Source organism: Elaeis guineensis, chromosome 10 (assembly GCF_000442705.2).
Source record: "Elaeis guineensis isolate ETL-2024a chromosome 10, EG11, whole genome shotgun sequence".
Classification (NCBI taxonomy): domain Eukaryota; kingdom Viridiplantae; phylum Streptophyta; class Magnoliopsida; order Arecales; family Arecaceae; genus Elaeis; species Elaeis guineensis.
Window position 1 is genome coordinate 31,057,747 of NC_026002.2, and position 72,089 is coordinate 31,129,835.

Sequence of the window (72,089 nt, forward strand, 5' to 3'; positions counted from 1 at the left end):
GGTTATGCCAACCGCTACCATAGATTCCTATGGCAGCGATTGTCAAACTGCTGTCATAGCCTTTGATTAGTCAAAATGATCGACTGTTCTCGGATGGTGGTCGGCTGGTGAAAAATGGATAGGTTGCATGTATGTATTATTTCAAAATGATTTTGAAAACACAGCGGAAATGGATCTAGGTTAAACCCTTTAACCATGCATGCAAAAGATCAGATCTATATCTATCTGTGCCCAGATCTATGACATACATATAATCTGAAAATAAAAATAAATATTGAGATCAGATCTCAATATTGTGTACTTGTTGTAATACAACGCAGCCGATGATCATGGATCTGAATGGTTCCTTTAGCACGTATACGTGCCCGACTTCCACAGGTATCCACATAAGGACTCGTTCCGATCAGAGGTGAGATGATCTCTCCGAAGCGCTAGCTCCCTTGCAGAGATCTCTTCTTTGATGGCTTAAGTGACTTCTTCTTCAAATCTCATAGACACTCTATGGGATTAAGAAGAACTGAAGGAGGAAGAAGAGGAAAGAGGAGGCTCGACTTCAAGAAAATAAATTTTTCATAATTTTTCTCCTAATTCAGGCGTCCAATTATTGGACTCCTTTTATAAGGAGTGTAGGGGATTAGGGTTAGGAGGAGGCACCACAAAATATTGCATGCCACACATATTGGGCATCCAAATTTCCAATGCCTAAAAAAGGTGCGCGTGAGAAAGAAATTAGAATGATTCTTTCTCATGCAAACCTCTTTCTTAGCATGCACAGAAAATTAGTTGGCGCCACAATGCTTTTTTTTTATCCCTTGATTAGTTTCCATCTTATCCTTATCTCTAGATTTGAATCAAATTAAAAAGGAGATAAGATGATGACTCATCACATAAGATCGCCCACCCTCTTTCTGCATCCTCCTCTCTTTCACACAAATATTCCTCACACCAAAACCTTTTTTTGCATGAGATATTTAGTGAGGTATCTTAGAGCATGCGCAAGGAGAGAGAGTCCTAGTGAGTTGGGACTCTAGGGTTTCCTATTTGGTCTCAATTCAAATCTGATTTGGTTGAACCCAAAGAGAGAAATGAGCCTAATACAATTAGAAACCTAATTTCCTCAATAAATTTTTAATTTAATTAGAAATTAACTGAACCCAAGTCTTGATCAATTTAGAAATTAGTTTTCCTTGCATTCAGACTTGATCCAATCAAATCCAATTCAAGTCAAATTGAATCCAATTCAATTGATTTGATCCAAACTTTATTGCTCAATTAAATTGAGCTAATTAACAATCTAATTACTAATTAATCCTCCTATAATTCAATAACACTTAGTGAATTACATAATTATAACTTCTGCTTAAGGTTAATTATTAATCATATTGATGATTATACCCTTTAACGATTCAATATAGTGGCAACCCAGTACTTAGTGAATTACATAATAGCAAATTCAATGTAGTGGCAAACATAATTATAATTTTTGCTTAAGGTTAATCATCAATTATATTATATCCTTCAATGATTCAATGTAGTGGCAACCCAACACTTAGGGAATTACATAATTGCAAATTCAATGTAGTGGGAACCCAGCAAAATGAAAGTATGGTCCAGCAGTTGGCCGGTCAAGGGCCCAAGTTCGGTGCTTCACTTTACCAATGAGCTACCCCTGTCTTTGTGCTTTAATTTTTTTTTTAATTTATACTCTTCCCACTTTTCTTCTAAAGACTATAACTTTTGATCCTGAGGTCGGATTTAAGTGATTTTTTTTTTGATTTCATATAACTTTGTGAGATCTACATGGCTGCGATAATAATTTTATGAAAAAATATTATTTTATTTTTTAAATTAAAATTTAAAAAAAATTAAATCGATACTTATAAATAATTTTAGATGATTACGTAAATCTGTAAAAGTGAAATTGAATTTCAAATATATTTTTATTGTGTAAATAATTATCATTAGAGTATCATCACAAAAGACCGCTTCGATATGATAATCCTAACTATATCGATCATTAAAATATAATAATATTTATATAATACTATAATAATAATATAATATATTTATATATAATAATATATATTATTATAATATATTATATTATTATAATATATAATATAATATAATATGATATATTATAATAATATATCATATTATATTATATTATATTATTATATATAATAATATATATATAATAAAGAATATTATAAAAAATATCTAGCAATGTAAAAGAATATAGATAATAGATTTTTAAAATATTTTTAACATAAAAAATATAAAAATATATTTTTTTATTAAAAAAAATACAGATTTCCGGTGAAGGGGAGTCCAAACTCTCTTAGCGTGCCATGGCTTTCTTCTAAAGCAGCGGCACCGGTTTTTTTTTTTACCCTCCTCCTTCGAACCCTTCGCGAGCCCTAGTGGACGCCCACCTCCTCCCCGTTCTCCTGGCCGCCACCTCGCGCCCGTCTCCGCCGTCGCGTTCCTCCCCATCATCACCGGCGTCGGCCTTGCCCCTCCAATCTCCCTCAGGTGCTTTCCTTCCCACAGATCTCCGAAAAAGAGACGCCGACCTCCTCCCTGCTGTCCCTGCCGCCACCTCCCACCGGTCTCCGCCGTCTCCTTTTTCCCCATCGTTACCGGCGTTGGCCTTCCGCTCCGATTTCGCTCAGGTGCTTCGCTTCCCACAGATCTCCGAAAAAAAAAGAAAAAAATGAAAAGAAAAAGAAGGGAAAAGGAAAAAATTTGATCAATTTATGCGGGAAGAGGCCGGCACAAATCCGAGACGGACCTGTCAAGAAGGAACAAACCACTTCCCTCTTCAGGGTCCCGTCTGCTAGATTACCGCAGAGAGGATTATCCTAGTAAAAAGGCCATCTTTTTCTGTAGAAGGATGAAGCGAGGGTACGAAGAGACCGCCTCCAGCTCCTTCGGCCCGCCTCAATCCAAGTTGAGATCGAACTCATACGGTAATTTGGTCAAGAGTTACTTGCAATTCCCTAAAATTTTAGGTTTTCCAATTTTATCATCGCGAGCTTTAGGTTTTTTGCGAATTTTTGAGGGAAAATTGGGATTTTGATTTGTGGGTTTTAGGTGAATCGCGTAGTATTGAAGATGAGAGCACTAAGAATGCATGGAGAGTGGCGGAGCATTACAGCGCGAGGTCGAATCAGACTCTGGAGGAGCGTGAGGCGAGTCCCATCATCCATTTGAAGAAGCTTAATAATTGGGTAGGGCTATGATTTACTTTTCATTAGATGATGATCATTTTGGACTTCATACTTCTCTTATTTGTTTGCTTAGCTTCCAGACGAGGAGTGAAACAATGATAATTTTTTTTCTCAAGATCTAATCTTTTGATACTTAAGGATATGACCTCCTGGACTAGTCATGTTGGAGCATAGGCTACCAAGAGATTGGTTGCCATTATTTGTTTAATAAGTTCTGCTGTGAGTAAATTGGGTACCATAAAGCTGGGCAATGGAGTTAGCATCTTGTGTTGCATAAGTTTTAGGCTAGGATAAAATGCTTTTTTTTTTTTTCGGTGATAACTGTCATATATTATTTGCAACAATCTATCTATTAGGGATCAATTCACTTTGCTACTGATGTGAAGAGTGTTGGATAATGATCTAAGTTCTGTTTCTTCAAGAATTAATGTTGTTCACTGGATGAGTCATGTGTAAGTATACTATGAGTTTTTGTTGCTAACTTAATGATACCTGTCATGATTACAATTTACAAAATTAATGTGGATTCTCAAGTCATTGTTTCATATCATGTGTTTCCATATATTTTGCTAGGGCGAGTTCGCATGCGAGAGAGAGAGCGCCTTATCTCTGTCTTTCAAACTATGGGAATTATGCTTTTTTATGCACATTCCTATTGATGGCCTCTTGTCTTTTTAGTAGCTTATTTCCATTGTAACCATTTTGGTTTTTAAATTTTGTGTTATTAGCTTTAGACTCATTATGTGATAGATTTCATAATTATCTGTATTTTTTTTGTTTGATAGGTTAAAAGTGTCCTCATTCAGCTGTATGCTCGTCGGGGAGATTCTGTTCTTGATCTTGCTTGTGGAAAGGTTAGTAGCAGCAGCATTCGGATACTTACTGCATTTGTAATGTGCCATACTTTTGAGGCATACACACTGATGCGCTTGCTTTATCAAAATTTGTGTAATTTTGACAAGAAATATTCGGCTTGATTGTATTGCCCATATTTGACTAAGATTGGTTGCTTAAGGACTAAGTTAGGTGTTTAACCTTATTCCCATCTACTGAAGTCAAGTTTAGGTAAAGTTATTTGTAGTTAGAAATATCAATATCCATGATATTTTAAGACACTTAAGGAAGTCCGAGCTAATGAGATAGTTATTTGTTTCAGTACTTAGAAATTTCTCTTTTACTTTGTTTTGGTTTTAATTTAATTTCTGTATCTTCAACATTGATTTATGAAGGTTACTTATGTTTTGTGATAGATTAATGTACTTCTTATACTGTAACCAAGTAATATCCTATTAATATGCAGATAAAGATGAATGTAATTTGCTTAACAAGTAGCTTTGTGGTCTAAGATTTGGGTGTGCATCCACATATTTTTCTAGGACAATTCGTTGAGAAAATTCTATTAGACCCAAAGCCCATGTGCGATTTGTCTTTGTTTCATTGATGTATCTGTTATATGTTTCTCTGTAGGGTGGTGACCTGATCAAATGGGACAAGGCAAAAATTGGATATTATGTCGGTGTTGATATAGCGGAAGGCTCAGTAAGTACCCTTCTATTTTGCTATGTCTTCCTGAAAATAAAATAGTAGATTCATTGATATGCTGAGTTGATGGCATCATACCATTTATCTTGGATAGGATACTGCTTAACTGTTTTGAAGAAATATTCTATCTTTACAATATTTGCAATTTATATTGGCCCTTCCACAAGAATACAGTTATTTGTTGGTTTCTTGAATCTTACTGTCATGTCCAAACATTATAATCTTGTTGCATACTCATCCATGATTTTGTTTTTCTCACCAGTTTACTTTTACTTCCAAGAAGATAACTTCCTTGCACTCTCTATGAGGAAGCGTTCTTGGTAAATAAATATAATTTTTCCAACATCTTGGTTTGCTTGCGGTCTTATAGTGTGTTGTCCCCTGTGTACACCACATAACTCTTGATCAGCTGACCTGGTCATGAAACCTTGATCAATAAAGATCTACCATATTTTCATGTTAATAAGTTTTGATGAAGTCATATAGCATGTGGAAATTGCAGGGAAGCACCACAAACATTTGAAATAATCTTGACCTATAAACTCAAATCCTCAACATGGGTGTGCTTGAACTATAGATTAAAATCCTTGTTTTGGTAGGCATCCATTTTATTCTAGAAAGGGAATATTACCATCTCGTATGATCACTGTATAAATGGCAAATTGTTCATATCGTGCTTCTAACATTGGCCTTTTTGCATGTTCTTATTATCTGCCGAACATATTTGCTTTCTTATGTGCTTATGTCTCTTTGAGTGTCTGTGTTTTTTTGGCTTTCAGACATAAGTTATGATCATGATTTTTGCTCCTTTTTCATGCTTTTTTTTTTTTTGGGAGGGGAAAACAGGTGACCTTTATTGAAATGCCTTTGGGTGTATGATATTGTCAGATTTTTAAAAGATTATAAATTTTGATGTTTCTTTGTTTATCTATAGAAGGGGGAAACATATCCGTGAACCCTTATTCCAAATATTTTTGTTGCATGGTTGACCCTTCTTCATCAAATGTTCCTACTAAAGCAACATCTGCTGTCAATGCAAGTTTCTTAAACATTTCTCAAAAACTCCAGTCATGTTGTTTTGATCTTTTCATCCTCCTTCCTCTTCAGTACAAACCTGAGCCTTTTCAAACCAACAAATTTTCAAATTTCACATTAGATGTGCAAACATTTTTTCTTTATAATTCTTGATTGCTTTGTCCTTGATTGTGCTACTCTTACTCTTGTTCTGTCACACATGGTCTTTACTCATTTTCCTTATATCCACTCCAAGATTCACAACGTTGTACAATCATTTATAGCTTCAAGCATTCATAATGCTGACATTTTGAATCATATGAGATGGGGAATGTTATTGATATCTTAGAAAATTTTCCGTTTAGTCTCATAAGCTATGCTTTGATTTCATAAGCCCCTCGTGCACCTCTCAAGAACCTGTCCATTTAGCTTGGTTTTTCATTTTTTCATTCTTCAATATATAATATGTTAGTTAACACCGTGCTATTTAGTGGCCATCAAATTCAATATTTGTTGCTACTCCATAGAAATTGCTCTGACCATTGTTGTTATTTTTTGGTTTCAGTTTTTATACCCTTGTTTCTTGAAGCTTCCCTTTATAGTTTCAATTTAGTATTTAACCTTCTTGCATCAGTCAGCACTCAGCACTGTATAATCTCCACATGGTATGTTTTATAGGACGTTTGTAATAAGAGTAGTAAGTTTATCTGCAATACTTTAGAAAATGTTGGCTTAGGACCACTCCTTGATGTTACCTAGTTTGATTGGAAGTTCACTTGCTTCATCATGGTTCCTTCCATGCATCATCACTGCTGCATATGGTCATTGGTGATTTTAATGTACCTTGTAAGTGCATCCATCTTCCTCAACCAAAGTTACCCAACTACCTTTGGTACTCAGTTGTATGCTTTTGCTAACTTGATGAAGACCATTTCTAGGTTTTCGCTTCTTGCTAAATCCTTCTACTAGCTGCCTAAGCAAGAATAATATCCTTTTTGGCCAAGTGTAAATTATGATGCAAAATAATTTTTCTTCAAGTATGTTAAGGTGTTTTCTTTTTTTCTAAATATGGCCACAACCAAAGGAGTTTACAGCATATTGTATATTGTTCTGCTCTTGCAGGGGTTCAATCACACTGAATCATAACCTGTGATATTTCTCTCTGAAATGTGTTTAGATAAAAGATTGTAGAACTCGCTACAACAGCGATGCAGACCAACAACAGCGTAGGAAGAAGTTCAGTTTTCCTGCTCGCCTTATCTGTGCTGATTGTTATGAGGTAATGATGAACCTCTTTCATACTAGTGACCCTCGTGGGACTCAAGCTCTTCATTCTTTGCTAGCACTAGTGCACTGCCCGAATTGTACTGCTAATTTTGTTGTTCAAATTTTTTCCTGAAAATTCAAGAAAGATGTGCGTTTGATACAAAAGGAATGTGTTATCTTGTTGACCAGGTTTTCTTTACAGTTCATGAGTTAATATATTACTGTCGTGTTTTTTTTTTTCCTACAGATCACAGTTGCTAAATGAAGGAAATGTTGCAAGAATACATAGTTTAGGGTTTACTTTATATTATTACTAGAATCTGACATGGTTGATGCATGTGAGAGGCCACACATTTAGGGGTGGTGTATTCACACACTTGAGCTCATTAAGAAAGGGAGGCAACATTTGTTCTCTGCAAGAAAGAGAAAGAGAGTAGGGGCATTTTGGAAAGGACAAAAAAAAGCAGAGTTGAACTCATGGGGTAGAGTAGCACCCCTGGAGTTTTTGACAGAGATAATAAAATTGTACCAACCATTTGAACTTTGTTTTGACAACTAATATTTTGGTTTATTATTCAGTCTGTAAAGATTTACATATGTTTAATTTAATAATGCCACTCTGATTTACATAATAGAAACTAAGGCCAATGCATTGTTATTTTCTTAGTGCAATGAATTGAATTTTACCCTTAGGAAAAGAAAACTCCATGCTGATTTGTAGTCCATGCTGGATTTCAGGCTCGCTTGGACAAGTATTTGCGTGATGATGCACCATATGATATATGCAGCTGTCAGGTGATCAATTTGTAATTTCTGGAAAAATATGCATCATATTTATTTTTAAAACTACTGGTGGGTGCATTTTTTTGTCAAACTCCAGATATGTTATCTCTGCATATTGTTTATGATATCATTTGAAATGAATTTTGCCATTGGCCTTGTGCTATTGCTGATTAACTAATAAAAGATTGTACTAACTGTTTAATAGTGTAGTTTTTTTATGATTAATTGCTATAGTATATTTGAAGGATTATGTTAGTACTCTCTTTTTGGTTCCACTGACTTCATAAATTTTGCAGTTTGCCTTACATTACTCATGGTCAACTGAAGCACGTGCAAGGCGAGCCTTGGCACATGTCTCTGCCCTGCTTCGGCCTGGAGGCACCTTTATAGGGACAATGCCTGATGCAAATGTCATTATCAAAAGGCTTAGGGAAGGTATTCACCTTCTAATGGTTTTTGTTGGTATATATGGTTAAAGTTTTGCAACCTTTCTGGATCTTTAATGATAACTCTGATGGAATTATGGAAAAGCTATGTTAGTTGGCACAACCTAGTTGATCAATCCATGTTCATTTTAGTATGATTCTTGTAGAAATGTTTATTTATTAGCTCATCTCTTTCTTTGGTTATTTATTTATTTATTATTTATTTTTTTGTTCCAAACGTTATTACTAGTTAAAGTAGCATTTGTCATCAGAAAATCAATTCAATGATGTCATCTTTTTCGGATAGAAATCCTGTTACACCTATCCCTCTTGAGCTGAAGGTCCTACCAGGAAATCCTAAAAGATAGTCATGAATGGCGTTTTCTTGAGCAAATCTAAATGCTTTTATTGACCTTAGGTAACAGGATATTCTGTTCAATTTCTTCAATTTTGGATTTGTTGAGACATCGGAAAACAAAGTTGATTGATTTGGTTTATTTTTCTTCTGACTAAACCTGAGGTTAAGATATATGCTAAATAATGGTTGAGAAGCATTGATCCCCTATACAAAATATCTGTCAAAATCGAAACTTGCTTCAGGGTGATGAGACATAGGAGGCACATTGTAGGATTGTAAAAACATTGCCATGCTGGAAACTAGCACTGTAAATAGGTGCAATTTTGTGCCAAGTATTATATTGTAAAGAGTATTATACACTTACACAAATAAATTTTGGAACATAAGAAAATGAGAACTTGGACCTGATCTGACGATTCCACAAAGTCAGAATGTGTCAATGATTTAGGGTGTTGGAATCTCAAGCTGTACATCTTTGTAATATATTATATCAATAAACCTGTAAAAAGGTACAAAGTGAATTTCTAAACATATTTAAAAAGGATTTGAAAAAAAGTATGATCGTAATCATTATGTAACCCTTCACCAGATTAATTGGGTTCAGTTTTTGAATAATATATTTTGTGAATTGTTCCTGCAAAGGGCCTAAGGGCAACATTTGATTCTATTGCAACCTTTGATTCCTAGAACCTTGATTTCTTTCTCCTGTCAAGAAACATTAAGACATCCAATCTCTCATGTATATCTATGCCATAGTAACAGTGCACTGACCAACCTGGTTTGCAGCCATAACAAAGTTGAAGATATGAAAGAATGCAGAGGAGAATTTTTACAGCTAATTTATGCGGGAAAATCACCTAACTGGATTTTTTTTTAAGGAAAAAAAGGGAGATTTAAGTAACTTTCATGCATGAAAGTTTCAACAGAAGAAAAATTAGTGTGCAATGAAGGAAAAACCATTGGAAATGCATATTAGACAAATGAAGCACGTGCATGATGAAACAGTGGCAAATCTATAGAATGCATACACAGATCTTTAAGCTTTTAGATTTGGTAGGCCTCCATCAGTATTTGCCTATTCCTTACCCACTTTAAAAGTATTTTGTTTTGTTTTTTGTAGAGGAATCAGATACTTACATCCAGAATTAAACCTGTAGGGTACATTGTTCTTGGATACTTCTGTCTATGGTTTTTTCTTTCTTTTTTTTTTTTTGAGGGAATGGAGTTGGTTGGGGTGGGGGGTGCTGGATTTTCTTTGATTGAAATCTTGGATGCTTACTGCAGTATTAAACCCACAAAGCTGCATATAAGATATATGTTTACTAGAAGGGGTTTCTAAAATGCAATTCTGCAAGAAGCCTTGCTGAAATTTAAGTCCTTTGTCAAAAGTGTGAGTGCATAGATACTCCAATATGATTATTGTTCAGTAGGAGGCCTATGCATGCATCTATTAGGGATAATTGATGAGATGCTGTTTCGGATAAAGTTAGGAGAGAGTGTGCCTATCTCAAAAAACTGAACTATTGTGAGGGTTTTGGAGGAAAAGATCTAAATACCTGTGTACACTGAATTAAGGATAGATGCTGTCACAAATGACGTGATCTTAGTAGGCTATGAAGGGGATTCTTCAGGGGTGGGGGGAGGCATCTTGATTATTGGAAATTCTCAAGGTGCTAGCTTTCCGAAGGTTTTAATTAGCTTCACTTCACATTCCTGCATGTTAAGTTGTTTCCTTATTATAAAAAAACTGCGAGTGGATTTTGTTCACTGCCTTGTGGATGGATTTTATGATCTGCTCTTCATTGTGAGAACATAAAACATCTTCATATAGAGTTGGTTATCCAGAAATTTACTGTCATAGTCATAGAACATTAATGTCATAGTCATGAATATTTTTGGCCCTGATGAGTTTCTAATTTCATTTGAAACTATATTTTGACTGTAGATTTGTTCTTGTTTGTCTTTACAACAGTGATACCCTTTGGCATGAGTTGATGACTCTGCTTGCATTTCTTGTCAAAGAAACTATTGTTTCATTTATTCTATGTGCAAGTACTTTATATGACTTGACATATGACCAAGCATGTGTAGAACTGACACAACATCACAACCTCTCTGAAGAAGACCTACTGGTCTGGCTTTCATTTTCTTTCTTGCTTTAGTGGTTCTTTTATAAAATGCTTTCTGTTATCTGTCAGTATGCTATTATTTATGGCTGCCACCAAAAAAGAAATCTATTATTTATGTTCTCTTGCTGGTGCTGTTGCAGCTGAAGGACTGGAATTTGGGAATAGTGTTTACTGGATTTGTTTCGATGAAGAATATGCTCAGAAGGTGAACTTTTTTTTTTTTTTAAAAAAAGTTTGCTGCTGATGGTTTTGTTAATACTACTCTGGTCTTTAATCTTATATTCATGGAGTTCTGATTTAGAATATTTTCCTTTCTTTGTTTTGGTATGGTTCAGAAATTTAAATCATCTAACCCTTTTGGCATCAAGTACAAGTTCCACTTAGAGGTAAAACAACCGGGCTCTCTCTCTCTCTCTCTCTCGCTTTCTCGCTCGCTTGCTCCCCCTGCTCTTCTCCTTCATATGCATGCATGCATGCATGTATGCATGTTTCCATTCATCACTTGATCAATCTTTTCATGGCTTATCAATCTCTCTGAGTTTCTGTTCTGTTGCATAATGTTTTCTATTATCAATGTTCTATGCCATACAAATATGCTTTTTTTGCATATACTTTCAACTTGTAGATATACAAATTAGAGTAGATAAGCAGCTACTTTATTAGGACAGGAACTGATTTAAAAGGTTTAATAATTGGGCAAATTTTATTTTTCAAATTAGCTCTGTTGAGATCTTAATATTGACTAGTTTTTAAATCCCTGGTGTACATGTGTAACCTTGTTGACATCTTAACTATGGGTACCACTGCTTGACATGACCGCTTCATTTTCCATTTATTTCATAATATTCCATGTTGCCCTGTGATACAGTGAGGGCCATAATGTTCAGAGAAAGGAACATAATGTTGAGAGCAAGGAAGCTCATTATTTATATATTCTGTTATTTGAATTATTTTGGCAGAATTAGTAAAACATTCAATCTCCCACTCAACTTCCAGATGTTGGAAAAAAGAACCTATATCATTTGTTGCTTGAAGCACATGCTTTACAGTTTTATTGAAGCATTCAAATTCTGCAAGACTTCTAAAAGTTTGAATTGAATAGGGGAGAAAGCAAGGTTTGATGTTGGGAATTTGCTTTAGTCTTTGATATAGGTATGCTGATGGGCTGGCCTGCTGGCAAATTTTGTATTTTTCAGTTGGGTGGTCAGCAAATCCCATCAAAAATTTTGGACCTCAACCTAGATATCCCTCTTTGGCATCTTTATTTTTATATAGTGTATGTTTATGTTCTTAATTTATAAATTTCCTAAGCAAATGCAGTGGCCTCAACGATAACTTTCTCAGACATTTGTCATTTTCTTTTAACATCAGTATAACACACGGCATTATAATGTGACTCATTTGTTTTATTTTACTTGGTAGTTGTGATTTGTTACCTTTTAATAAATTGGTATTGCAGTGCCATTTCAATTATCTATATATTTTTTTTCTTTCTTTTTTTCATGGGGTGAGGGTAGGGGTGCAATCGAGTTAAGCCGAGTTGAGTAGTTGAAGGCTTGAACTCGACTTAACTCAAAATCTTGGGCTCGAGATCGATCGAACCTTAATATCTCTAGCTCAAGTCCGGCTCGATGAAAAATAGGCAAAACTCGAGATCAACTCGAATATCAACTGAGCTATACTCGAGCTCAAGTTCGAGCTCGAATTCAAGCCTTAGCCTACTAATAATATATATATTAATATATATTATAAATAAAAATAATATTATTGAAAATATATATAAATTCGAATAGGTTTGTGAGCTTTCGAGTCGAGTATTCTGCTATTTGAGCTCGACTCAAAAAACTGTTTGAGATACTTGAGCTTGATCATAATCGAGTTAAGTCGAGTCTGGATTCTAAGTCCAGCTCGAGTATTTGCCGAACAGCTCGACTCATTTACACCCCTATGTGGGGGGCATGTAGTTAAGTAACTTGATTAGACCAACAGCCAACACAAACTAAACTTTTAGAGAAATATTACATGCAACAAAGAAATATTGATATATATAACTATTTTTCCTAGTTAAAAACTGAACTTCAGTAATTAGGTAGAAAGATCTGCAGTTAGTGGTTTCATGCAGATGAATGAAGTTTGTTCCCATATTTTGCCAACACCCACCCACACCTCCCCCACCCCAAAAAAAAAAGGAAAAAAAAAACTTTTCTCTGCTATTCATTTTGCACTATGCTAGAGCTTTTACAATTTCATGTTCTAAAGCTAGAGCATCAGATTTTTATTAAAAAGTTTGTCAACCTACTTGGTTGTGTCCAAGTCTTTAGATTTGGTGGGTGTTTTCAGATCTCTCCTTTCCAGATACTTTGAGACTGTCTCCTATGTGATTAGGGATTGTGTGAGTGTGATGATATCCAGTTTCCTGGATTTTTCCTATCTATACATTGCTGGCTTTGCCTTCCCTACCATATCATACATATTGCCTGCCCTGGCAGTTTTATATTCTTAGCTTGGGCATTGAAGTTTCCTAGTAAGACTTTTATTGAACTGCTTTAATCTTTTAATCTGAAGTTTCCAATTTCCTATTTCTTTAGTGCAATCTCAGATTGTACTTAAATTTTACGCATTTCCGTTTTTTAGATTTGTAAGTCACATTTTTCCCTTTTCCAGTTTAACTGCATGGTACCATGATATGTCTAACCAGCTTTTTATGCAGGATGCTGTTGATTGTCCTGAGTGGATCGTCCCATTCAATCTTTTTAAATCATTGGCAGAGGAGGTACACATCATCCATATTTCACGGTTATGATCTGTTGCTCTGTTGTTTATGTGGTGGTTGATAATTTATTCTTCACTGATTACTCTAGTTGATATTCCAATTTATTGGGCATATGCTATCATTTATTGTGCTTTATTGGTGCAGATTTTAATTCCTTATTTGAAGTGTCTCATGCAATTTATAGTCTCTATATTATACAGAAATGGTCAATAACACAATCTACCGTACTCTCACATCAGTGAATCAATTTTCTTGCATGTTGGCTGAAATAGCTTGCAAATTTTTTCCAGAAAGCATGTTACCATTCACCTCCCATTACCAGCTCATAAGTATCTTATGATTCCCGAGGCTTAAGTCCTGTTTGGGATTGCTCTTAGCAGTAGAGCTTTTAAGCTTTTGAAAAGTAGAATTTTTGGAAGTAGAGCTTCTATAAAAAGTTATTTGCTGTTTCGTAACCATATTGATAAAGTGTTTTGGGAAAAGCAAAACAACTTCCCGACATTAGTCAGAAAGTATTTTTGGAAAAAGTTTCAAAATACAGCTTTCTCCAAGTAGACTTTTTCAGCTCTCCAGCAAAGCCAAAACAGCTTCCTGACATTTTTATCAAACACCATATCACTTCAAAGTGCTTTTTAAGAGTCAGAAAGTACTTTCTGGCATTCTAAAAGCTTAGCCAAATGGGACCTTAGGCTGATCATATTTGTATACCCTAGCCATAGTTATTATTATTATTTTTTTTTGTTTTTCATTTTTTGCTTTTTTGGCGTATGGGGGTGGCAAAGCAGAGAGGGAGAGAGAGAGCAGCTAGGATCAAATGAAACTATGATCATAACGGTTAGCCAAAACTATTGAAAACTGGTGCAGAAAAATGTTGAGGAAGATTTCCCTCAGAATAAAATCATGATTTTCCATGGACCTTGAGTTCAACTAGCTGGCTAGCTGGATTCCTTTGCAAAAAAATGTGTTGGTTTAACAGTATCGAGGAAATTCTGGATCTTCCGGATGTCTTGTAGGAAAGGATTGTTTGATGGACTACTCAAACTTGGGCCTCTGATTGGAGTCTGCCTTCCAACCATATCTTGCTAGCATGATACATGAAGTAAACAGTTTGATGTACCTCCCATTCCATCTGCATTTCAGCTGAAGGGATAGAAGAACAATCCAACAGATGAGAACCAGTAGACGTTAGCTGCCCAGATTCTTCTCTTGGAATAAATCCAGTGTCACCTTTTGCACAGTAGTTTCTATTGTTGATTGGTTTTGCATTTTTTTTTTCGTTTGGAACTGCCAACTGCCTTCTCTGATTTGCCATTTGTTTATAGTTTTAATACTTGGAAACGCATCATATAGATGACATTTTGTCCCCATGTTTTGTCCATTCTTTGATCAAAGTGCAGTGGGTCAACATAGAGAACGTGTAGTAATGTGGTGTGTATGGCATGTAGATAATTGTTCTGTGAAATTATGTTTATATGTAGCACTTCAAATATTTGTTCTTAGCATCCATATGCACAGAATCATGGATGCATATTGCTATGTTCATGGCATATAACATGGTATCAAGTATCAACATATTTTATCATCTGTAGATCAGATTGCACATTTATTATCTTCAGCTATTTTCATTACCCACTTGTGTTGCAAACATGTATTCCTACACAATCTGTTGAGCGAGTGATGTGGGTTCACCATGATAGATCAAGCAAGGTCACTCAATTTTCTATTTCTATGCTTTGCAGTATGATTTGGAGCTTGTTTTTGTGAAGAACTTCCATGAATTTGTAAACGAATACTTGAAAAAGCCTGAGTTTGCTGAGCTCATGCGTAGGCTTGGTGCATTGGGTGATGGAAACCAGGATCAAAGTGAGTTTTTTTTCTGCACTTGACTGCAACATCCACTCAAATTCCTTTGGTTAGCTTGAACTAAGCATTGAAACGTGCAGGCACTCTATCACAAGATGAGTGGGATGTAGCGTACCTGTATTTGGCATTCGTGTTGAGGAAGGTAACTCAAAAAGTTATGTCCGTTATGTCACATTTACTAATTCAATCCCTGGAACATGACAATGATTTTTTAATGGCTTTTTTAACTCAGCGAGGCCAACCGCCTACTAATCGGAGGAACAGCAGCATAAATAAAGGAAAGATGCACATATCAGACACTGACATTGAATTCATCAGAAGTGCTTCCTGAACCTGTTTTCCCTTGCTTTCCAATCTGCTGGGGTCGCATGCAGCATAATGGTTGCTGTAGTCCTCATCACATACCACACAGAGTTGGAGCCCAACATAGTACTTAAAAGGAGCTTCCTGACAGCTAATAATGCAAGCTAGCCAAAAACCTTCACTGAACCTAACCTGGTTTGACATCATCATATGTTGTAATTCAACTCCTGGGATAAATTGATGGCAAAGTTTCTCTAATGTATGACTCATAATTAAATTTTATGTATCGCAAAGAAAAATCAGAAACATTATGAAGCTATGAACTGGTAGTGTTGGCCAGTTCCTTTATATATATATATATATATATTTCATATTTGCTTTCCTCAGCTGTGTTTAGAAAGTGTAGGTGAAATTTGATACTTGATTCTATTTGAAATATTTATAGGCAATATGGGCTCTTTGAAATCAAGGACATGGGAATGCAGATGATGTTACACGCAAATCCTAAACTGTTGTACCATATCATTTTTCTCAGTAGTTTTTGTTTTGTTTTTTTCCTCTTTGTTTTGGCCAACAATTATTCTCCTAAATACTAAAGTCTGTCTTGATTAAAACTTGTTCTAAATCAAGATTATCCGTAATTTAAGGCCTGAACTAGATTTTTTGTTTTCCAGAAGGGATGGATGTAAGTCTGGCTCTGTTTAGTCCAATATTAAACCAAGGCTCCTGCTTGGTCATTTCACATCACACTGCTACATACTCCCATGGACAAACCTCTGAGGGGTGGAAAAGAAAAGCAAACCTCTAGCTAGGGAAAATGTTATTATCATTGTTCAAAAAAGAGTGGTACAATTAAATTGGAGAATCGTATTCCATGATACTTTTGACATGCACTTGTCATATGTGCTGCGTACGTTAGACTTAATATAACTTTTAAAAAGTAGTTATTTTTTCTGCCTAGCCAAGGAAAGATAGATTGTAGAGTTAATTTTGTAGTAATGATTTATGTGATGCTTTTCTCTAGCTAATTGTCTGCTCTTTCTAAATGTGATTTTTATTATGTACGATTGTGCTTAAGAATATATTGATTGAAGTAGATTTTTTTTTTTTTAAGAATCAGTAAAAGCTCTTAGTGTGAGGATATGCAAAAGTAGCCATTCCTTTAAAGTATATATGAATTATAAAATATCAGCCTGTACTCTTAAATTGCTGACAATGGCTGATGGCTCCGAATAATATCGCCGAAGATGTGACAGAGAATGGGAATGGCTGATGCATCCAAATAGTATAGCCGAAGGTATGGCAGAGAATGGGAGGATCCAAAGAAAGAATAATAATGGTCACGTGATCTTGCATAAGTTTTTCTTTCTATTGAATGTGATGGATGAGACTAAAAGTCCTGGAGATTCTTGGAGTGATAGCTATATAGCTCCATAAAATTTCTAGCATTCAGGCATCTCTTGTCCTAATGTCTCAACCTCGAAGACAGTAAGTTCATCTAGGTCAATGTTTTTCTTGCTTTTTTTTTTTTTTTTAAGGTGCATGTAGTTCGATGTTGACATGCCTTTTTTAAAGAGTATCGATAAAGACATCACTAGTAGTCGATGATTAAGGACTCAAGGAATAAAAAATAAATATTCATTTGGTTTTGTTCTGCATTGCCCAATAAAACAATCCCATTCTATTGCCTGTAGGGGGCACCATGATGCCTTCACGCAAAAGTGATGCTCAACAATCAGTGGTGTATATCAGATTGATAGAATGTGTTTGCAGACAAGAGAAATGGACATCTGTTTGGAAGAAAACTTTGTATAAAGCAATTGCCTCAAAAGAAGGTCCCTTGTCTTAGGGAATGGCTTGATTGATATTTTATAAACCAACATGTCAAATTTTCACGAGCATGAGATCCTTGGGCCATGCCAGGAGGGACGGTTTACTTTTGGCTAGATTTTTTAAAAGAAGATGGGCAAAGTTCACCAAATTCATTGAAATCAAGAATTGCGAATAAGACGAGAAAGTGATGGAACATTTCCATGTAACTGGCTTGATGCAACCCATTTGATTAGCATGGACCCCAATTAACAAGGGAATTTCATCCTCCAGGAATCACAACCTACGTTAGCACTTATTTTTGATGCATTTCTTAAAGTATAAAAGCTTTCTAATTATCGTTTTCTTGATTCTAGAACACATATTTAGAGAATCAAGGTTGAAATAGGGTAAAATGAACATCTGCCATTAAGATTAGCAATATGATTCTACTACTTCAAATGCCCAAGCAGGATACAATGGGCATCATTCACAAAGAGAAGCAATATATTGCTTCCACAATAGACGGATCTTGACCTTACCCAAGCAGTATAAAATGGATGTTGTTTTTAAGAATAGCAAAACAGAACTCAGATCCTCTGATTCAAGGTTGCACCAAAGCGTTCTAATTCATGAATCGTATTCGTTCATGCATGCAACAATCACAATTACATGACTATGAAACTTGGAATCACAATCATCACATAATACCCATTCATGCAACAATCTAAATAACTCTGAAACATATAGAATTAAAATCATCATACAAAACATGATCACCCGTGATTGAGAAATTTGAGAGGATCCCAACTTAATGGTATGGTGCTGCTTTTTCTTGAAGTAATGCAAAGGATTCAATGAATCTTTCGAGGGACAAACTACGAGACAAAACGTGCCAATCACCTACGCTAACCTGGTAGCTCCGCAACAAAAAACTCACAATGCTGCTACTTTAGATGCATTGGAAATGGTTAGAAACCATTTTATGGCTGATATAAAACCTTTGTGCGGACTCTTTACACGTTGCCCACGGTCCATCCCATCCACCACCAGCGACAAAAACCATCCGAGTAGGAATCCGCCTCACGTGCACTCCAAGGCGTCACGTGTCCCAAGCGCCCCCACGCCCATTATTTTATCGTCCTGTCGTCGCTTCCCCCGAGCGCCCGCACCCTGTGAGAGAGGGCGGACGCCAGGCTGGAAATCTATTCGGCTCAGAGATTGGTCTCAAGTCCGCCCATTGATTGAGAGAGGTGGAACCCACGAGGCAAGTGGGTTATTACTAAAAAGCTAAAAGAAATTTAGAGAGAGAGAGAGAGTAAATGTAGCACGTTTTCCCATTCGCTTTCTTGCCCTGCCAATCTGCAATCGAGTAGGACGAGCCCCCCGGAAAGCAATGTCCGCACGCTCCGCCCGTACGACTCATCCACACCACCCCACTCTAATCATTCCTGACAAGTTTGTCTGGCGGACGGAAGCCCCTCCCCTTCTTTTACTTTTGTGAGTTTGTCTTTTTCCCTTGGATTAACCCCTCCTAGCCGTTGCAGGCAGTGCACGGCAGTGGCCTGGTTTAAAACTAAACGTCCGTTGTCACATCAAGGACAAGAAGGCCATTGTCACGCTTCTATATTTCCAATTGTGTCCTCTGACAGTTCATGTTTAGTCACACAAAAAATAAAAAAATGCCAGCTCACCAAACCAGTAGAATCTTTTTTTTTTTTTTTTGACGGGGTTGTGGGGGGTAAAGGAAACTAGTAGAATCTTTAGTGAGTGAAATTAATTCCATTTTCACCGGAGTTCGCAATGTTAGAAATATTTGAAGAAGGGCTCTCCTATATTGTGCAGCACACTTATCTACAATTCTCCTTCATCAAAATAATATATATACATATAAAGAACGAGATTTTAATTTAATTATTTCATGACAGCAACTATATATTGTAATATAGTATATTTTTAACAAATGATTACATGATAAAATAACATCTGCACTTTTTGTTGTTAACCACTATTATTTGTGAGAATACATAGTTAATAATTAAAGATTATTATAATGATTGAAGAATTTATTTTAAAATTAATCAGATTAAGGATAAAACTAGAAGAATAATGAATTTTTGAGAGAAGCAAAAGTGATGATCATTATTCTTTATTGTTATTAAAAATAATAATTTTGAAGGATTTCTATTATCACAAGATGTCAAGATAACCTTATTGGATGAAAATCAGATGCATTACTATCTGTATTTACCACTCTCTTGACCTGATGGTCGGATGAGTAGGGATAGCAATACAAATACTCACATATGTTAGTTCTTATCTAGTGCTGCCTTGTTCAATTTGTTAAGATAGCCACATAAATCAATAGCATGGATCCAATAGATGGTGGGACATTTCCTAATATATCCGATTCATATTTTATTTCTTTAAATTATTAAATGCTAATTATGGATGTTGATTTTAGTAGAAATTGCGTGATTGAACTGTACAAAATTGGATAAAAATCAATCCATAAAGTTCCAACGAGTTTATTAAATGTATTAACTAGATCATTAATTTTGGTAGGATAATTCATGCTAAGTTTATCTTGCACAATTGATTGTCCATTGGAAGATCCTTATAATTATATTTTCTCTGCACTAAAATGCAGGAATAGTAGCCATTTTGGCTAGTCTTCCATGTGATAAGAAAATAATTGTTATATTATAAATTTTATTACATACAATATTTGTATTGGCTCTGTCTTGTCATGCATTATGATTTTTCTGTGCAATTATAATAACCCATGGCCCCCTGGATTATGGTCATTGCAGAAAAAGATGACACATTCTGCTTATTTTGTAGAAATTTTAGAATATAGTTTAGCACTACAAATATGAAAAATGGATAATACAAACCACCTATGTATTTCCTTTGAAATAATTAGTTTGGACTATGCCCGTAGTATTAAATGCATTCATGTGTTAATATAGTAGTTAGCATATAGAAAGTTTGTATCCATCCCAGCAAATCGATTTAGTTACATTTTTTCTTTTTATTCTAATATTATACAAATAGAAATTCATATATTATTTTCAAAAAAATTATTGGACTAGCATGAAAATAGATAAAGAAACATTAAAAATTTGAAAGACTTTCTAATAATGTTGGTATGTTATTGTTTTCAAATTGCATAAATTTCACTTACTCATATCATAATACTAGCTTAGTTTTACTTTCATAGGAATACTAGGAAAATCAGTTCATCAATATACAATATCTCGTATTATGTATAAAGTAAACTTTGCCGATTGTTCATCCACCAATCTTTTGACTTCACATAAATACACATGACAAGCAGAACCAGTAGGCGTCATGACCTGCCCCAGCAAAAATTGAGAAGAGAGAAGTAAAAGAGAAAAATAAATAATAAATCTATAATAATATGTTAAAGGAGATAGGGAAAGTAATACACTATTATTCTAAAAAGAAACAAACTCTTAATCTACCAGTAATAAATCCATCATTTATCTAAACTATCTCTCTTTTAAAATACTTTCAATATTAATAATAATAAATTTTTTATGAAATAGATAGATTGCAGACCACATCCATCCATACTTTTCATAGTTTCAGTATAGCTTGAATAGATTATATATGTTTGAGGTAAGATTTTGCAGATTATCTCCTTTCAAAAATCTTCTAAACTTAAATCAAAATAGGCTTCTTCCTTGATGTCCTAAAAAAATTAAAATTTTAAAATAAAAAAAATATGAAATAAATGGTATACATAGCTCCTTATGCATCCTCTAGCATGCAAGGCACATTCCAAGATATGAGTAGTATGATAATATAAAAATGAGCATAGCATTATTGATAATTACTTGTAGTTTAAAATATTTTCATTTATATTTCTTCAGCTCATAGAGCACTGGACAAATGCATCAAGTTTAATCCAATATCACTACAGTAATATTTTTTTGGTAAAAATATCATTACAGTAATATTACTGTGGCTGCTGCGGCAACGCAACTGCCCTGCCAGCGTGGTGACCGAGGGACGAAGGGCGAAAAAAATATCTCGCCCAGATTCTCCCACCAACCCAGTCGGTCCGTATCCAGGTTATTTTGGGAACCAAATGAGCGCCAAGTAATCACCGACATGGACGATTGACATCCATCAACCTTCCCATCCAACGGCCGCTAATGCACGTCTTCTCCATTTAGCTTCCTGGATAAATTTCCCGACACTCCTGGGATAAAAACAAAATGACTCCATGAACGACCCCAACCGGAAACCCATCAATAGTTCCGGTGGTCCCCACATGCCTAAAACCAGAACCGGGTCCCCATAACGGGTGCCAATTTTGAGCAGGGAGGTATAATGAGGGGCTTTTAAGCCAGCTGTCGCGTGACGTCATCCACTCCCGATTTTACTCGAGTACTGCCGCTCGCCAGCTCTCTGCGTCAGAGACTACAGCTGGACTGGACGCGCGTCCTAGTACTATTGGCTGGACCCTCCCGACTCGTGCTTTATAACGGACGGCGACCTGCACGGCCGTACGGTGGTGCCGTCCGGTTCCGGTCCGGTCCAGCTAAGCCGCGGCGGGGAGCAACGGCTACTCCGTACCACGTGGCAGGTGATGCGGCAAGGAGCAGGGATTGTTTGTCCGACGGGGCGGGTGACGTGGGTCAGAAGCCAACGAGGGCGGGCTATAAAAGGGGGGCCCTGGGGGCTTCGGAGACCAGAAGCTGAGCTCAAACGGAATCTCTGAAGGGCTCTCTCACGCTCTCGCTTGTTTTCTCCTCTCTTTCTCCTTGCCCTCGAATGGCGGATGTTACTGGAGTTTTCCTTCTTGGTGTTGTGTTGTTCGTCGCCTGCACGGTGACGGCCGTGAGGGGGACGAAGTTTGATGGCGTGATCCAGGCGAGCTGGGCCTTGGACCATGTCGTCTATGATGGCGAGCTTCTCAAGCTTAAGCTTGATAACTTCTCTGGTAACCAGAGTTCCACTGACATAGAGCTTCCTGTTGTTTTTTCTGGTTCTGTATCTCCCTCTTTTGCATTACATGGCCCTATCTTCTGGTATCGGTGATGCTATGTCTTGTCATTGGAGTCGTCCATCATATTCTTATCATGCGAGATTTCTTTTGATGTGATGGTTTTTTTTCCCGTGCATTTTCTCTTTTTCAAGTTTGGCTGCATTGTTTCTTCCCATTTTGAGCAGATTATCTTTTTGAAATTTCTTACCATGAGTTTTAACATCAGTTATTGGTTAACTTTTGTCCGTTTTCTTCTGCAGTGTTTCACTTCTTGCTTTATTTCAAAGATCTACTCATTGATCCATTTACTTTTCCTATAAGCTCTGTTTCGTCTGTTGTCGCTTCGCTTTCGGTTTTAGATTAGAGTTCTCTGCTGTCGTTTTTGATCACTCTTCTTTTCACCTCATTCAATGATATAGCTGTTGTTAATGGTTTCAGGCTGTGGATTCGCTTCTAAAAACAAGTATTTATACGGAAAGGTCACTGCTGAAATCAAGCTGGTCGAAGGGGACTCCGCCGGAACGGTCACTGCCTTCTATGTAAGATTCCCAGGCCACGAGCTCTTGAATGGAGACACACTATCTCCTTTTCTTTCTCGAAAAAATAACTTAATATTTATGATTCACTTCGCTTTCAAAAATACTGAGATCCTCAATCCCCGTGATAACATCTGATACTCATCTCGGTTCAAAAAAAATTGTTGTCACAAACCAGTTTTCTTTCCTTTCGTGGATCGAAGAACCGTGCCAAATATTACTTTTAGTTCTAAAAATTCAAGTCTGTTGCAACTCTGAACCTATGGTGCCATTGTTTTGAAATGAAATATATATATATATATATATATATATATATATATATATATATATATATATACATACATATATATATGTCTCTCTCCAGAACTAGCCTGTCAATAATTCCCTCTTGTCAAAGCTTACAAAATAAATTCTGTAGGGATATAATAATTGCTTGGGATCTCAATTTTTTGTGAGATAGAAAAGTCTATAATTTGCGTTTGTGCAAAGAGCCCCTCCAATTTCTTTTTATAGTAACTAGCCTGTCGAGTGTGGCTATAGTGGGAAAATAAAGCTGTATACATCACATGAGTAGCTAGGCTATTGCTTTCCTTTTAACTGACACGGTCCAAAGCTGCCAGTCTGGGGAGCAATAGAACAGCCACCATCATCACCCATCATCATTTTTAAAGCATTTATATTTAATAGTGGAAAATTATAAACCAATTGATGATGATCATATTTATGTCCTGTCGTCCAGATGTCATCGGACGGTGTGAACCACAACGAGTTCGACTTCGAGTTTCTGGGGAACACCACGGGCGAGCCCTATCTGGTCCAGACGAATATATACGTGAACGGGACCGGCAACAGGGAGCAGCGGATGGATTTATGGTTCGACCCCACGACCGATTTCCACGCCTACTCCATCCTTTGGAACCCCCGCCAGGTGGTCTTCCTCGTTGACGACACCCCGATCCGCGTCTATGGGAATCACGAGGAGAGCGGCATTGTGTTCCCGCGGGACCAGCCCATGGGGGTCTACAGCTCCATCTGGAACGCCGACGACTGGGCCACTCAGGGGGGCCGGGTCAAGACGGACTGGTCCCACGCGCCGTTCGTGTCGACTTATCGTGAGGTGCAGATCGATGGATGCGAGTGGGGGGTCGGGATGGAATGGACGGCGGAGGTCAAGCGATGCAGCGAGAGCCAGTGGGGGAAGGAGGGGAGGTACTGGTGGAAGGAGAAGGAGATGGAGGCGCTGAGCGTGCATCAGAGCCATCAGTTGAAGTGGGCCCGGGCCAAGCATCTGGTGTATGATTACTGCTCTGATACGGCACGGTTCCCTGTACCACCAGCTGATTGCAAGGCATGATGGACGATGGATGGGTGGGTGGACTTGTTTGGGTGGTGGTAGTTACACTGTAAAAATGTTAGGGGCAGAACTGCTGGTTCTTTTGGTTATTTTCGATGTTGTTTGCTGGTTAATTGTTTTATTTCTTAGTTTATTAGAAAGGTGGTTGTAGTATATGATGTTTCAAAAATTAGATCGAATTGGCAAGCTGTCGCTGGTTTCTGGGTCGATGGGTCCGATCGGTGTCCATTGTTAGAGCTCACAATGCTCGGGCAAATCACGAATGTTTTTAAAATCGGACTGATTGGTTGAATCAGGATCCGGTCGTAAGAGGTAGATCCCAGCTGGGGGATCTGTAGATGAGGGTCAGTTCCATGGGCTGCTTTTGCTTGGCCCAGGTCGTGTACTAGCAGGAGGCCCACTCGAGGGGCTGACCTTCGTTAGCGCGCAGCCCGCCCACTCATCAACCCATTGATGTCTCGTAGATTAGGTGTTAGATCATCACCGTCCATTCGAACGTATTGGAGGGGGTGATTGATGAGCGATTATGGAGCAACCACGGTGCGCGGATTATGAGAGAGATTCCGAACGGGTGTTGGGCTTGGGTTCGGATCGGTCCGATTGGATTCGGACCGGGCTAGGGCTTGGGCTAGGGCTTGAATTCGGGTTGGATTTGGATCTTCAATTTTAAAATATTTTCGGATGGTCTAACGTTCAAAAAAAAATATTTCAGGAGTTCGGATGGTGATGTGGTCCACCCCGTTTTCAGTCCTAGCTGTTAGCAGCACAGCTGTCTCAACACAAAAAGTTCTAACAGCTGTCTCAGACACAAAGTTACAGAACCGGCACGATGCCTTTCTCTGTTGATTTATATTTCTTGCTCCATTTCCTGTTTGACGTAGCAAGAGGGGATTGGTACAATTCTGCAGCTTTTTTAAATAATAACAGCATTTTTCTGCTTCACGAAGCCCTTATTGATTTCCCAGTATGCTATAACCATGAAACGATGCGCTGCTCTGTGTGTGGGATCCGCGTTGTTTCTTTTGCATGAACAAAGGATTTACCTTCCTACATTTTACGAATCCACCGTTGGATCACACACTGCACAGATCTCAAGGTGCTCCAAGTCTGTTCCGCACAGCTTTTAAAGGGACTAGTGGATGATCCGATGGTGGGAATGAAGGTGAATTTCTCGACTGACCCTGCATCACGTGATGTGGAAAGGAAAGTGGTTTAGTATGTGAATTATGGAAGTTGGCCAACGAGCCATTGGGACTTCGATTGCTTAGCGTGAGCATTGGGATCTTGTTCTGGGTCAGAACTTAAATTGCAGCATTCTCACCATGGTCCGCACGCACGCATCCACGCACACACACATAATTTTATTGATACTTGTTGGGGTAAATTGATCGATCTTCGATTTTGATCACTATGATTTTGAATATGCATCGATCGAATAGATAATATCGATTTTTTATCAACTGGCCGAGCTAATTATGCCAACGCCTATTGTCGGTTATTCAACTAAGATCGATTGACTCGACCTATTGTCGGCTAATCAACTAAGATCGATTGACTGACTAGTATTCGACTACCATCAATCGACAGCGGATGATTTAGACCGTCAGCATGCGACAGCATGACAGAGCTAATAGCCGATGGTCATCCATAGATTCTGCCAACATAAAGTCGGCTATATCGATATATGGTCGGCAACCTGCTCAATATACCATAACTGTCGCAAATGGTTATCGACTGTGTCACAGCTATTAAAGGAAAGTAACGTCCCACTAATTCTATATTTATGGTCCGACAATTTAGTGCTATAAAAAGTGGGACCACATGCTCGACGGTTATACTAGAGTCACCTATAAAAAGGGAAGGTAAGTGAACAATAGGAATAAGCCAATTTTGGGCCAAAGCTGTGTTACTCTCGATATTGAAATCTACTATTCACCAATTCTCTCTTTGACTTGAGCATCGGAGGATTCCCGCCGGACACAACTCCGATCTGTGTGGACGTTGTTTTGCAGATGCTCATCACAGACGACAGGGAGTTGCCTACAACAGATTGGCGCATCAGGAAGGGGAAGAACTTATTGCATCATGATGAAAATCAGAGCTCAACTCTCGAATGCAACTGGATCAGCAAGACACTTCCCGTCGGGAAGAGGTTCCTCCCCCTCCTCCAGTAGCAGAGCTTAGTTCTTCACGTCCCGTGATTACCACGGATGTCTAGATTGCTGCATTCGTACAGCAAATGAATGTTCTTACGGAGGCAGTTAAAAGTCTCCAACAACAGTAGACCCAGTAGCAGCAGCCACCGGTGGAACAACTGGTGACGCATTCGGTGCCGTCCAGGCACAGCCGCCGCCATTTGTGGCGATCACCTTCCTCTTCTCCGGAGCAACCGTCTCGACTTTCCCATTAAGACGAACAACCACATTTTCGGCACTCTAGGCATACCACTCATCGTTCACGACGTTCCTCTTCTCCTTCCCATCTCAACAGTATTAGGAAGGAAAAACGATCGCGAACGCCCTCCGCTTCTCCTTCAAGCTCATCGGGAGGTTCTACCCTTAGAGTTTTCTGGCAACGGTGGTTCGACGATTACGACCGCAAGTTTCAGAAGATCAACTGCCAACTTGCCCAACTTCAAGTGGAAGGTCGGAAGTCCTTCAACGACTACGACTTCCACACCGTCTAGCTCTTTCTCAGCACATGTTGGACCAATAGATCTCATCTCAATTCAAGATGCCACAAGTGAAGCCATACGACGGCTCCACCGACCTGATCGATCATCTTGAGAGCGACAAAGCTCTCATAACAATTCAGGGGGCAACCGACGCCCTCTTGTGTATCGGCTTTCCAGCAACTCTTCGGAAAGTTGCTTAAGCCTGGTACTTCGGGCTTCGGTCGGGAAGCATATACTCCTTTGAGCAGCTAAAATATTCTTTCGTGGCTCACTTCAGCACCAGTCGAAGGCTGCCACGAACCTCCGACAGTCTCTTCTCGATCAAACAAGGAGAGACTGAGACACTTTCGGATTTTGTGGCCCGTTTTAATATGGCCACGCTTGAGGTCAAGGACCTCAATGAAAATATGGCCATATCGGTCATAAAAAGAGATCTGAGGAGATCTCGATTCACGTATTCTTTGGACAAGACTTTTTCTCGGACTTATGCCAAACTTCTGGAGCGTGCATACAAATATATACTTACAGACGAAGAAGCTTCTGACCGACGCCAGATAGAAGGCAAAAGTCAGAAGAAGAAGAAACAGAAGAAGGGAGGAGCTTCGGTCGAATCAAGTCAGTCATCTTCTAATAAGCAAGTTTCGCCCCAACGACGAAGTCTAAAGTTGAGTTATGGCAGGTATGACTCCTATACTCCTCGTACGTAGATCTTTATGAAAATCGAAGGAGCAGAATACCTACGACACTCTCCACTGATGAAAGCATTGCCGAGGAACCACGATCGAAGGAAGTATTGTCGGTTTCATCATGATCATAATCACGATATCGAACAATACATCCAACTCAGGAACGAGATAGAAGCCCTGATTTAATGAGGCTACCTCAAAAAATACTGGAGAGATCCTCCGACGCAATCTCCTGCCGATCGACGACCCCAGCCGCAAACTGAGGAAGCTGTAAATAATCAACCGACTACAGGAGTGATCAACATGATCTCCAGACGATCGAATTGGGGGGCAATTTCTGAAGAAGAGTCAGCGAACGACGATGACTCAATAATGTAATAACTTTCTCGGAAGAAGATGTTCAAAAAATTCAGACTCCCCATGATGCTATTGTTGTCTCGACAACGATAGCAAATTATGATGTAAAAAAAATCTTTATAGATAATGAAAGTTTAACTGATCTTCTGTTTTACTCGACTTTCTTCCGGATGCGACTGCCGACTGCCGACTGATCGACTCAGAAGAGTCTCGACCCCATTAGTCGGCTTCACAAGAGATGCAGTCATAGTGGAAGGAGAAATCTCTCTCCCCTTAACCGCTGGAATCGAACCACAACAGAGCACTGTTCTTATAATGTTTACGATAGTTCAAGTATCTTCGGCTTATAATGCCATACTCGGATGATCTGAGCTTAATACTTTGAGAGCAGTGGTTTCGACATATCATTTGTTAGTTCGATTCCTGATAAGATATGGGGTTGGAGAAATGTGTGGAGATCAACAACTCATCCGACTTTGCTTCCTTGTCTCGATCCAAAATAATAAACCTGAAGACTCTTTGCCTGTTGACAAATTGGATCAAAGATAGAATCAGGAGAGGGGTGAATCAGCTGAACAACTGATTTTCATTCCGTTAAAAAAAGAAGAATCCGAGAAAATGGTCCAAATTGGATCGCAGCTATCCGACTCAGAGTGGCAGTAATTAATAAAATTGCTTAGAGCCAACGCCGACATTTTTGCTTGGTCGGCCACCGACATGCCCGAGATCCTTTCAGAAGTAATAACTCACCGACTTAATATCAACCCAAATATTAAGCCGATGAGACAGAAGAAATGATCTTTTGCTCATGAAAGACAAAAGATCATCGATGAAGAAGTTGACAAACTCCTCGCAGCAGGCTTCATCAGAGAAGCTACATATCCCGACTGGCTCACCAACGTGGTGATGGTAAGAAAAATCAATGAAAAATGAAAGATTTGCATTGACTATATCGATCTGAATGAAGCTTGTCCGAAGGATAGCTTCCCATTGTCGAAATTGATTAATTGGTAGATGCGACTTCTGGCCACCGACTTCTGAGCTTCATGGATGCCTTCGCTGGGTATAATCAAATCCGCATGGCACCAGAAGATGAAGAACACACAGCTTTTGTGACTGACAAAAGCATATACTGCTATAAAGTAATGTCTTTCAATCTGAAGAATGCCGGTGCTACTTACCAATAGCTAGTCAACAAGATCTTCAAAGCACAGATCAGACAAAACATGGAGGTACATGTGGACGACATGCTGGTGAAGAGTCTCCAAACTTCAGATCATGTTAGAAACCTGGAGAAAGCCTTCGGCACATTTCGGCGGCATCAGATGAAGTTAAACCCGATCAAGTGTGCATTTGGGATAACCTCTGAAAATTTTTTCGGATTTATTGTTTTACAATAAGGAATCGAGGTTAATCCCAAAAAAATAAAAACTATTATTGATATGAAGCACCCAAGTTTAAAAAAAGAGATACAACAACTCAACGGAAGGATTGCCGCTCTCAATCGATTTATTTCTAGATCGATCGAGAGATGTCTATCATTCTTCAAAACTTTATGATAGACGAAGAACTTCTCATGGTCGGATGAATATCGACAGTCTTTCGAAGACTTAAAAACCTACTTGGCTTCTCCACTTTGGCTTACAAAATCAAAGATCGAAGAGATATTGTATCTCTACTTGGCGACTTCAACAGAAGTGGTTAGTTCGATGCTCGTCTAGGAGGATGAAAACTGAATCCATCGATTGATCTACTACACCAGCAAAATACTTCACAATGTCGAAGTTCAATACTCAAGAGCAGAAAAATGATCTACGTTCTAATCATATCGGGACAATGACTTCGTCAGTACTTCCAAGTACATCCAATTATGGTCTTGATGGATCAGCCGTTAAAGGCGATCTTACATTGACCTGATACGTCAGGTCGGATGGCGAAGTGGGTAGTGAAGCTTGGAGTGTTCGACATACAATATTACCCACGATCGATCATGAAAGTACAAGTTTCGGCCGACTTTATTGCGGAATGTACAATATCCGACAATAAGCCAGAAGATACAGATGATAATACCATAAAGGAGGCTACAACTCCCAACCCCGACCTAAGGTTGATCTGGGTGCTGCATATTGACGGAGCATCTAATGCATAAGGTAGTGGAGCTGGCCTTATACTCATAAATTTCGAAGGGGTAGTCACTGAATACGCCCTTCGATTCAACTTTAAAGCCTCAAATAATCAAGCCGAATATGAAGCACTTTTAGCTAGCTTGAAGATAGCTAAGGATCTTGAGATCGACAGTTTGAAGGTCTTCACCGACTCACAACTGATTGCTCGATATATCAAGAATGAATTTAAAGCCCAAGACCGTACTATGATGAAGTACCTTCAGAAGGTGAAAGATATTACAGCAAGCTTGAAATACTTCAAGATCTTTCACATTTTCAGAATAAAAAATGCTCGAGCTGACTTACTTTCATGATTGGCTACTACTACTTTCAACTTGTTGGGTCAGACATTCGTGAATACCTCGAACAGCCGAGCATCGACAAAGTCGAGGAAGTATTGCAGCTCACCATCGAGCCAAGCTGGATGGATCTGATCATCCAATACCTGATCAATGGGATCCTTCCTGCAGACTCTTCAGAAGCTAAACGACTCCGATGGACAGCCTCTCAATATGTGATGATGAATGGCCATCTCTACAAAAGATCCTTCTCTCTCCCCTTACTAAAGTGTTTGGGACCCACAGATGCTGACTATGCACTTAGAGAAGTACACGAAAGGATTTACGAAAATCACTTGGGAGGCAAGTCTCTAGCTTATAAAGTCCCGTGATAAGGATATTATTGGCTCACCATGAAAAAAGATGCAGCTGAACTTATTATGCAAATATACAACATCAACCGGCTAGTCAGCTGACATTGATTGTAGCACCATGACCTTTCGTACAATGGGGGATCGACATACTTGGTCCTTTTCTCCCAGCATCTGGTCAGAGAAAATTCATAGTGATCGCCATCGATTACTTTACCAAATGGATGGAAGTCGAACCTCTGGTGTAAATCATTGAAAGCAAGATGGAAGACTTCATTCAGAATTCATCATTTATAGATTTGGTTTGCCGCACACCATCACACCGACAATGATCGAAAATTTGACAATCAAAATTTCAGAGAGTTCTGTGCAAAATTTCATATTACGCACAAACTTACGTTAGTCGACCATCCACAGTCAAATGAATAAGTGGAAGTGACCAACCGAACAATCCTGCACAGGCTAAAAATCTGACTAAATGAAGCCAAAGGCCTTTAGATGGAAGAATTATATCGGATTTTATAGGTGTATCGAACGACTCCTCGCATACCGATCGAGGAATCTTCCTTCAATTTAGCTTATGGGACAGAAGCAATAATACCGCTCGAGATCGGATTGCCATCAATAAGAGTCGAATAATATAGTGAACCGAGCAACTCCGAATGTCGGAGAGCCGACTTAGATCTCCTTTCAGAACTCCGACAGCAAGCTCAAGTTCGGATGACTGCATATCGGCAAAGGATAGCTTGGTATTATAATGCAAGAATCAAGCCGAAGGTCTTCTGATTAGGAGATTTGATCTTAAGAAAAGCAAAAATTTCAAAACCCTTGGATCAAGAAAAACTATTTCCGAACTGGGAAGGACCTTACAAAATATCCGAAACTCTTAGATCGGCTAGAAATCCTCAAAGGATTGATGATTCCTTGAACATAGAATGCCGATAATCTGAAGATATATTATCCATAAAGTCATCGATATGTACATTATTTAAAATACAATCAGAATTTCAGAATCACAAGCTTTTGACAAGTTTTATCAACTACTGGCTATATGTTGGCTTTCATTGTCAAAGTCGAGCTATCTGCTGTACTTTGACATGAAGTTTATCTCAGCCTTCACTATAAAAATTGAAGAATCAACTGCTTCGATGATGACTGTATTTTGATTCTCCTGCAAAAATTGATATACCGACTATAATCTCAACCGACATCGACTACAGGCTTTCATTACAAAAGTTGAATTGCCGATTATACTTTGGTTCTCAATATCGGCCCTCCATTGTAAAAGCTGACTATAGTCGAAAGACTAATATACCGACTTAGTCCTAACTAAGCAGAACAAAAATACCAAAATGATCAAAAGTCGAATTGAAATTATACCGATATGGCTGTAGCTAGTCGAAGGATATTCGACTTACCATCGATTATCAAATGATTCGACGTACAAACTCAACCAAGTGTTGGGTACTAGATATTTGACTTACCATAAAAAAAACAAGAGTTCAAATTTAGAAATATTTTCATTCATTGTCAACAAAGAGTTACAAAATTGGATCGAAGTCTAACTACAAGTATCAGACTACAAAAAAAAAGGCAAAATACATTGACTAAGCTTCATCACTATTTCTGTTCCTTTGTTCAGGGGTAGCATCGTCGACTTGAATGATTTCGAGCTCGATCGGTGCTTCTTTTTGTGTTGGAACAGCTTCTTCTTCAGCAACTCCGTCTTCCGATCTTGGAGGAACGATGCTGCTCAAGTCGAGGCTCGTGTATAATTTTCCGACCGTATCTCGACCATCTTCATACCTGATGAAGTACAAAGTGAAGCCACTTTTGAGGATCTCTTTCTTGAATTCTTCTGAACCTCAAAAATTCTCGATTGCCTGACTCAGTGCTTCCCTTGCCGACTTCGCTTCCACCTTTGCCAAGTCAGCATCGGCTCGAGCAAAGGATAATTCTTCTTCGACCAATGCCAACCTTTTCAGGCTGGCCCGATGACATCCACGTTCGGCTTTGAGTTCTTCGATGCATCCATCTCGCTCTCATCAAAGCTGGTGGATAGAGTGCTTCTTGCTCTTGACCTGTGACTCAAGAGCCGAAATAGCCTCATGAGCCGACTTAAGTTCGACCCACGAGGATGCCAAGTCGTCAGTTAGTCGGAAAACCTCCTTCTGAAGTTTGGCTTCTCGCTCCGCTGTCGACTTGAGTTGTTCAAGCACAGCTGCTTTCTCAGCATTGGTGGCTGCCACTTTATTCTTCCATGTACTACAGATATCGTCGAACTTCATGTAGCCAACCTCCAGATCAGACATGTCGTGGATCAACTGTAGACAGAAGATAAGTCGGGTTAAAAAAAAAATTTACCCTGATGATTGTCGGATAAAAGGTCGAAAACATCTCGACCACCGACCGTTTCCTTCGATGCTTTCGATCAGTCGGAAGAAGAGTAGCCTGACACAGTCGCTTGGCCAGTATAGAATTAACCAAGGTCGATTCATCGACAGGTACTTGAAGGTCGAAATGAACCGTATGACCCTCCGATGCAACTTCTTCTACCGATGTTATCGAAGCTTTCCCTCGGTCTGTTGTCGGCGGCCCTATGTTTGAAAGTGAGAGAAAGCTTGAGCTTGACTGCGCCCCAACTGAAGGAGCTACTGGCACAGCCGCAGATTGTTCGGGCTCTCTTGCCTCGACCCGAACCTCCTCAGGTGGTGGAACTATCGATGTTGTTTTGGTAGTTTTTTTTATTGTCCTTTCCTCGGACGATGCAGTAGGGAGCACTGTCAGAGCCGACAGTGCCAGGACTGGTTTAGGAACTGATGCCGACATGGCATCGGGTTCTACAGTCGATGTTGAAATGCCGATTGGAGCTGATGCTTGATGCCTCTTTGATGGTCGCAAAGGCCCGACCTCAGATGCTGCCCTCTTCTAGGCAGCGTGCTGACGAATGTCGGCATTCGACGCTTGCACCTTTTGCTGCATGGCTGCAATTACAACGGAGGTCAGTACAATTCAGTAAGTAAAAGAAAAGTCAGAAATAATCGACCAACTATACTATATCTAGACGAGGAATCGAACTAAGACCGGCGTCATAAAGGGCCTGTTTGGTTACAAGCTCTTTCTGTTTCGAGACCGACATATCTTTCAGTCGGTGAAAGTCCTCCTGGTCGTCGACCTCTACTCGACTGTTGTCGTTGGGACCAGTTTGTGGATCACTCTAACGCGAAGGAAAACCCCAAGAAAGAGAAGAAGAAGCAAAGAAGAACTGATTCTTCTATCTATGAATGGACGATGGAAGATCGATAATAAAGGATAGATCTTTCCGGAGGTTGAAAAACCACCACCTTCGGGCCTTTGGATAAGGTTGGAGGACAAAGAAGGCTCGAAAAAGAGAAGATCGAGACATAGTCAGCAACATCCGATACAGTAAAGCAAAACTAATTATCCGTCGGACCGAGTTTGGTGCCAGCTAAGCCGGACAAAGTTCGTAATAATCTAAAATATTTTGGATAAATTTTGAGATCGAAAATCGATGATCCACCCGAAGATCTTCGACATAGAAGGCCACCTGGTCCGAAGGAGGGTTATTCACCCGACCATCGGCTCCAGAGGTAAAAAGTTGAAACTGCTTTGGGATACAGAATTGCTCCCGGAGCCACTCAACATTGGGTCCCGAAAGTGAAAAGACCTCCACATCCAGACTCGATTGGGATTCATCAGTCAGATTCTTCGATTGATCATCCTGAGAAGGAGAAGTCCTAGCCATGAGAATGACTCTAAAGAAGATGAGAATCCTAGAGGAAAGAACTCAAAAAGAAAAAACTGAATTGGACCTGAAGGTTGGGAGCGAGCGTTGAGACGACAATCTGGCAGAGTCCTGGTACCAAAGACAATCAAAAGTAAAAATTTGACTGAGAGTGACCCTATATATAGGATCCCTCAACAGTCGAGATGAAAGCGATCAAATCAAAGATCTACCAGATGAAGATAAATGGCAACATCTAGACCAACCATTGATCGGACGGTTCGACGCACCTGCTCCAGATCAAGTCACGTCACCTCTATCCTCATGAACAACTCCGACCCAATAATATTCGGACACGTGGCACAAATCTACAGGTCGACATCATATCATCTGATGCCGAATTGACTTTTCAAAATGATGCCTGATACTGACAACTGATACCGGATCGACCAGTCAGTGTAACAGACGATCGTACCTACCAATATCACAAAGTAGCTGATCACCCATATCTCAGAGAAAACGACATCAAAATTGAGACTTGATGTGACAGAACTCTCTTCGTCCAATGTGATAAACCATGTGGCAATTCACATGTCGGCTCACTTTGGACTTGAGAGTGGGGGGCAACTGTTGGGGTAAACCGACCGATTCTTGACTTTGGTCACTACAACTCCGACTATACATCGATCGAACAGATAATACTGATTCTTTATCAACTGACTGAGCTAATTACGCCGACCTACTGTCGGCTAATCAATTAAGATTGGTTGACCGACTAGTATTCGATTACCACCGATCGACAACGGACGATTTAGACCGTCGGTATGTGACAGCATAATAGAACTAATAGCCGACGGTCACCCATAGATTCTGCCGACATAAAGTCGGCTATACCGACATATAGTTGGCAACCTGCTCAACATACCATAACCGTCATAAATGGTTATCGACTATGTCACGGCTATTAAGAGGAAGTAACGTCTCACTAATTCTATATTTATGGTCCGATAATTTAGCGCCATAAAAAGCGGGACCACATACTCGATGGTTACATCAGAGTCACCTATAAAAAGGGGAGGTAAGTGAACAGTAGGGATAAGCCAATTTTGGGCCAAAGCTCTGCTACTCTCGATATTGAAATCTATTGTTCATCAATTCTCTCTCTGACTTAAGCATCGGAGGGTTCCCACCGGATACAACTCCGATCTGTATGGACATTGTTTTGCAGGTGCTCATCATAGATGATAGAGAGTTGGCCGCAACAATACTTGTAAAGTAGTCAAATGGAAACAAAAAATCATGTCAAATTGATTTTTCTTTGGAGGAACAAAATGGTAGTTTTGCTCTCTCTTTAACCATATCTCAAGCCCTTTCGGAAGAGCTCAGCCAAGCAAAGTCAAATGGCTACTTAGGATGAGTTTCACATGTAACTTCAGGAAATCACGCTCTCTAAGTTATTATGGTTTGTGATCCCTTCCATCTATTTCTACAACTCAGCAAGTCCAACTTTTTGTTCAGAAGAAGGATGAGGAGTCGTCTCCTTTCCCACCCAAAAAAAAGAGAGAAGTCTTCAGATTTAAAGTCATGTTTGATTCCATCTTTGTCACCACAAATTTTAATAGAAAAATGTTAAACTTGTATGGTCCTGCAGTCTTTGCACAATGTGAACCGCATTGGTACCCCTCAAATCATGAGTCTGTGTTTATCATTACAATCCTGTGCTGAGAATTGCCACTTGTAATTCTATACACAGGTAAGCTTTGCTTACAAGTATAATTTTATCATCCTTTATATCTATTGGCAGGTATCTTTGTTGCCTTTGCTAAGTACCACATCCAATATATGTAGTCTCAATTACCATTAAGGAGCTGTCTATATTGAAGACTCTAACCATCAACTCTTTTCAATGATTGTCATCCTTTTTCTTCCTTTTTACTCCAGCATGGTGTAGTTGTTAAGTGCATTATTATTGACAAATTATTTTTATAATCTACCAAATATTACTCGAATATCCTTTGCTAAATAACAACGGAAATTATGTACAGATAAACTGCAGTATATAATTATTTTGACTCTTAACAATCACGATCGAAGGAATCGTACCACGATCAAGTGCAGCTTTAAATTCTTGCACAAATTACATGATTCCTACCTATCCATTCCACCAGTCACCCAGAAATGATCAGCTGATAAACAGATATTAACATTTTCTAATCATTCAACGAGCAATCCACACTGCAATTGGTAGGCACACTACTGAAGTACTGTATTTCGCACACTAGATTTCTGTGTGAAAAGCTTGCACGTCTACAAGAACTTGTGCTGCTTCATAGAAAGGGGAGTAAAGAGTGGCAACTAGGGAGTCCTACGGACAGGAATCCATTACCAACCACTAACTTTTATTTGTTTTCCTATAAAATTAGAATAAAATTCATTGCTAAAGTTTGCTTTATTTTCTCTCTCTGTGTACAAGAGAAGCAAGTTACATCATACTTCTTGAATGGAATCCTAATATATTCGAATATGGCTAATAGCAAAAATAGTCCCAGATCTGTTCCTCTTTGGTCCTCCCAAAGCAGAAGATTCCTTTATTGACTTCTTTTCACGAGAATTAGGGCTTGAGAATTAGGGTAACAGAAGAAAAATACATAAAACTATTTTTCATCAGCATCCTAGAGGCAATTCAAAAAATATCTTCTTGCTATAGAAGAAAAGAAATGAGATGCCAAGGGCCACTAGATTTCAGATTCTTTTGAGATAACAATAGTGATTTAGTTTTGCAAAGTGACATCAATGACAAATTCCTTATAAACCATTCCAATCTCTAATGGTAATGGTAAAGATGAAACAAAAATCAAACAACAAACAACAATAATAGCAATAGCAGCACCACCACAACTACCATCACCATCAACAACAATAATACTAAAAATAAAGTGGCAAAATAATCTGACCATTACAATAGCAGCAGCAGCAACAACAATAAAGATGAAGTAACTCTATCCCACAAAAATAAAGATAAAGTAAGAATGACCATCTGGCCATTACAAGATACGAAGCCTCTAAATTCTTCCCACTATATAAGCAATCTCTGCTACAATCAAAGATTCTTGGATAAACCTAGACGTATGAGTCATATGATCAAAGTTCACAACAAACAAATTGTGAATATTCTAGTTATAGGCAAATTAACTTTTTCTTTCCAAGAGCAAAAAAGTAAGAAACTCATTTGATGTGTCACCTGTCCAAAGCTTGCTACAACCAAATTGTAACTATAGTCAATAATCGTAGGAAAATGATCAATTTTTATTCCACAATTAAATAGCTCTCTCTCTCTCTCTCTCTCTCTCTCTCTCTCTCTCTCTCTCTCTCTCATACACATTACACACACATTCAATCATGCAAGCAGACGCATTCACATGCTCAGCATTCAGGAACAAATCAACTAACGAAATATTTAGAGTCTATTTAACAAGCAAAGGACTCATTAAATGATCAAGAAGAATTCTCAAAATCAAAATTAGAAAAGTAGCATCACCATACTTATATGCATACACCCACAGCATAACGTCACCATTGATGCTAGCGGAAACTAATCACTGCAGAAGAAAGTTAATGACCAAATTCAATGCCCTCTTACTTTTTTTAAATAGATTTTAATTTATTTGCTTTGAAATCAAGAGGCCCTTGATAGAAAGAAAACTTAATCGAGAAATTATCTTCGGAGGTAGTGTTGGTTGCGTGCGCGATGTGTGGGTGGTAAATGAGAGGGATTGGACGACAGTAGGAGAGGGAAGGTCATGGAGAGGTAGGAGAGGTCATGGGCATGGTCAATGCTAAGGATGAGGGGAAGAAGGTGGAAGAGAAGGAGGAGTTGCTGACCATGGTCAATATGTCAGTAGAGGACTCCCCCTTTAATTCCAAACTGCTCCATGGATGAGTAGGCGTGGATCCTCTTGGTATGCATTTTGGATAGCAGAACGTTGTCATGCCCCAAATCTAACATCACATCAGTCATGCAACATGACTGCATACACTATAGGGCAAGGCTCTAAAGAATATTCAAAATTTTAAAATTTATTACAATCTCAATATTTATGACTACTAATGAATTTAATTTATAACAAAATATTCTATATTAACAAATAACAATATTTCTACAAGATAATTAGTCTTTTTTTGGGTATATGATAACCACATCTTTTTTTTTTTCTTGTAAGGATAACTAGGGATGCAAATAAGTTGGATTGCTTGTGAGCTACTGGAGTTGGACTCGAGTCAAAGCTTAACTCGAATTGGCTATTATTGAGCTCGAATAGCTCGAATAGTTTTTTCGAATCGAATTCAAAAGTTTATGAGTCTATTCGAATATATATATATATATATAAAATATTTATAATATTATTTTTATTTATAATATATATTAATATATATTATTAGTTCGAATTCGAGTTTGAGTATGGTTCGATTGATATTTGAGTTGAATTAAATTGATCTTGAGTATCACCATTTTTTCATCGAATAGAACTCGAACTTGAAATATTAAGACTCTATCGATCTCGAGTCGAATTTTGAATCTGAATATTTTGAATTAAGTCGAGCTTGAGCTTTTATCTACTTAATTTGGCTGGACATGATTGCACCCCTAAGGATAACCATAGTTTTTTAAACTTGCAAAACAAAAATAAAGAAGTAGCAACCTGAAAAAAAAGACCAATGTTCTGTTGTGTTCCCTTTCCTTGAACAACTATAAATAGCTTCAACAAATGAAATCTATCCACTACTTCAGTTTTTGAATATATCTCTCCATATCTATGGATCGTTTCTCTCCAAGTATCTTCATACAGTGGAAAATCTTAGAATCAACTCTTCATTTCTCATCTACTTTGCATTATGATCCAACAGAGTTGAAAACTCTCTGGCTTACATAGGTAGGTTTAAGTTAGAGTTGTACTAGGATGGGAGAAGAAATCGGGCCTAGATAAGTTATTAATCGATTATTAGATCCTCCTTTTTTTGTTTTGGTATATTAAGTCCTTCGATTAAAATACCCAAATAACTAATAAATAGGTCATACATCTTTATACCATATTTTTATATATTAGAACATCAAGAACATAGAGATCGAGCTGTTTTCGTTATTTTCTAGCTTAAAATCGGAAGCCAAGTAGATGGCAGCATGTGGAGATTTGCAGGATGTGCCACCGGCGTGTGGTTAGAATTTGAAGAGGAAAAAAAATAATGAGAAGGGGGCATTTTCATCTTTATAGCTACATTCCAAGGCTATAAATATGAAGAAGAGAGAGAGAGCTCCCCTCTCTAAAGGAAACAAGCCAGCAAATATTATGGAATTCTTGCTTACTCTCTTAGCTCGCTCATGTCTCTTCTCAATCCCAATAACTATATCCTTGTATGTCAAGGCTACTGGACAGAGCTTGAGGCTCCCTCTTGGTCTAATAGGACTCCCATTAATCGGTAATCTTCATTAATTCGGCGAGCATCCATACTGCTCCCTCCGGCTCCTCTCAGAGAAGTATGGCCTCTTGATGAGCCTAAAACTTTGTTGCATACCAATCATCATCATATCCTCCTCGGAGATGACCTCTGAGAGCTTGAAGACACATGATTTGGTCTTTTGCACTAGGCCTTCCCTTGTGGCCTTCAAGAGATACTCCTATGCTGGATTGGAATCCTATAGCGAATAGTGGAAGCAACTGAGGAAGATCAGCATGTTAGAAGTTTTTAGTTTGAAGAGGGTGCGGGCCTTTCAGTCCATAAGGGAGGAAAATTCGACCATATGAGTTTCAAAAGAACATGTTTTAAGATCAAGCAAATCTCTAAGCTATATATGTCTCAAGTGAAGTGTCATCTCAACAATCTTATGGAGAAGCAAATATTTAAACGGTTGAGGACCCAATTATACAGCTTCTTGCATAAAGCATATTGTATCATAATGTGGTCTAAAGAGAGAGACATATATATAAGAACTTTATGGGTAATAGAACTTACATGAAGACGAAGCCATTGATGTCTTCAAAGATCTTTTCCATCAGCCTATTGAATCAGTCTATAACTATAGTCTGTAATCACCTGCGACCTACAATCAGAAGAGAACTAAATTAGTTGTGCTCTCATTATCGTCAAGGAGCATCTTGATTTTCCAATCCCAACTCTAAGAATTTTCTATAGAGAGGATCTCATAAGCTCTCGGATGAGTTGGAGACCAAGTCCGTAGAAGGTATCCGTTTATAACGTGCCTCACCCATCAGAGGCAGTATCTAAATTAGTCACAAAGACTAGAAGATGGACATTATCTATGATGGTTGTGTAGAGTTTAACTTTATCATAATAATCATCAAGTATATCCTCAATTTATTGGAGATTTATTTTTAATTAGAGTCCCGATAAATAAAACCAACTAAAATAAATCCTGATGCGTGTTAGCATGGGCTATCTGGATGGGATTTAATCGGATAAATTTCAATATTCTGCCACTTGGCTCAACCTAATATAAGCATCTTCATCTTAATTACTTAAAATATTTTAAAAATCTTTATTAATTTTTTTTTTAAATTTGAAAATTAAAAAATTGATGTGGATCCACATTTAAAAAGCTTAATTGCTCTATAGGATATACACTGCATATTTGATTATAAAATAATCATCAGTATGAATCATGACGGCAAATGTATTATCAATCAACACAGGACCTTCCATACGTCATAATACTAATGATATCTCATAATCAAGTTCTTTATGTAAAATTTTACTTTATAAATAGATAGAACTTTATATCTATTCCTTGATTATCTTTATACTATATGATAAATAGTTGATTAGCATAAAATAAAATAAACTATGTTTATTATAAAATCTAATGTAATAACTTTATACATAGTGTCAAATACATATCATAAAATAAGTTATATCCATATGATCCACATGATCTCTAAAAATTTTGAAAATGAGTCCTTTAGTTAGTGAATCTACAAATATTATTAGCTAATATATTCCACAAATACTGTATTCTTTATTCTCTCATGAAGAGCCAAGTATTTAACACCAATAGACCTACTGGTACTTGCACTCTTCGTACTGTAGAAGAATCTTACTATAGAATTATTATCACAATATATCTTTATTAGTCTACTTAATAGAGTCAATAATTTCAAGTTCTGTGATAAAATTTAATAACTGTATAGCTTATGAGGAAGTCTCATATAAGCTATGTACTCTACTTTCATAGTAGATATAGTGAACAAGACCTTATTGTACACTCATCTATGATATAGCATATCCTGTAAGTAGATATATCTGATAACGGACTTCCTACTATCGGTGCATCTAGCAAAGTTGAAATCCTAATAGCCTATTACTTCGTGATGATTAGACTAATTGTATGTATGTAAATTTTTATACGTTACAGATAATGCATGACTTTCTTTGTAGTTTTTCAATGCTCCATTCTTAAATCATATTGATAAGTTTAAACATTGATACACAAAAAACAATATCTAGACGTATACAAACATGGGCATATATTAAATTTTCAACAATAGATGTATAGATTATGAACCTTATTTTTTTTTCTTTATCTTAATTCTTGAATATGGAGCTTTATTAAATTGACCACTCTTTACTATATGAGTACATCTAAAAAAATAATTTTTCATCCTAAATTTAGTACTATAGAGATATAAGTCCTCCAAGATAGTCTAAATAACTCTAAGGATCTATCTGTGTGAATCTTAATGTTGATAACATAAACGATTTCACCTATACATTTTATCTCAAAATTTAGGAATAGAACTATTTGGTTTTCTTAAGTAAACTAAAAATACTACTGGCAAGCAAAATATTATCTATATGATCTTACTCTCACTGACCTTTGGGTGTATACATTAATAGTATTTTTTTTAAATGTAAAAAAAGTGATTATCACATTAAATTTAAGATATCACTGTGTAGAAGTCTGTTTAAGTCCATGATCAGATTTTTTAATCTGCAAACTATGTGCTCTTGTCACTGATCATAAAATCCTCAGGTGTAGACCTCTTCCTTTAGATCGCTATTGAGGAAGGCCATTCTTACATCCATTCAATACAGCTCTTAAGTTAAAAATGAGCTACTAAGGCTATGACAATTCTAAAAAGTAGATCATTTTAAATCAATACTTTTCTTTTGTGTGAATCCTTTTGCTACAAGTCTGATCTTATACTGTTTGACCTTCCCATTGGGATTCTTTTTGGCTATATAGATCTATTTGCAACTGCACCTTTCAGGTAGGTCAATTTATTTCCAAACATGATTGTTATACATAGAGCCTAGTGCTTTCTTTTATGAAATCTAATCATTAGAAAGAGTCCTCACCTTTCATGGGTTGTAAGAACGTTTCAAGATCATATCTTTTTTTCTATATTAGTTAGATACACCATATAATCTAGAGGTATAGTAGATTTTTTTATTCTAATAGCTCTCTAGAGTTGTCCCTTGATCCACTTATGATGGTGCCAAGATAGTTGCTTCTTTGATAATAGAAATCGTATAAAGTGAAATTTTATAAAGTGGTGGTTCCTCCTGAATATTATTTCAAAGAATAACTATGAGAATCATCACTTTTGTCTATTTTTCAAATCCAAAATTTAAATTTTATTTTTTCTCAAAGACAATGTCTCGACGTTCTTCACTCCTACTAAACATACCATTCTCTAAAAATCTAGCTTTATTTTCTACTATCTATAGCATACGAGATAGACAATAGAATCTATACTCTTTTGACCTCTCCGGATAACTAATGAAAAATCTTCGATCATTCTTTAGATCAAATTCTTTTGATCAAAAATCTTTTCTTGTGGGTTATAAATCTTGACTTCAGCTAGACAATCCTATACACACATATATCTTAAACTAGATTTTTTACTAGTTCATAATTCATAAGGTATCTTTTGAACTGCCTTAGTAGGGACCTTATATAAGATATATGCATAGCTGTCTTTATAGCCTCACCTCACAAGTAACTAAATAGAGTAGAATAATTTATCATGATCCAAACTATTTTTTAAGCATTCAATTCTTTGTTTCATCCATACCATTTTGATCTGATTTGTTTTGACATTATGTACTAGAATACAATGTCGGTTCCTCTAAAAATTTTGTTGATAGTCCTGCCATTTATTCTATCTGTATATATACATTTACCATAATACTTACTATCTCTTTTTGATTAGACTTCTTTAGTCACTTTTCTTGATTGTATCTCTACCTTTATTTTAAATTCCTTAAAGATGTCAAAATATTAGCCCTATCATATAGAAGGTATATATGGATACATATCATGAGTAGTTATTAATAAGTGTGACAAAATACTTGTTAAATATAAAAAAAGATTTGCATGCAATCATGTGAATGGTTTATAAATTTTTTTTACTTATCTTGGGACTCTTTCTTAAATATATATGACAGTTTTACCTTTATGCAGTCAACACATATCACAAAATTAGTGAAGTTCGATGAACCTAAGATCCTATCCTTCAGTGTCAATTTGACTCTTTCTTTAATTAGGAGGTATTCCCCAACCTCCAATGCCAATGTCATGATACAGAAGAACTTTCAAAAGAATATGAAAACAACTCTAAAATTTAAAACTATCCTATAGCATCTAACGGTTTTAATAAGTAAACGTACTTAATATCCAATAAGAATGGACTATTTACTTTCAGTCAAATACCTTCTTGATAGGAAGTCCTAAATATTATTGTTGGTAATGTCCACAAATGCATTAGAGTCAATGCGTCAGGTGAAATTAAGAACTTTACAAAATAAGAATTCAAAATACATACAAGAGTAATCTTTTTTTTTTTACAGTCACTTTTCATATTTGATGTATTTTTACTTAGATGTTTCCTTCTTTTGCAAAAGAAGTATTTGACAACTTTATTAATGACTTCACCTAATGCCATAACTAATACTTTCTTCTCTTTTGCCTTGGGTATCTCTTTATCTTTATCAACTTTTTCACTAACTTGATTTGAATCAAAAAGTTTATGCTTTTATCTTTTTCTTTATCAATCTCTCCTCTACTTACACACAAATGGTGAGTAATTCATTAACTGTCTAATCCTCATTATATGAATTATAGAAGACTTTAAAGAGATCATACTTTGATAGAAGAGAAGTAATAATAAAATAGATAAGAAAGTATATGAAATAAAAAATTTAATATCAGATAACTGTGCAACAATTTTTTCTATCTCTATAATATACTCAAGAATGCTGGTCTTTATCTTGTCAAAGCTTATCAATTTCTGCTCCATAATATCGAAGAAAATACGTGTCTTATGATATGGAGGGATGGATCCCCCTAATATAACATGTTAGTTTCTCGTGGAGCAAATTGAGATGATTGAAATACTCGTATGTCTCAAAAGCCCTTTCATTCTGATGTACTTTCATCCATAAATGAAAAAGATTCATCCACTCGGAATACCATATCAAGATTAGCACATCCTAATATATATATAGATATATGTATGTATGCATATGTATGTAGATATATGCATATATGTACACACACACGCAGACACACACACATATGTATACGCACACATATATATACATTTATGTACACACACATACGCATCTATACACAAGTAGCGTTTTGCACTGGCTTGAAAGCAGCTTTGTCAATAGTTAATACATGCGAAGAAAGTAAGACGAGGCTCATTGGACCATCAAATGTTCAGATGGGCATTAAACCTACTTCCCTTTCTTCAAGTGATGATATGTTTCATCAAAAAGATCAAAGAAGCGATCGTTCAAGACATCTCCAGCTTGGACATGGTGCGATTCACATGTAAATGCATTTACGTGACCTACATATCAAATCCAAATGGCTTTACTAAATCATGCCTAAATGGCATAGATACAATTTTATGAAGCCGTTGAATCTAATCTGCAGTTTAATATGATGCACATCACTTGAAACCCACTTGAAACTTGCTCTCACATGTGCTTTCCGTCCTCCTAGTTGGGGCCTGCACTACAAAAAACTGGGCCAATAGAGACAGCACAATCCATGTCCAAAAGGAGGAAATCCATCTCTAAAAATAATTTAAGACAACTAAAGGAGAAAATCCATCTCTAAATAGTATCTGAGACAGGAAGTTCTGTCTCTAATGGTTGTCATTGCAAATTACATCACTAAAGGAATTAGAGATGGGCCTATCGAAATGGTTTTTTTAGAGACAGCTATCTCATCTCTACATCATTTCTAAAGATAGCCATCTCCAATGTGATTATTTTTAAAATTTTTTAATCACCATCGTCAAGCCATCTCGAATGGTTATCATCTCGAAACCATCACTATTGATGCCATCTCCGTTTCATCTTTATTTCATTTCTAATCTTAAAATTATTTAATTAATTTAAATAATACTATTTATATTGTATTTATATTATATTTATATTAATTATAACCAAATTTAATTTTGTATAGCTCAACTAATTATTAATTATAATTAAACAAAAATTATTTTCAAATTATTAATTTATCATATAATTTTTTTAATTTGAAAAAAATTGGGGTGTATTCTGGAAGTGTCGAAAAGATGCTTTCCGACAATCCAGGACCAGCCAGCTACGTCCTTGGCGTCGTGGCTGGTGACGAGCGATGGAGATGCCTCAAGCCCTTCCTTGGCCGTCTCAGTCGATGGCAGCCCTCGATAGTCGGGCTTTCAGGCGGAGCAGGTAGCCGTCGGAGAGGATCGCGTGGCTCCACCACATCAGCCCCCTTGCCATGGCTGCCAGCGACCGGTTGGCATCAGTCTCATTCTCCCCGACATCACCAACATTGAACCCTTCCTTGGCCAGCTGGCGTCAACGGCGGTCCTCGGATATCGGGCCTTCATGCGGAGTGGGAATCTACCGGAGAGGATCGTGCGGCTCCATCGCATCCGCCCCTCACCACGGCCGCAAGCACTTGGTCGGCATCAGTCTCATCCTCCCCTGCATCATTGACGTCGAACTCTTCCTTGGCCGATCGGCATCGACGGTAGTCCTCAGTCGTCGGCCCTTCACGTGGAGCCGGCATCGATCGAGAGGATCGCTTGGCTCTACTGTGTCCGTCCCCTTGCCACGGCTGCCAGCGCCTGATCGGTGTCGGTGTCATCCTCCCCAACATCACCGGCGTCAAACCCTTCCTTGGCCAGCTAGCATCGACAGCAGCCCTCGATCGTCGAGCCTTCACGTGGAGTGGGCATTCATCGGAGAGAATCACACGGCTCCAACGGGTCTACACCCTCGCCACGGCCTCCAGAAGCTTCGTGGAGAAGATATATTGGGGTTGGGCTATCATGATTTTTTTTCGGTAAAGCGACAGCACGCATTTTTATTTGTCACGGGTACTGGGGACGGTTGTGCTAGTTTTCCATTGGAGATGACTAAACCATCTCTGAAAGGTATTAATTAATTTTTAATTTAATGATCACCAAGTCATCGGTCTAGAAGAGAAATAGCGATGGAAAAAATCATTACAGAAGTGTATTATCTAATTTTTTAATTAGCCATCGTGGTGCTGTCTGTGAAAATTTATTTATTGTTTAAATCTGCCATCGCTGTGCCGTCTCTGAAAGGCCTGCCATCTCCGATCTATCTCTACGCCACCTTTAATACTTAATTAAAATAAAAAAATTAATTTTCATCTCTAGACCGTTTTAATTGGCCATTGCAGGAGAGCGCCGTCTGCATACTATCTCTACGCCGTTTCTCAAAGTAAATTTCTGAGACTGTTTTTTATCCGTCGCCGATGAACTGCCTCTAAAACTGTACTTTTCATGTAGCACGGGATCCTCTAATTGTTATACGGATTATTTAGACAGGTCCAGTCTCTAAACTTAGAATGTCCGACCATCACTCACACAGCCCACGTGGGGCTCCCTGACTTCTATATCACGAGTCGGTGATTTGCATGCATTGGCTCCTGCATCATCATCACTCAGGTTGCCGACTTCATAAATTCGAGAAGCCTCAAAACTGGAGTGGATCTGAATCCCCTAATATCTAATGTGTCGTGACAAACCACCATGGGAGGTTTTGGAGAGAGAAGCTTTGGGGGTTGCAGGGAGAGAACAACCCTTTCGTTCCAACACTACTTCTCTTCCTCATAACGCTAATTATAACGCTAAGTCTCGTCATTCTGGGCCAGTATTGGAAAACCTCCATTACTAAAGAAATCCCTGCATCCGCCATTGACTGGGTCTAATGCAATACCTTTGGGGGTTCGCCCTCGATCTGGAAAAATAACCTTCCATTCTCGAGCAACCAACTCCTAGTGCATTGCCGACTAGCCGTCCTCGTCCACCACATTTTCTGAAGGTGCCGCATCCCGCTGTGATTAGACATGGTTTACATTGTCTTCACGCCGACAATGCCGTTTCTAGCCGCGTTTAGGTCGTTCTGGATGAAGTTGTCATGAAAAACTTCCTCCTCACTCCTTTCACTGCCCTAATATGAATGGTTCTGGACGGTCCTATGCCAAGGCTCTACTGTATCGGTTGCTTACTTCTAATGCTACTGCTTCAGGCTCTTTTGTTTTCGACCTTCGGCACCGGCTAATAGATGTAGGACCCTTCAAGCAAGCATGTAGGAACCTGCTCAAATGCTTCCGTTGTCCCAAGTTCGGCCATCCTTTCAAAAGATGTGGGAAGGATCTTTTCTCTTGTGTCTAGCCTCCTCCTGACCAACCTGTAGGTCTCTCTACAGAGAAAAAATATAGAAACCACTCTAGGCCTCCTTCCAACTCGTCTCCTTCTACTATTAATTCTACTGAAAATCTCCAGTTCTCCATCATGTCTAGAACCTCGAAGGTGTTCTTGGCCTTTACTTCTGATATGTCCTATATTTCTTCCTATATGTACCTTGTTGCCTTTGTTGAGGCTTTTGGCCATTCTATGGAAGAAGATGACGTTGCTTTTACTTTGTCAAGGAAAGTAAGATCCGTGGGTTCATGGAAAACAAAGAAGCTCGCTAAAACACTACAAAAAATTTGGCTATTAGCAATGATCATTAGCAATGATCATTAGTGACTGTATTTTTGCCGTTGCTAATACAACAGCATCGATATTATCGATGATAATTGTTCTATTGCTAATAATTTTTTTACCGATGGCTATTAGCGACGGTAAAATAGTCATCACTAATAACATTTTTTACCGACGATCAATAGCGACCAAAAAACAAGCCGTTGTAATTTTTAGTGACGACGAAAAGAATATTAGAGATGATAATTACCATCGCTAATAATCATTAGCAATAGTACTATTAGCGATGGAATTAATCATCATAATTTTTTTTATTTATTAAACTTATTAACAATCGTGGAAAGCGATGGTCCGTCTGTAATAATCATTAGCGATGGCTATATTAGCGATGAAATTTTTTATTATAAATAATATTTTTTTATTTATTAAATTTATTAGCGACAACAGCAAGATTATTAGCGATGGCATATGCCGTCGCTAATAAGAGGCAGAATATAATTTTTTTCTCTATTTTTTCTGAATATGATATAATTTTAAAATTTAAATTTCATTTTTACCATTCATTATCTAAATAATTATCGTTAGAGTATCATCACAAAAGACCACCTCGATCCGGTAGTCCTAGCTATGTCGATCAATAAAATTTGATTTCAACAGTCATGAATGACCGCATGATGATCTGATAGATAGAGACTACCAATGGATCTGAAATCTTGCAACAATGATCTCGATGATATTTGTAGTAGATTATCAAATTTTTTTTCAATCAGACATCATTATCATAGTCAATTTAGCACAGGATAATTTGGATCGTTGCATGAAAAATGAGTGATCAAAATGCAAAATGGTGTCCAATTATAAGGTAATTTTTTAGATAAATGATCTTTACTATACTTTGATCGATTGTATAGTAGTAATCATAAAATTTAAATAGCATGTATATGAACGATCCAAAACTATGTCTCTTGATACTCATTCTTAAAGTTCTTAAATAATTATACTTGTACTTTTGTAAAATCTGTTTAACATAGATGGTTCATACATGCATGGTTTGAATTTTATGATCATCACCATATAAATAATTAAAATAATAGCAAAAAATATTTATCTAAAAAAATATTTTTAATCGGATATCGTTTGGCCTTTTGATCACTCATTTTTTATTTAACGATCGAAATCATCCTATGCTAAATTGATCATGATAATGATGTCCAATTAAAGTAAAATTTTGATAGTATACTATAAATATCATCGATATCATCATTATAAATTTTTGGATCCATCGATTGTCTCTATCTATCAGATCATCATACGGTTATTCGTGACCATCAAAATCAAATTTCATTGATCGACGTAGCTAGGGCTATCGGATCGAGGTGATCTTTTGTGATGATACTTTAACAATAATTATTTAGATAATGAATGGTGAAGATGGATTTTAAATTTTAAAATTATATCATATTCAGAGAAAAATAAAAAAAATATTTTTTCTTGATAAAAGTATTAGCGATGGCTATAAGTTTCTAGCATCGGATTTTGCCGTAGCTAATACTTTTAGCGACGACATTAGAGACGGCATGTTAGCCATCACTAATAATTTTGAAAAAAAATTATTTAAAAAATTATAAAAGAATATTTTTTTTCTGATAAAAGTATTAGCGGCGGCTATAAGTTTCTAATGATGAATTTTGCTGTCATTAATACTTTTACCGACGGCATTAAAGATGGCATATTTGCCGTTGCTAATAATTTTGAAAAAAAATTATTTAAAAAATATGAAAAATTTTTTTTTCTTGATAGAAGTATTAGCGACGGCTATCTTTTTTTAGCAATGGATTTTGTCGTCGCTAATACTTTTACCGACGGTATTAGCGATGATCACATTGTCATCGCTAATCCTCCATATATAACTATGTGCCGGGGGTGGGGACGCGAATTTCCCTCACACGCTCAAATGCTCCTCATCCTCCCTCTCCCCTTCCCTCTCACTGATGTTCGAACCCCCCTCAACCTCCCCCCATCCCCCCAACCCCCTTTCCCTCATCCTCTCCTCTTGTCGGCACCCAAACACCCTGTCCTCTCGCTAGCGCCTCATCCTCTTACTGGCGCCCAAATGCCCCATCCCTCTGGCATCTTGCGGCCTCGAGATCGCATCCCTCCATGCCCACGATCGCCCTGACTCTGCTGGCTCCGATGTCGCCGGCCCGACCCCATGGTCCAGAGCCCGCGTCCCTCCACGCCCATGGCCGCCTTGACCCCGTCGGCCCCGACGTCGTCAGCCTGACCCTGCATCCCTCCACACCCTAGGCCACCCGACCTCGCCAGCCCTGACATCGCCGGCTCGACCCCGCAGCCCTTGCCCCATGGCCCCCAGCCCCACTGGCCTGACCTCACGGCCCCGCTCCGCATCGCCTTCTCGCGGCCCTCTCCTTGTGCCTTCATTTCCACGGCCGCATCCCTGAGCCGCCACCTTGGCCCCACTAGTTTGACCCCACGATAGTTGCCCTACCACCCCTAGCCTGCGGCCTCGATCCTGTTGCCCCTAGTCCATTGACCCGACCCCACAGCCCCATCCCGGTGCCCTCATCTTCGCGACCACATCCCCGAGCCAGCGTCCCATCCCCGAGTTACTTTTGTTGTGAGTATTAGCGACAGCTAATGTGATCACTAAAAATTAATTTTTTTATTTAAATTATGTTAATTAAGTATAATTAGATATTAAAAAAATATGGGGTTGGGGCTTGTCCTGCGCGCTCGGGCCTTGGGTCCCAGCTGGCGTTCAAGACATGCAGCCCCTGCGTGCCCTGTGTGCTCATGCCGAGGGAAGGTGCCAGTCAGCATTGCAAACACAGAGCTGAAGCATGCCTTAAATAGGCTATGATGACCTGGGGGCTTGGAGAGATGGTCGGAGGCTCGAGGAGGCTATGATAACTACCTGTGTGAGATGTGCCTAAAGAGCCTAGAGAGAGATCGATGGAGGTGATGCATTTTTGTTCTTGTTGTTGTAGTTGCAGGGCTAGCTTGGATGGTCTGTTACATCGCAGACAACCGCTTGTAGCCACCTCATTATTAAAAGTGCAGAAAAACTTGCATGCAATGCCTCATGTTCATTGGCAGATCTCAACCTTCTTTTTTTCCTCTTTTCTTTGTTTACTTTGTTGGTCTCTGATTTAAGTACTATTTTTAAAATTTTATTTTATTTTTTTAAAAATTTTTACTCTTAATTTTCGATCTGCTGGTCCTTGAATAAAAATAAAATATAGATAAATTGATATAAAATTATTTTAAAAATTAGATAAATTATGTCAACCATAGTTCCTAATAAAGTCATTATAATATTATTTCCTACTCCAAGCATACAAAATGCCATGTTATTTTTATAAATATGGTACAAAGTTAAGGTATCATGATATACAGTTAAATAAATATGATATATATTTATTTTATTCTGGTACATAGTTAATTCAATATGATATATAGTTATTTTATTCTGATACACAGTTAGTCAAATATGATACATAGTTATTTTTATTTTCAGAGATTATAGATCATATCTTCTTGAGGTCGGAGCCGTCACAGTCGAGGAGAGAGCTTTCATGCAGTTAGCTCGCATGGTTCTACATCTCTTGCACCAGGCGATAAGTTTTAACACTTTAGATATTCTTGTTTATGTTATTTTATCCTTTGCTAACTGATAAATATTCTTTATATTAGATGTTTTATGCTCATGTTCGGACAACAGGGGGTCACCACTGACCTCACAATCACATGCAGCAGTGACCGACTCTTAGACACAGAGCCATGGTCGAGGACCCACCCAACTCATGATACTTTCGATTTGATCGGAGGATAGAGAGTTCATCCATGTTTAGAGCCACTCATAAGTACTACAACTTCAATTAATATGTTTAGAATTTAGCCATTCTAGAGTTAACATTTATTTTTCAACATCAATTTTGCAGCACGTTTAGGGAGCTTGGAGTATCTCATATGGTCACTGGTATCATCTGACGCTTGATGTTGGAGCCGGTGAACGAGTTCTCTAGTTGGCTGTCTAAAGCTTGTAATGCAGCCTAGGAGATGTTTCAGATAAAGCAAAAATATTTAATTTTTAAATTCACGGTATATTTGTATTCTACTTATTAATACACACTTCGATTCTATCTTGTAAGAGTACTATCGATTCAAGACTCCTCAGGATGAGGAGATTGACCATCGGACCTTCGATGAGGTGGTCACACGAAGGCTCTAAGATAGCCTCTACAGCCTCAGATTGTCCGCCATCGAGCATTCCAGTTTCCAGTCATCATCGGGCTGGAGGTCCTGCAAGGATTACTAGATGCAGATGGATGTATGGGAGGTCCTCTACGATCAGTGGAGCAGCGAGGAATACTCTAGTAGGTGACAGAGGATCCGACAGAATCGGATCATCCAGCAAGATCCGATCATGCATACGGACAGCTCCGTTGGCATCCATGTTGTGGCCGACAGACTGATAAAAAATCTATACCAAAACTCTTCACTAGAACTGTAAAAATCTTTATATATACTTTAATTAATTTAATTTTATTATTTACATATTGTAGATATGGCAGTTGGGTCATCCACCAGGCCAGCTGTGGTTGTGGGAGGCCATACACCAGTCTAAGAGGATTGATGATTACTTAGATTTTAGATCGCGATAAGAATTTCAAATTGTATTTATTAAGTTGTTACAGGATCTGATATATATTAGAACTAATATATTTCTGAGTTGTGTAGGTGGATTACGTGGAGTACATCATTGCACGGTACGATGATGACCCGTCCATTCAGCCCCTCCTTGATCTTGAGGGATGGCTTAGGGTCATCGGAGGGATGAGTAGGAGTCGAGTTATAGGATTCGACCACAACTTTGGCCCTCCAGTAGCTTGATACTCTTCGGCATCCTCACAGGCCTTGATGTCTTAGACTTGGAGCGATGCACACATGGAGGAGGTCATGCAAAGGCTTCTGAGCCAGCGATCTCAAAGCTTTCTAGATACCATCCGCGATACGGTCATGAAGATTCTTCAAGACCCACAGTTGCACGATCAGCTGGGCTTATTATTCTAGTCATCACATCAGGTAATTCTGTTAGTAAACTTTTTTACTTGTTTTAAGTTTTTATATTTAAAAATTTTATATATTTAGGCTTGAGTCGAAAAAGGAGATCTAGAGACTAAAAATTTAATCTAACCATCCAATTGATGGGCCAAAAATATCTATAATTCTGTATTATCGAATAAAATATATAGAAATAATCTATTCAAGAATCAAAAGAGTGTATCGAAAGATATACCTCTGTATTGAAAGATACACCTCCGTATCGAAATTTAAGTCCGAAAAGAAGATTTAGGAGGTTAAAATTCAATCTAACAATCCAAACGATGGGTCAGAGGTGTCTATAGCTTCGTATCATCAAATAAAATATGTAAAAATAATCTGATCGAGAATCGAAGTAGTATATCAAAATATATACCTCCATATCGACATATATACTTTTGTATCGAAACTTATTAATAATTCGAGAATAGAACTTTGAGGGTAAAAATTTAATCTAACTATTCAAACGAAGGGTCGGGGTGTCTATAGCTCCGTATCATCGAATGAAATGTGTAAAAATAATTTATTCGAGAATCAGAATAGTATATCAAAATATACATCTTCGTATCCATACATATGCTTTCATATCGAAACTTATTACTAATATTTTATTTTTTTTTATTTCAGAATATTGTGACATCCAACTTTCATCCACCAGCTGCTGGAGAGAAGCAGGAAGATGAGGAGGATCTGGGCTGATTTTCTTTTATTTTGATATATTGTATTTTTTTTAAAAAACTGCATGTAAAATTATATAATATATATTTTTAATATAATATAATTAGTTTTTTATTTATGATTGTCATATTATCTTTAGATTTTAATTATAATAGGTGTTAGAAACTATAATTGATTGTGATTAATTAAAATAGATTTTAAAAAATATTATTATAATTTTTTTAAAAAATAAAATTAATTGTTATCGATGATATTAGTGATGGCTAAATAATAAAATATTATTATAAATTTTTAAAAAATATAAAATTAACTATTATCGATAGCTAAAGCAACGGCTTTAGCCATCGCTAATAATTATTAGTGACGATATTAGCGATAAAATAGTCATCGCAAATTGATTTTAATTTTTTTAAAATTTTATTTAAAAATAAAAAAATAAATAGCGATAGAATTTAGCCATCGTTAATGCCATCACCAATAGTTTTATTACCAATGGCTAAAAATTCCATTGCTAATAGTCGTAATTAGCGATTAGGATTTTTCTAACCATCAATTAGCGATAGAAAGCCATCGCTAATTAATGTCGGCAAATCGATTATTAGCGATGATAATTAGCCATCGCTAATAATCAAATTTCTTGTAGTGAAGAAAACTCTTCCTTTGTGGCTTGTCCTTCGAATGAGGTGATGCAATCTCGCTAGTCATCTTAGGACATATTAGAGGAGATGGCTTTTCATTAGTTGTTAATCATTGGGATCAAACAAAGTTTGGAGTTCATAGTAATCTGAGATTCAAGGTGGAAGCAAGCCTTTTTAATCTCCCTTTGATTTGTTGGAACGTTGATGCTGTAGCCAGCATCATTGCTAGGTTTGGCGTCCCCCTTTGTGCTAGTCATTTTAGCATTCAATGGGATGATCTTACCAGTTTCGATCTACAATTCCTATGTGACAATCTTGAAGCCATTCCTGAATTTTTTGATGTGGAGGGTTATACTTATCAGGTCAGGTTAGTGATTAATTTCTCTGCTCCATTTAACTCTCATGATTTGGAGTGGGATTTTTGGTTTGGTTCAGCCTCCCAGAATCCAGACCAGAAGCCTCCGCAAAACTAGGGCAATCTCTCTGACATTTCTTCACCAAAGCTAGCGGCGTAATCCCCGGTCGCACACTCATACCCGAAACAGCTGCTGTCGCTCTGCTTGTTATTCGGCTAGGATATAGCCTGTGACACTATCTCTTGTCTCTTTGGCCTCATTCTTAGCCTTGCCTAACGGTATAGCTAACATCCTCAGCCTTTTGAATGATGCTACTCTTTTTATCGGCTATCCAAGTCTTTTCATCCCATCCCATTTCCTGGCTTCAGCCTTGAGTTCCATAATTTTTTGGTGCTTTTCCCCACTACTGAATTCAAATATACTGCCCAACGGCTCTATCCTCGTGGGGTCTTCTGCTATCTCTGGCGCCACTTTTTCAAATCGCATTATGGGGCAAGCCCACTGTACTCCCCTCCGAACTCTGACACCCCGGTTTTTTCGCCACCTGGCTCACCCCCGAAGTTTGGCACCCCGGTTATTATCTGTCTTATCCTCCTCAAAAAGGAGTGCTAGGATCCGTTCGAAGAAACTTAAATCTTTGAGGATCGCTGAGCAAAACTTGAGGGAGGACGATTTGTTCTTCATAAACTCACTAACAGCTAGTGATATTGCAAAGTTGGGACACAAATGCGGATTCATATTCCTGCAAAACAATGCAACTATCCATATTGAAAAAAATGAAGACTCTAGAGTTGCACCGCTGCATGAGACACAAGGAGTTTGCTTCGCCAACCTATGCTACTTAATACAAAAGCCTTCAGTTATTCTGTTTTGTTACCAGCTGATCATCTAAGCGTGATTGAGCACAAGGAAGTTCTTCATGTTGTTTCTTTATCTTCATCCCGAGCTAGGCTTCTATTTTCGATGGTGGTCACAAAATTGGTTCTATGTAAATTATATGATTTTTGGAAGTCATCCAGAGTGTGGGTTATTAGTACGCAATGGCACCTCGGGTGGCCTCTAACATTCTATATATCATTTCTATCATGAAGATTTTGTACTAGAATGTGAGAGAACTTGGTCTTTCATCTAAGCACCGTTTGGTTAGGCGAATTATTAAAGACTCTGGTTGCAACGTCGTGTCTCCAAGAAACAAAACTCGCTCAACTTGACCATAAACTATTGGTTTCCATCTGTGGTGAAAGGTTTGAAGTTTTACAAGTCTTACATATGAACGAAATCTTCAGGGGTTTATTAACTGCTTAAGATCCGAACTTAGCTGATGGAAGGCCTCTTTTCACTTGGTAAATACTCCATCAGCACTGAATTTCGAATTTGCACCAACTAGGTGAGATGCGTGATCACTAATGCCTATGGCCATTACAACTATAACGGTTGTAAATCATTCTTTGCCGAGCTAAAACTTCTCAGCTGCTTCATGTAATACCCTATTCTAATAAACCAGCCCACCCGATTTTGGCCCATCAAGCCCATAGAGGAAAAAAAAAAAAAAATTGAACAAAGACTCCCAACGGGAGTCTTCTTCTTCCTCCCCTTATCCGATTAGATCAAGGACTCCTAAGGCAAATAGGAACCTTAGGAAGAGCCTTATAAAACCCTTCTCCATGGCCGATCATGACGAGCACCGATTTCTCTCTCTTTTTTCTCTTGGATTTTTTTGTTGAAGTTGCCAACGCCCTCTTTGTAGTTGCCTCAAATTCTCACTAGAGACCTCATCAGAGTCGGAAGTAAGCCCCGGCCCTCCTTCCTTTCTTCCTTCACCTCCTTCCCATGACATCGTGCACCCTCGTCGGCCGTTGGATTTGTCGAAAATCTCATAAAAATAAAAAAAAACTCTATTTTTGTACCTGTTTGACCGAACTTTGTTCTCTCTTTTCCGACTACCAGCGCCGTCGTTTGTAGTGTCTTACCCCTAGGTTTGGACCCCTACCTCTCTATCTATCTTCTCCGAAGGTTATGGCCATCGGTGATCGGCCAATGACCTAAGAAAATCAAAGAGAAAGGGGGCGGTCTCCTGTTTTTTTGAATTTTTTTCTATTTTCTTTTGGCTTGCTGCCTGCCACCGGCCCTCCTTTACTCCATCATCGTCGACCAGACGTCGTTACCTGTTGTCGGACCTCCGACTGTGCCGCTGTACCTCGTCGAAGCACGAGCCACCAAGTCCCCCCTCGTGTCCCTCTGTTCAACCAGGAAAAGAGAGAAGAAAAAAAAATAAAGAAGAAAAGAAGAAGGGAAGAAAAAGAAAAAGAAAAAAAAAGAAAAAGAAAAAAGAAAAAAAAGAAGAGAAGATTTTCTCTCTCCTCTCTTTCGCTCTTTCCTTTTCTTTTCCTCCCTCTAGAATTTCTCTCTTTCTCACTCTAAAATTTCTCTCTCCTCCTTTCTTTCTCTAAGAAAGACCTATAGATCTTATATCGGGCTATTTTTTTCTCTTTTAAGGATCCATGTTGACCTCAGTGAGATGATCCCGAATCGATTTAGTATTCAGATGGTCTATTAAACTGATCATCCAGTCAATCACTTTCTTTTATTATTTAATTTTATTGAATATATAAAATAAAAATTGATCATAATTTAATATTTTAAATAGGGTTATATGATTCATTTAAGAAAAACTAAAGATCTAAGGTGATTGAGATAAGTGGATCTTACGCTTCTTATTTATTTTTAAATAATTATATTTTTTATGTAAAAAATTATTGTTAATGAAATTATATTTTTCATAAAATAAAGATCAGCATATGTGATATGAAAAAACATGCTTTATTATGAGCATTGATTCGATGAATGTGTTTTATGAAAATAGCATGATTATAAAGCATGAATTTTATTATTTTTTCATCTATGTATATGTATGTTTTAAGAAAAAGATAAATTTTTTTCTTTTAGGGATCCATATTGACCTCAGTGAGATGATCCTGATTCGATTTAGTATCCGGATAGTCTATCAGATTAATCAATCAGTCAACTATTTTTTTTTATTATTTAATTTTATTAAATATATGAAATAAAAATTGATCATGATTTAATATTTTAAATAAGATTATCTGATTTATTTAAGAAAGATTAAAGATTTAAGACGATCGAGGTAAGTTGATCTTACGCTTCTTATTTATTTTTAAATAATCATATTTTTTATGTAAAGAATCGTTATTGATGAAATCATATTTTTCATAAAATAAAGATTAGCATATGTGATATGAAAAAGTATATTATATTATGAGCATTGATTCTATAAATATGTTTTATGAAAATAGCATGATTATGAGGTATAAATTTTATTATTTTTTTATCTATGTATATATATTTTAAAAAAAAGATAAGAATTTGAAAGGCTCTCAGATAGCTATGAACAAATTTCTTCAAAAAAGTCGACATCCGGAGCTAGCATCCATAAGAACTGACAAGTGGTATATTTTTATATTTATTTCAAATATTTTTAGTAATTTATGGTGCTAACATCTTCTAAAAAATCTAATTTCATAAATAAATTAGATTTTCTTACAAAAATAGATAATTTAAAAAATATGAAATTATAACATATTTATGAAAAATAAATATCAATTTAATTGAGTAATTTAAGCATCAAAATAATAAAAAATTATTAAGTAATTTAATATATATATTTTTTTAATTTTTTAGGCACGAATCAGAGTAAAAATCAAGCTAAAGTACCTTAAAGAATAATTTTTATAGCCTTCGGTGCACGATGGACTGGCCGCTCGGTCCACAGATTCAAGGGCATGATCCACCAAAACAGTTTATGATCTTTAGTGCGATCTACAATGGGCGAAAGTATTTTCGCATAATCAGACGACTGATATCGCTCTAGATACACGATCGGACGCCTAAAATCGCATGTTACCATATCCAGTGATGGTGGTCCACTACAAATGCACGATCCGATGGTCCAAATTAATCTCGAACGAGATCCAACAGTCTACATTCATTGTCGGTTGAGAACTAATCAGAAGAAGAAAATCCAATGTGCGATCCGACAGTCGATATTCCATTTGATGGCTGATCCGATGGTTGGTGTTCATCTCGACTGAGAATAGGAGAGATTTTGCATGATCCAACAGTTGAAAATACATCAAATGCCTGATTGAACAACTATAGTGGATCCCGATCAAGAGAAGGACTTAAATGTTGATTTTTGATGCGATCTGGGCAGTCCAATGAAGATCCAACGGCCAGAATAAAATCATACGGGTATAATACAATTTTTAAAGGTTTTAGGACTCCTTTTGCTACCAAAAAGAGGTAAAAAAATTATCTATAAATAGAGGATCCGAGAATAAGAGAGAAAAATAAAAAAATCAATAAAAAAATAAAAAAATTAGAGAATAAAATTAGAGAGGTTTAGAGACTCAAGAAGAAGAAGAAAAGAAGTCGGTTCGCTCTATGAAGTACAAAGAAAGAAGGAGAAGTCATCAACCATCTTTTCTATGTAGTTGTATCGATCAACTTCAGATCTTTATTACAGTTTTATTTTATTTTATTATTTTTTAAAATTTTTTATACTTAAATTTTATTTTTAATTAATAAAAAATTTATTTTTTTGTACTTTAAATATTTATCTTTTATTTTTTTATAAGTAGATGCTAGGATCTAGTTAGTAGATCTTAGTACCAATTTATTTTATACTCTTTAAATTTTTATTATTTATTTTTATTACAAGTAGAAGCTAGGATCTAAATAGTAGATCTTAGTATCAAATTTATTTTTTATACTTTAAATTTTTATTTTTCGACTTAAATTATTTTTCTCAAAATTTTATTTTTTTATAAAATTAAAAATTTTAAATAAAAATACTATCTTCTCTGTGGATTCGATCTGAATTACTATTTTTTATATATTTTTAATTTTTATTAGAGTCAAAATTAATTTGATAATCATGGTGTCTTAATGATAACATCGTGACCTTATCAATTTTTAGCATCGTTGCCAGAGAAGGTACCAATTTTAATATTTAATTTTTTTTAATTTTTTTATGAATATAGCTTACTAACTTTTTTAATTTTTTTATCTTTTTACAAAAAAAATAAAGAAATTTTAAAAAAATATAAAAAGCTTTCAATTTGGTGAGATCAATTTTAACTCTAATCATAACTATTTTTTTATATTAATTATTATTTTTTAAATTAACCTAAAATTTATCTACATAAACTTAATAAAAATTGCATGACAAGAGTAGAAACTTAATTATTTAGAAGCATTCATCATCTTCGATTTACTTTGGGTAATCCTTGGAGACAAGGTAAGTTTTCAAGTTTGATTAGTTTCATACATTTAATTTAGTTGTATAGAACTCCTTGTTTGAAATTGATTATACACATTCATCTCAAATCAACTTAAGGGCAATACCCATTAACAAGATAAGATAGAGATTTTATCACCCTTTTTTAGCCCAAAAATAATCAACCAGCATCCCGCATTAACCCAAGCCTAATTAAAATTAAGTAAACGTTAGGCCCTAGGATCAATTGAGTTCAGTTTGAGTATTGTGGTGAAATCAAGTGCAAAGTAAGTTTGGACTCACCTCTGAAACTGGTGTCTAAGGCAAGATGTTACAAAGGCTCAGCCTAAGTGGACTCGTGGTTATTTAATTAGTTTCGTTAGCTTACCTAGCTAATCCAATTGATGTATAAGACAAGTAATGGGGAGACCCCCATGACCCCATGTTTTACTTGGCTAGTTGAAGAAAGTGAGAAAAGACCCAATTTATATTTAGGCTAAACCACTCTACATCGAACTATTAGGTCTAAGAAATCTATAGGTGTCTGGGTTTAATTGTTTGCTAACTTGATTGTAATTAATACTTAACCATAACTAATTTTTCTTATCTTTCATCCTTAAGTCTAGGATTTTCTTAAGAGTTTTACCTTTAGAACTTCTCTCTTTCTTTCTCTTCTCTTCTCTTTCTCTTTTTTTTTTTTTAAAAAATCTAAACCACACACATTAGGATTTGCACTGGTACATGCATGGTAGGAGATCTCTTTATCCCGATTTAGTTGAATCCAATTCTAAAATTGAACGACTGATCCATATTACACCTGATAATCAAATGGCTGAAAATTCTGAGAATCACCTAGGCAGATGATGAAATATTTTATTTCTTCTATCTATAACCCATCGATATTTCCATCATTCTATGGGATCAAACATTCTGACTCTAGTTCTAAGGCTGATTTAAACCTAATAGCTCAAAAATTAGATAAAGTTAACCTTCTTGCCCAGAAGTTAGATCAGTTCCTAGCCCTAGGTCAATAATCTCCTATGTAATACACACCATCTTCCAATTATCAGGATATTTATTCTATCTGTGCTAGCCCAGCCTATCATGTGAGTGAATGTCCTATGACTGCACAGTTTTCACCTTTCATTCAAGAATAAGTTCAACCTATCAAAGATTACTCCAAGCCTGTCAATGACCTATTCTCAAACACATATAATCCGGGTTGGAGGAACCATCCTAATTTTTTTTGAAGACCCCAACAGACTAAGGCCCAGACCCAAATTCCTCATGTGCAAAACTTTTAGAATATGGTCCAATACCAGAATTATGCCTATAATAAAAGTCAGCCTAGTCAGCCCATCCAGCCACCATATCACAATCAACCGTCATACCCACCTCCCCAACAGACCAATCTAGCTGACGATAGATTTAACCAACTCTAACAATTGATTATGATTCAACAGCAATCTATCGCTAGGCTAGAAGCACAAATAGGTCAATTAGCTGAGTCTACCATGAGGAGAGAACCAGGTCAATTATCGAGTCAATTAATATCGAATTTCAAAAAGAACCCACCCACCCACCAACCATCTGGACTTAGTCATCAATCTAATGTCCCACCTAAGAATCCTTAATTTAAAAATGATAAAGTAATCTCTGAGCTTAAAAGTGATAGGATTCTTAAGGATCCATACCAAGACTAGGTGAAAGAAGCTAGTACTGATGCTAGTGAAAGTGTAAATTTAGAAGAGAAGGTTAGTACTGAGACTAACCACATAGAAGAACCTAAGTTTGAAATTGGTTCTGATGCTGATTCCAATTTGAGTGAGAAAGATAAATGAAAGAAGAAAGTGGATGAGTTATCCGAGATATACAAACTTAGAGTTCTATTTTCTTCAGCCCTAGAACTCAGTTTTTCAACTTTAAAATCATCACCTCCTTCAGAATTGAAATTATCTTTGGTCACACCTGAGTATGCATGCTTAGAATCAAGTGATATCCTTTTAGTACTAATTGCATCGAACTCAACTCCTAATCCAAAAACTCAATTAATGAGCATTTTAGAAGAACAAATAGGAGAAATTCTCAGCAAACAAGGGTCTATAAATGGGTTTGTAAATTATCTTCTTAAAATTAAGAATGGAGATATGAAATACTTTCTAGAGATTGACAACAAAATATTAAAATTTATTATAGACCATCTTCCTGAGATTAGCAATCCAAAACTATTGAAATTTGTCAATCCAATATTTGACACAAGGTAGGTGAGGTAGAATCTGTATTTGATCTGGTTGAAGATGGTAAACTTAGCGCTTTCTAGGAGATAACCCAGTTTTAGCTTTTGCTTTTTGATATCTTTTACATTTTGTTTAGGTTAATTAAGTCTTACTTAGTATCTTTTGTAGGGATTTGAAAACATATTGGCTAAATTGGGGGAGAGAACCAATTTTGAAAAGACTTCTGGATCAAATGACATCTCTCCTTTTCTTTCTTTTTATGCACCCTTCATTTTTTTTACTCTATTGAGGACAATATCGATTAAGTTGGGGGGAGAATAATAAATTTTTTTAGGTCCTCAAGTAAGTATTTAGCATTTAAGCACCTGATTATACTGAAAAATCGAGTTAAACCAAGTATTTTTAAAAGAAAATTGATTACAGACTAGAGAGTTCGTGAGATATTGAGGGATCAAGTATTAAGAAAACTCAATAAAGAGTTAAGTTTAAAACTTAAATAATTTTTTTTGAGCATTTTTAAATTTTTCTACCAGCATCAAAGAAGAGTTTGCTTCCTATAGATTTGTGTAGGATAATTATACGTTTCTTCATATATATATATATATAAAATTTTTCAAATACTTCATGCTTAGTAACCAGGTCTCTTTACCTAAGCAAGCATTGAGTTTCACGTCTAAAGATATGAAGGATAAAAAAGCTTTGTTGTAAAGCTAGTTTTAACTCGTAGCCTGTTTGATTCGAGCAAGTAAGTTCGAGGGGTATTCTATATCTAGTGCCCTAAAGCTATTTGGTAGTGGAGTCATTGGCTGAAAACTCGCTACTTGGGTCAAATAAAAAGCTTAAGAAATTAAGACACTCAATAGCGGTACAATGTTAAAAAAAATTCAAATCAATAAATGAAGGATGGAAGTAACAATATACTTATCCATATGAATGTTAATGATTTGGAGATAAAGGTAGGAGTAATTTAGAAAAAATTCAAAAAAAATTTAGTATTCTTAGTTTAACTCTCATATTGATTAGTATTAATACTCTAATGATATATCTCACTCACGCTCTACTGAACATCAGTGGTCCTTTTTAAAATTACTTGATAAGATTTGAAACTCTAAGTTAAACGGTACTTAATTCTAAATTCTTTCTTTACTCGATGACAAGCAAAGTTCAAGTTAGAGGGTGTGATAAGTAGTATATTTTTATATTTATTTCAGATATTTTTGATAATTTATGATGCTAATATCTTCTAAAAAATCTAATTTCATAAATAAATTAGATTTTCTTATAAAAATAGATAATTTTAAAAAATATATAAAATTAGAGTATATTTATAAAAAATAGATATCAATTTAATTAAGTAATTTAAGCATCAAAATAAAAAAAAATTATTTAGCAATTTAATACATATTTTTTTTAATTTTTCAAACACAAATCGGAGCAAAAATCAAACCAAAATATCTTAAAAAATAATATTTATAGCTTTAAGTGCATGGTGGACCGACCGCTCGATCCACGAATTCAAGGGCATGATCCACTGGAATAGTTTGCAATTTTTGGTGTAGTCTATGATGGACGAAAGTATTTTCGTGCGATCGGACGGCTGATATCACTCCAGATACACGATCGAATGGTTAAAATCGTGCGGTACCATACCCAGCGGTGGTGGTCTACTACAAACACGTGATCCGACGGTCAAAATTAATCTCGAATGAGATCCAATGATCTACATTCATTGCCAGTTGAAAACTAATCAGACAAAGAAAATCCAATGCGCGATCCAACGATCGAAATTCTGTCCGATGGCTGATCTGATGGCTGGTGTTCATCCTGACTAAGAATAGGAGAGATTTTGGGCGATCCAATAGTCGAAAACACATCAAACGCCTGATTGGATGATTGTGGTGGATCCCGATCAAGAGGACTTAAACATTATTTTTTGATGTGATCTGGATGGTCCAATGAAGATCCAACGGTCAGAATAAAATCATATGGGTATAATACGAATTCTAAGGGTTATAGGACTCCTTTTGCTACCAAAAAAAGGTAAAAAATTTATCTATAAATAGGAGCTCTGAGAATAAGAGAAGAGAGTAGAAAAAATCAGTAAAAAAATAAAAAAAATTAGAGAGATTTAGGGACCCAAAGAGAAGAAGAAGAGAAATCGGTTCGCTCTATGGAGTATGAAAAAAGAAAGAGAGATCGTCAACTATCTTTTCGACGAAGCTGTGTTGATCAACTTCAGATTTTTATTATAATTTTATTTTATTTTATTATTTTTAAAATTTTTTATACTTAAATTTTATTTTAAATTAATAAAAAAATTATTTTTTTGTACTTTAAATTTTTGTCTTTTATTTTTTTGTAAGTAGATGCTGAGATCTAGTTAGTAGATCTTAGTATCAATTTATTTTATGCTCTTTAAATTCTTATTATTTATGTTTATTGTAAGTAGAAGCTAGGATCTAAATAGTAGATCTTAGCACCGGATTTATTCTTCATACTTTAAATTTTTATTTTCTAACTTAAATTACTTTCTCAAAATTTTATTATTTTATAAAATCAAAGATTTTAAATCAAAATACTGCCTTCTCTGTAGATTCGATTCAACTCACTTTCTATGTATTTTTAATTTTTATTAAAGTTAAAATTAATTTGATAATCACGGTGTCCTAACGACAACATCATGACCCTATCAAGAACATAGGCCCTGCCAGCGGGTATAAAGTTGGTATATGAAATATGAACTTATCGTTTAAGAACATTGGCCCTATCATGGGTATAAGTGATCATAGCATGAATATCTGTGAGCAAGATTTAGAAACATGATATGGACACATGACAAGAATGATTTACGAAACATGTTTATGAAATGTTCATGATTTATGCATGCATGATTGGTTTATGACTTGTTTTATTATATATTCTATGAAATATTTTATTTTTTATTATCTATTATTTTTTAAATATTATATTATCATGAAATATTTATGCTGGATCCATTAAGGAAGCATAGGTTCTACTTACTGGGCTAGTATGGCTCAATTCTTTTTATTTTTTTATTTTTTTATAGAGGAATAAAGTTAGGACTGACAAAGGATTCCGGCTTAGGGATCTTTATAGCAAGCTTGAAAATTTTATAGTTGAAGTTTAGTTATTTGATGATCATGAACTTATAGTAAATAATTATAAATTTTGAGATATGGATTTGTATTTGATTTTGGATTTAGAAGCTCTGAATCAGTTTTGGTTTCATTAAAAATTTGAATTGAATCTTTTTATTTTTTTTATTTATGATATATTTATTATTATAATTAAAAAAATAAATATAGTTTCGTGTTATCGTGGGCAGCATTCTTCGATAGTATGACCGTGTTATATTCCGAATTTAGGGCGTGACACTTCATCAATGATCCATGGGCTATTGTGGGGGACTTTAGTGTTACAAAATTCTTTGGGATTTAGCTCCATTAATTCTTTAGCTTTGCCGGAGATCGGTACAACTTCTCACAAATTCACCTAGTCTAACTTCAGGGATTGCCCTGGTCTTATTAAACTGGATAGAAGCCGTGTCTCGATGTCCTGGCAAAACTCCTTCCCACTCTCTGAACTTATTCCACTTGTTTGTATAACATCTGACCATGTTCCACTATAATTATCTACTACTCTGTCAACAAGGTTACAAGGGGCAGCATAAATGTCACAAGGCCCTTTTGGTTCGAGAATCTATGGTACTCTTGTGAAGGCTTGGATGGGTTTATCAGGATGTGGCGGCAAGAAGCTCCCAGTTCCAAAGATGGGGCTGCTAACATGGTTCTTCATCTTCGTTATCTTTGAATATGTGATAACTTAATCTAAAAGACGAGCTGCACAAATTTTAAAACAGTAAAAAGAAAAAAAAAAAAAAAGCTGAGATGAAGACTCCTAAAGGGAGTCTTCTTCTTCAAATGAACCCATCATGGAATAGGACTCCCAGGGCTGCCAAAACCTTAGGAGATCCTCTATATATACCACTCTCCCCCTCCTATGAACCTCCATCGGAGATTAAGTTTTTCTCTCTCTATTTCTCTTGACTTTCGTTGGATTCCTTTCTCCATGCTCATTCGAAATTGAGGTTGAAAACACCATCAAAGCTTAAGGTAAGCACCGTTCCCACCTCCTATTTCTCTTTCCTTCTTTCCGTGGCATTTGACACCATCGTCGGCCACTAATCTCATCAGAAAACCATGAAGAAAAAATTCCCTAATTTTGGCCTTCTTGTTCTTCTTTTTCGATAGCTAACACCACCATCCATTGATACCAGACTGATGGTCGAGTCATCCAGCCTCCCTGTGAACCTCTTCGGCATGATGATTGTCACCGGTGATCGACCAATGGCCAAGCAAACAAAAAGTCATGAATCTTCTGATTTTTGAGTTTTTTTTTCTATGATTTTCATGACCGACAGCCATTACCACTGGTTATTCCCTACTCCACCACCACCGATTGCCACTACCAGACCTCTGATTGCACTGCCCCACCTCACCGGACCATGGACCATGGACCCTTGACCACCGCCCCTGTTCGACCAAAAAAAGGAAGAAGAAAGGAAAAGAAGAAGAAGAGAAGAACACTACAAGAAAAATGCTGTTTAGCAATGAAAATTTTACAACGGACGGAATCCGTTTCTAATCAGTTATTAATCAACAATAGATTTACAATGAAATCTTTAATTTTATTGCTAATCTCAAAAAAATAAATTTATAATAGATTTGTAATGGATTAAAAATGAAAAGTTTGAAACAGAATAACAACGGACTTGAAAATAATTTTTAAATTTCATGGGTGGTTTCCACATATTATTAACAACGAAATTATAATGGATTAGCAACTAAATATTGCAATAGATTTATAATGAACTTAATTTTTATTGCTAATAATTGATTAAAAAAATTATAGATTTTTTTGATAAGCTTACAATAGATTTAGAGCCGAAGTTGTCTCGTTACTAATCTGAAAATAAAAAATTTATAACGGAATTGAAACGGCATCACCTTCGTTGCTAATTTAGAAATAAAAGAATTACAATGGAGTATCAACGGATCTGAATATCATTGCTAACTTAAGATATGTTTTTATTGGCAATCGATTTATGATGAATATAGTCCATTGTTATGTGTGATATAAATATTTTACAATCAGATAGCAATGGTACTAGTTTGTTAATGAAAATATAAGGGCAATAGTTTTGCAATGTAAAGAAAATAAATTTTGAGCCCGTTGTAAATTCTAAACAAAAAAGTCTCACTTCTTTTTATTTCTATCATATTTTCTCTTTACACACTCTTTATCTTCCTCTTCTTTTTTACATTTTTCTTTTAATTCTATTTTAATAATAAATTAACTTATAACCCTATGCGATGCATAGGATATAATTTTTTTAAAATAATATTTAATTTTATTTATTTATTTTTTATATATTAAAAATAATTAAAATAATTTAAAAAATTATAATTTATGCATAGCATGTATTAATTTTTTCCATCTTTAAAAGTCTCAATTGGATGGGAGGCTTCAAGTAGTCAAATAGGGAAGCTTTTTGGGTCTTGTAGTGGGTTTGAATCAGATCAGATCGGATCATTTATATCAAGGTCAAAATCAACCCAATAGTCTCTATGGATTGGGTCGGGTCGAATCGGTTCGGATCAACATGTCATAAATCCAGACTCGATTTGAAAAATGGAATAGGTTCAATTTTAGAGTCTGATCCAGATACGTAGATCCTTTAAAATAATTTAGATCGAATCTATATGAATCGGATCAGGTCAGACCATTGGTCAACTTGACCCATTTGCTGGCTGGGGACACATGGTGGATGGAGACATCTGCTTTGATGCAGATGGCAATTGGAGAGAGATGCCTTCATGTTAATGTATATCTATATATTAGATATATTAGATTTAATTTAAATATTAATTAATTATTTAAATTAAATTAATTAATTATAATATTTAAAATAAAAAATAATTTTTTTATTAAATTATAAAATATTTGATAAATATATTGTATTTGAAAAAGGATTGTGGATAGAGAGTCATGGCTGGAGAGGGGGAGGGCACTGAGGGAGCGACGGAGGGTGAACAACTCAAAGATCGAAGTAAAAAAAAAAAAATCCTATATATCATATGGGGTTAGAAGCTAATTTAAAATAAAAATTAAAATATAATTTTGTAACTAAATTGTAATAAAATTTTAGTCCATTACTGACTCAAAAAAATCCTAGCCTATAATCTTAATTTTCTCGCTGCCTCTCTTTTTCTCTTTCTCCTCTTCCTCTCTCAGCCGACCCATTGCCCCACATGCTGAAGATCTCTCTTCCACGCCACTCTCTCTCTCTCTCCCCCTCTCTCGCTCTCGCTTGGAGGCCGGTGGATGCCCACTCCCCCCCACCCACCCATAACAGCGGCCTGATGGATACCCACTAGTCCTTTCCAATAGCACCGGTGTCTAAGCTTCTCTATTCAGTTGTCTTTCAAGCTTCCCTCTTTACCTGCTCCAAGCCTCCCTCTTACAACTGCTCCAAGCCTCTCACCTGATTGAGACTCAGGAAGTAGTGGAAAAATAAAAAAAAAATAGAGGAAAAATCAACGAAGAACAAAGGAAAGGCAGGAGAATTTATAGGTAAACTCTTTGCTTTTCATTTCATTATCTTTTTTCAAGATCTACGGGGAAAGAGAGAAGTAGAGGGAGATCAGAGGGTTCTTAATTAGCTTCAAATTGGGATTTTAGGTTTTTGTTTTGTTTTGATCAGGGAAGGAGAGTAGAGGGAGAATAGAGGGGATTTTAGGTTTTTATTTTATCTTTTTCTCAGGCATCTGGGATTTTGGGGCGGTGTGGATTGGTTCTGGTTGGGGAAGGAGAGCAGTAAAGGGAGATCAGAGGGGATTTTATTTTTCGGTATGGATTTTTTCTTGGGCATGGGTGGTGTGGGTTGGTTCCCTGAGAGCAACAGAGGGAAATTATTTTTTTGGATCAGGGAAGGAGAGCAGCAGAGGGATTGGAGGGTTTCTTTCGGTCAGGGAAGGAGAGCAGCAGATGGAGATTGGAGGGTTTTTTTTTTTGATGAGATTAGAGGGGATTTTAAGTTCCGTTTTGGGTTTTTTTCTCGAACATGGGTGGTGTGGGTTGGTTTCCTGAGAACGGCAGAGGAAGATTGAGTATTTTTTTTGATCAAGGAGAAAGATTGGTGCACAAAAAATTACTCTTGTAAGATATCCCAAAGATTATTGATTTTCTATAAATGGATATTATCTCATGGGCTGTCTTTCTTGAGAGTCCAGATTTACTTTCTTATTGTCTCAAATTAGTCATGAATACTCATCAAATGAGCTATCATTGGATGTTCAATCTTATTATGGCCGGTTCATGTTTTGTCCTATATAATGGTAAAACTAATTTGGGACTAAAAAGTTTGATATTATTTTGCAAATTATAGTATTGTATTTATATACCACTGATGTTTTTGGAGATGTCAAGTTTAAAAATCACAATTTATTTTTGTATATAGATATAATTTTATTTTTATTGGTAAAATCTATATTTAAGCTTAAATATATCAATGCTGTTGTTTGGAGACTTTAAGATTAACTTTCAATTTGTGGGCATGTTGGTCCATAGGAAGAAAAAACCTACCACAGGATACCGGTTGGGAGATATTGGGTTAACATGGGCCATGCTCAAATGGACTTTCTAGTCCATGAATCCAACAGAAAATTCAATCCAAATCCAATTAGATTGTAAAAATAGGTCCAAAATTCAATCAACTCCTTGATTGAGTCAGCATATATTTGTTTCTAGCAGTCCATTATCTGTAGATGCATCTAGTACAGCAACCTCAAACCGAATGAGACAGTCTGATGATCCATTGGCTCAAGAAATGCATCAGCTCAAGAATGATATGCAGAAGATGAGCAATAGTTTGGAGATGATACAACAAATCCTTCAGACTTTGACCACTCCACATCCATCATCGGTGCCATCATTCTCTGTATTTGAGCATCTTGGATCTTCAAAAAGGAATCCTACAGCAGTTCCTCCTTCGATTCCTTAGTCTGCACCATGAAATTGGTTAGGGATTTTGTAAATTGCTCTTCTTGGTTGGATACACCTGCTAATGAACATACAGCGTGTACTCCTATGGCACCATTTTCAGCTCTATAAGAGATAAAAAAATGTTTCTTTTACTTTTACATTTTTTTTACTTGTGCTTTTTTTTATCATTTCTTTATTTCTTAATATATAATGTTAGGCATCTACTTCAGAGCATCATGTACCAGAGGGCGATAGAGATGGACAAAACATCGGTGGTGGTGATATGCACCTAAGAACTCTATAGTCCTCATTTCTTAGTATCTTTCATTTTATGTATGAGAACCTTATTGGGTATATATACTTTATGTGTACTTTATGTGTGCTTTGATATACTATGTGTACTTTATAATATATATACTTTATTGATTTTTTGGTATTATTGAATGAAGAATTGGTATTGTTGTTGGATGGCTTGAAATGATTATGATTGTTGTTGGATGTATAGCAGGTATATATAAATATTGTGTTTCAAAAAATATAATAAAAAAAATTACAAAGTAATTTAGCAATAGAAAGAAAATTTAAAATCTATGAATTAGCAACGTATTTACAACATATTAGCAACGAACATTTGAAATTTGTGCAACCGTTTAGAAATAGAATTACAATGAAATATTAAAACTTTAGCAATGCAATAGAAACAGATTTGCAATGGAATCCAAAAAATTTAGCAACAGAATAGAAATGGCATTGCAATGGAATATTAAATTTTACCAACTGAATAGAAACGAATTTGTAACAGCATACTAAAATAATAGCAACAATTTCACAAGGGAATAGCAATAGACTAGTAATAAAAATTTAAAAGTTTAACAATGAATTAGCAACTGATTTGCAATGAAAGAGCCACAAAAATTATTTGGGTCACAAACTCATTATTCAAAAATGAGCAATGAAATAATTCTATTGCTATTCT

The 72,089-nt window shown here is 36.6% G+C and overlaps 2 protein-coding genes across 2 annotated transcripts; both read left to right on the plus strand.

Moving 5' to 3' along the window:
• The first annotated feature begins 2,548 nt into the window (after positions 1-2,548).
• LOC105052667 (mRNA cap guanine-N(7) methyltransferase 1) lies at positions 2,549-16,071 on the plus strand. The gene is made up of 13 exons (XM_010933568.4): positions 2,549-2,972; positions 3,097-3,233; positions 4,019-4,087; positions 4,701-4,772; positions 6,967-7,068; positions 7,794-7,850; positions 8,135-8,273; positions 10,891-10,955; positions 11,086-11,136; positions 13,461-13,523; positions 15,263-15,386; positions 15,467-15,528; positions 15,619-16,071. Exons 1-13 carry the CDS (start codon positions 2,897-2,899, stop codon positions 15,715-15,717), a joined length of 1,116 nt encoding a protein of 371 aa, XP_010931870.1. The 5' UTR covers positions 2,549-2,896; the 3' UTR covers positions 15,718-16,071.
• Positions 16,072-22,200: 6,129 nt separating this feature from the next.
• Positions 22,201-24,580, plus strand: LOC105052784 (xyloglucan endotransglucosylase protein 6). The gene is made up of 3 exons (XM_019853073.3): positions 22,201-22,473; positions 22,957-23,057; positions 23,794-24,580. Exons 1-3 carry the CDS (start codon positions 22,305-22,307, stop codon positions 24,406-24,408), a joined length of 885 nt encoding a protein of 294 aa, XP_019708632.1. The 5' UTR covers positions 22,201-22,304; the 3' UTR covers positions 24,409-24,580.
• The last annotated feature ends 47,509 nt before the right edge of the window (positions 24,581-72,089 follow it).

What these genes read in the sequence shown, in the direction of transcription:
- LOC105052667 (XM_010933568.4), top strand. Translation starts at nt 2,897, where the DNA reads ATGAAGCGAGGGTACGAAGAGACCGCCTCCAGCTCCTTCGGCCCGCCT. An exon ending in TTGATCTTGCTTGTGGAAAG is followed by an intron (nt 4,088 to 4,700) that starts GTTAGTAGCAGC and finishes GTTTCTCTGTAG; the next exon opens with GGTGGTGACCTGATCAAATG. An exon ending in ATGAAGAATATGCTCAGAAG is followed by an intron (nt 10,956 to 11,085) that starts GTGAACTTTTTT and finishes GGTATGGTTCAG; the next exon opens with AAATTTAAATCATCTAACCC.
- LOC105052784 (XM_019853073.3), top strand. Translation starts at nt 22,305, where the DNA reads ATGGCGGATGTTACTGGAGTTTTCCTTCTTGGTGTTGTGTTGTTCGTC. An exon ending in TAAGCTTGATAACTTCTCTG is followed by an intron (nt 22,474 to 22,956) that starts GTAACCAGAGTT and finishes TAATGGTTTCAG; the next exon opens with GCTGTGGATTCGCTTCTAAA. An exon ending in GAACGGTCACTGCCTTCTAT is followed by an intron (nt 23,058 to 23,793) that starts GTAAGATTCCCA and finishes CCTGTCGTCCAG; the next exon opens with ATGTCATCGGACGGTGTGAA.